At 43.6% G+C, this 61,833-nt stretch overlaps 1 protein-coding gene across 2 annotated transcripts; it reads right to left on the bottom strand.

The window, feature by feature from the left end:
* Window positions 1–1,703: 1,703 nt before the first annotated feature.
* On the bottom strand, window positions 1,704–57,016 carry LOC113988756 (glutamate receptor ionotropic, kainate 1). Of its 2 annotated transcripts, none has more exons than XM_039383299.1 (15): window positions 56,854–57,016; window positions 54,325–54,582; window positions 51,127–51,308; window positions 44,205–44,258; window positions 42,391–42,564; window positions 39,194–39,337; window positions 34,293–34,400; window positions 30,910–31,023; window positions 29,582–29,785; window positions 28,771–28,994; window positions 23,385–23,503; window positions 18,736–18,953; window positions 15,799–16,024; window positions 11,416–11,666; window positions 1,704–2,637 (listed from the first exon to the last, which is right to left on the bottom strand). In XM_039383299.1, the coding sequence occupies exons 1-15, from the start codon at window positions 56,924–56,926 to the stop codon at window positions 2,482–2,484; spliced, it is 2,505 nt and encodes an 834-aa protein (XP_039239233.1). In that variant the 5' UTR covers window positions 56,927–57,016; the 3' UTR covers window positions 1,704–2,481. The 2 variants fall into 2 exon arrangements, with proteins under 2 accessions (XP_039239233.1, XP_039239234.1); XM_039383300.1 differs by lacking the exon at window positions 1,704–2,637 and adding an exon at window positions 7,834–8,824.
* Window positions 57,017–61,833: the final 4,817 nt, after the last annotated feature.

Here is a 61,833-nt window from a genome sequence, read left to right as displayed (position 1 = left end):
CTCACTGCTCCAAACCTCCTGAGAGAAACTCCTGAAGGATAGACAAAGTCCAGAAGAAATGCTGGAAAACAGCAATAATAATTCCTGCCTTCGAAGACAGGGAAAGAAGAATCCAGTTTGGCTTACTTGCATGAAATAACTGGTTCTTAATTAAGTGGTAGGAAATGAGCAAGAATTAATATGAATCTATCAAAACCTGGTCTTGTTAATCTGATGAATTTCTTTAAGAGCTTTAAGGGCCCTGTGGGTGAGGGAAAGGGTCTTTAATAAGCCTTTGATCCAGCCCTCATGACATTTTCAGATACAAATAGGGCACTGGGCCAGAGGACGGTGGCAGCCAAAAGTGCTGTTAAATGTCCTATTCTCCAACTGAGGGGTCTACAGAGCTCCATCCCCCCTCTGAGTCTCCTTTCTGGATGGTTTTTAGGAAGTGTGTTTGCTGTATTTACAGGCACCACCCAGCTGGTTCAGGCAACCAGCAGGACTGGGTACAAACTGCCCTTGGCACTTCGGGGAAACTGTTCAGAATAATAAAAACCCCAACAACCCAACCCAAAAATGTGCACTTCCACATGGTGATGCCCCTAAACTCGGACTGAAGTTCTCATTGCCTGGATGGCCTTCAAGACACAAGATGTTTTCCCACCCAGCTCAACATGGGTGGAAAAGCAGATCTAGTTTTGAGCGTCACATTTTGAGAAGGATGGGGAGTAATCACAGAGAGCCTTGGGGAAAATGGGTCTAATAGCAGGAGTTTTAGAGTTTGGATCCCTGTGGAAAGGCTGAATGGAGGGAGAGGGGTTCTAGTCTATAATAACATTGAAATTATCACATCTGAAGCAGAGCTTTGTAAACAAGCCCATCCACTGCAGGCTGTGGGAGTGGTGGTGGGGGGGGGTGAAGGTGGAGGAGGAGAGATTTTCCACTCAAAGGCTTTCACTTCACTTTCTCCTTTTGCAGAGGAAATGTCCATGGATACAGGGATACAAGGGAAAGGTAATCAATGGTAAGCATGAAGTTCCCTGGGGGGAAGGAATGTCAGAGGCACAATAGAACTTAACACTTGGTTGAAGTGGCTGGGTAATGAACCTTGCCACCAGCTGAAGCAAATACTATTGACACAGCTCTCTGTGCTGTGCAGGAGAGCAATCAGTGGCTCCAGTCCCCTTTTTCCAGCCTTGCCTTAAGATTTGAGGTGGTGGTATAGCCCTGGAAGAGCAGGTCTATTTATATATAACCTGTGTTGGAAGGCAGGGATACAGGGAGCATGAGAGGCACGTGTGTCCTACACCCATTCTCATCCCTTGGAGTGTGGACATGCCTGAATTCCACCCCTTTTCCTTCCACAGCATCTCCAGAGCAAACCAGCTGGCACAACAAAGCCCCTGGAACACCAGGATTAATCACAGAGACAACATAGAAATAAGTACAAATGTGTTTCACCTCACTGCAATATAAAGGTACAGCTTTTCATGGGGAGGGAAGGGGAAGATCTGCTGCTCTAATGCATCACTTCTTCAGAGTTTCCTTCACAAAAAAAACCCCCAAAAACACTAAAATGCTCCTTTGCTGCTAAAACATTTTGTTGGTGCCCCCCCCTTAGCTGCAGGAAAAGGTTTCAATTCCTGAGCTGTGTTCCTGTCAAATTTGATATCTTTGTGGTCAAGGTTTGTTATAAATTGAATATTCTCAGCCCTGATTTCTAGGAGTCAAGAATTGCTTTATTGGCATCAGGAGAAGGAGGATGAAGCAGTGTGATCATGTCAACCCTGCTCACTGATCATTCCTTGGGTGATTTTGATTTTTCTTTTTCAACACACAGTACCCGCAGTCATGGCATTTTAAAAGCAGTGGAAAGGGGATAAGGAAAAACAGGTTTCTCACAGAAATGAGCCTGAAGAGGCTATGATGTCAACCTATCCTTATAATATCAGAGAAAATAAAAAGTCCTCATTGTTGTATTTAATACATTTTTGTAGTCATGGTTTATGAGTCAATGGTATGAATTAGGTTTTCTGGGACCTGGTTTCTAAACAACTCAGTAGTTCTTTGTGCTCAGTAGAACTGCAATCTTTTGTTCAGAGGGGGAAAAACACAAGTTCCACTCCCAGATTATTGGAAAAAAGAACCCTGTCTCTTGTTTATTGATTTATTTAGAAAGCACACACAGCGATGCACGGGGAGGGGGGGAGAGATGCAAACCAGGTGAGCGTACAAATCCATCCCAAAAGAAAGAGTGAGCCTCTTCCCAGAGGATTAGTAGTACATCAGTCCAGGAGAGCATTCCAACTGCTGTACCTCAGGGTTAAAAAAAAAGAAACCACAGAGAATTCCTGAAGAACAACGTGAAAAGTCTCTTTTTCAGAAATCCCACCACTTGTAGGCAGCAACGTTTGTGTTTTGCTTTGTCTTGTTTCCATTTTGTTTTGGTTTTGTTTTGTCTGGTCTTGTTTTCGTTTGGTTCCCGCTGTTTCCCGGTGCTCACGCGATGGTTTCCTTCCTCAGGGTCCTCCTCTGGTGACACGTGAGGATGCTCGTGAAGGAGGATTTCCCCTTCGTCCTCGACCTCTTCTTCAGCTTCTTCTGGTGCTTGAGGGAAATTCCGAGCTCCTCCATGATGGCATTGAAAGAAAGACACTGGTGGGAGATGGAAATGGCATTAAAACCCTGCCCAGCACAGGCCAAACCCTTGGCTGAGGGAAGCAGAGACCTGAGCTGGGCTCAGGGGGCTTCTCTGCTGAGACCCAGCTTTGAACAAGCCCCCCAAGATGCAACAGGTGACTCTACACATCATTTTTAACTTCCCAACTTGGCCTCCACTAAATTTAGTTGATTATGAATGTTTCTGGAATTCTACACATTTGCCATATCATAAAACTTACCCTTTTTCATTTCCTCCTGACCTTAAAAGAAAAGAGATCTTGTTTTAAATACCATGAACCTCAGTCACAAAAAAACAAAAGCCAAAAAAAAACCAAAACAAAAAACCCCAACCAAACAAAAACATAACAATAACAAAAACCAACCAAACAAAAAGTTTATACAGGAGAAAACAAAGAATACAGGTTTTGAAGATTTTTTTTTTGTGGTTTAGTTATTTTCCCCTCATGAAATGTTCCCCTCATGAAATTATTTCTACCATACAGCACAGCCCTCAATCCTCTTCTTTCTTAGGAAAGAATCTTTTCAAATACTGTGTGTTGGAAAAATGAGATAATTGCCACAGGAATAAGGGAGCTGAATAGTTTAGAGAGAAAGAAGAGATCTTTTCTCTTCCCACCATCACAACATTAACAAAGACATTTCAGAGTACGTGGAAACATCTTTTAAAATCTACAGCTGGAATGATTACATGTAACACAAATAAAATACAAAAGGAGGCATTAGGTGGAAGTATCTGACAATGCAAATAAAAAATTGTTCCATGCAAATATATACGAATAGATTATTTATGTATAAAATGAAGTGATGGCAGCAGTGTGAACCAAAACTTTAACCACCTTGCCTTCATCAAGCTGAATAAATCCTTCCTACCAAACCCTTCTAGAACTGACCAGCTTTAACACAGGACAAAACTACAGTTCTTGTCAAGTGGCAGTGGCAGCAGAGATTTATTTATTTCTCTGTATCAAACATAAATTCCCTTCTAAAGTGAAACCAGTGCAAGGTGAGCAATGTCCAGTTCATAATCAGGAATTATCCAACAGTGACCTCAGCTACCCAGGGCTAAAAAAGGTAAAATCAGATATATGATTTAAAAAGCAGAACCCCTGAAGATTTCCTAGTACCCATCTATTCTACAGGAATATTTTCAAATGCAAACCAGAGCCTGAGGGTAGCCTGGATCAAGGGGAAATAATTTGCTTGAGGGAGCAAAGGAATCACAGAGAAGTGAATCCCACAGGCTAGAAGTCTTGCTGAAAATTTTTATTTTCAAATTCAAACCAGTTGGAAGTGGGACCATTGGGCACTTCACAACTCAGGGAGTCAGATACTAAAAACAAGCTGTCCTCCTTCTTTTCCAGTGTAATTTCTCCCTGTAATGTGGGTAACACAGGCTGAGATCCCAGAATATTTCAAATTTATACTCCAATATGCTTTCTTTGAGATGCTTCATTTTTGTTCTGAGTTATGCATCAATTAAACTGCAATTAATTCATGTCAGCCCCTAAATGTAATAGGAATAGGCACTGCTTTTGTTTCCAAATCACTCCCCTCTGGAAGTATCAGGAAAAGCAGGTATCATCCTCGCAGGGACACTATTTCTACACTGCTCCAGGCTGTTTTTAGATAGTAGCATCACTTATTTCCAAAGTAATAAACCCAAATGCTCTAAGTGGCTGACTTGGTGTGGATTATTGCTCTCTGCTGCCTTAGTTTTAATTGAGCTTTTAAAATCTAGATTACAAAGTGAATCCAGAACTCCATGGTAGATAATGAAAGGATTAAATTAACCCTCTGTGGGATTGATCAGGTTTATTTTTATTTTCTTTCCCTGTTGCTCTTGCTAACCTACTGATGTTGTGTGTTTAATCACAGCCATCAGTCTCTGCAAAGTGCAGTCAGGGATGATTTCTGCAGATGAAATAGTACATTTTACTGCCTTGTTAATAGGCTTGGATTTTAATTTTCCAAACAGATTCCTGTTATTCAGCCTGTGCAATTGCCATAATGCCTTTCAATGTCACAGCCACAAAAGAGTCCCATGAAGATCACTTTACATCTGCAGACAGATGCCTAAAACCCAGTGCTGACATTACCTGTGTCAGGGTTTTAATATCTGACTCCGTGATTTGTGAAGTGCCCAATGGTTCCACTTCCAACTGCCTTGAATTTTAAAACAAATATTATCAGAAAGACTTCAAGTTATTCTTAGGGATGGCTTTGATATTTAGGTTTTGCCTAAAAATTAGGCTTTTGCCCAGTTGTTCATCAATAGCCTGCCAGCCCTCTGAACAGCACCTTTAAAGTCATCTTTAAAGGGAGAGGTTGACATTAAAATTCAATTTCAAAGGGTAATATGCTGTTCTTTTAGTCTCATATTCAGGCAGCCAAACTGAAAGGGTTTCTTTAAAAACCTCTTTTTTTGCCTGCTGTTCAGTGCACCTTTGAGATCTCGTCCAGCATGAGAGGACAGTGGGCACAGAGTGATCCCTTTTACAACAGAGTGATAAGTTTAACATTTTGCTTTTAGCCAGCTTAACTTTCTCATTCTGGCAGTGTCAAAATGCTGCAGGCCATGGCATGTAAGAGGAAATGTCATCCTTTAAAAACAGAGCAGATTTTGCTCTCCTTGTGATGTGCGAATCTTTCTCTCTCCCCTTTGGTCACTCCAGCAGGCTATTAAAGCTTAGTCATGGAGCTCCCAAATCCTTCCATACACAGGTCTGTGTTAAGCTTGAGGATAATTACAGATTCAGAATTTAAAAAAAAAAAAACAACACCAAAAACGTAAAATAAAGTACAAACAAGACTGAAAAAAAAGAACCTGCAGCCAGGATTTATCAATCTGCTGTTTATGCTGCCGGGCTACCACTGGGGACAAGATTTTTCAATTGCATTTTATTAATACCTTGCAAAACCCAGCAAATAATAATAAAAAAGCCACCCCAAGCCCAGTGGGTTATGTTGAAGAACTGAGAACTATGAAAATCCAAGGATGTGGGCCAGGTTTTATTGTGGAAGAACCTCTGACCAGCTCAGGAAGAGAGGATGAAGTGCAAGTCAGGATTTTCCTTCTGCAGTGCCCTCATTGCTCTGAAGGACCCAGAGCTGGGACACTGATGTGTCTTCTGCTGAAAATAAGTGATTTATTTGTGCCTAGTGCACCACAGGAAGAATATCCATAATAGTTTCTCCTAGTGAGCAAACTGCTGTTGCAGCACATTAAGAATCCATGTGAGTACTCTGTCACTGGTGGCTAATTGCACGAGGACATCAGCAAATTAACTTTTAACCTGTCAGAGTCTATTGCCAAAACAGTATGATAATAATCCATGGATTAATTTAAGTCTTCCTCAGTTATAGAAACTGGTCCTCTGCTTCCTCTCTGCAAGAAAAAAAAAATCACTAAAGCTGCTTGCTGGTCTCCCAAACCTTCTAAACGCAAATAAGACTTCCCAGTGAAGCCACAGCCATGCTTGGAAGGGAATTCCATGGGAAATTTCACACATTTCACAGGATATTCTGATTTGGAAGGGACACAAGGATCATTAAGTCCAGCTCTTGAGTGAATGGCCCATACAAGGATCAAACCTGAAAACAGAGGTGCTCGAGCTGATGTTTGCTGCAGAGAGGGAATTTGCACACCAGACAACTCCACAAAAAATCCTATTTTGCAAGACCCTCACTGAAACAGGGCATGTTTTCCTTCTCCCCCTTCTCCTCCTGCTTTTTTCCCAAAGAGCTACAGATGTGAAGCTTCAGGGCTTTGTTCCAGGGAGATCTTGAAGCCTGTAGTGTCTCTGCAGGAGTTGTCCCAGCAGTCACACACTTCCCAGGGGATGCTGTGCCTTCCTCGAGCACCTGCCTTTCCCTGGAGCCACAGCAAATCTGGAAAAACTGCCTCTACAAACCTGGATTTGTTAGAACTCTGGGGTGGCACATCAGCTCTCCCTGCCTCAGCTCTAAGGAGCAAGTGAGGCTGTTTGATAACTCTTTTTGTAGCTGGGGATGGGGCTGTGCTAGGGAAGGGAGGAGCTGCTTTGTCATTCCCACAGGGAATTCCTCACAGCCTGGCAAGTTGTCTGCAGGGACAGCTGGACACAGGGAAAGTATGGATGTTACCAACAGTGCGACTATTTCCTTGACAGATGAGAAAATGTTTACCCAAAAAGTGACAGAAATTCTCTGGGTTCTTCATTAGTCTGAGAAACAATTAGAAAACTGGTCGAAGATGCAACCCAGAAGATTTCCTGCATAGAGCAATGATGGAGATAAACACATTAGGCATTTTCCTTCTCCTCTGAGACTTGAGAGGAGCTGAATTTAATTAGTTTTAAGTCTCTTCTACTGGGAAAGCTGCAAATAAAAAGTGGTCTCTTAAATCGGATATACAGAACATCTAATTCAGGTCTTTGCTGGTAAGAAGGAGCATTTTATGAAGAACCAAAGCTTTCAAGGCCCTATTCAAACAAGTTGAAAGGCCATTTTGAGCCAGACAATTTCTTGCAGCATCTGGAGTAGAGCATAAACACTCACATCCACGGATGAGCAGAGAAGAATTGGTATAGCCACAAAAAAAACTTCAGCCTGCTGGCAGCACAAGGACTGCTGATGAAAAATTGCAACAGGAATGGAACGAAAAAACAGCTCCCTCCATGCTCTGGCTTTTCCCAGGAGCCAGGTATGAGAGAAACAACTGAAGAGGAGAGCAGAGCTTTGCTGCAGCACCTCAGCAATTGGGTGTGAAGGCACCCACTAGAACAAGTTCTCTAATTGCAGAGAAGTGCAGAAATGGCCCTCAATAAAACAGGTCATTAACTTGTGTGATGAGCAGGAACTTCATTGGGCAAGGAAACATAAAGTAGGTGTGAGGGGGGGGAGATAAATTGGTGAAGCTGGTGGTAACCTGGGATACAGTCAAAGGCAGATAAAAGGTGATCAGGTTTTGAAAACACAGGTTTGTCACAGTTCATGACATTCTAGAGCTGGCATTTCTATACACTTTGTGTATCTCAGATTGTTGTCATATGTTTTCTTCGTGGCCAAACCAGATGGAGTCCATTGTCTCCTGCCCTGTCAGTCCCCCAACTGGCTGAGGACTGGAGAAAATCCAACTGTTATCCTTCCAAAGCATCCAGTGGCAACCTGCTACACAAAAAATTCCAAAAGTGTTTCAATATGCAAAGCTTTACTGCTTGATATAAATTGATATCCTGATTTTTTTCCACAAAGGAGTTTTCCATGTTACAAAGCCTTACAATGAACATCATGAACTGCTCAAGCAAGACAACAGATTTATCCTGTTAATGGTATATCCGGGTGTTGCCTGAGGGTGCTCCTGTTGAACACGTTCTTAATGGTTACATGGCATAAAATTAACTGATAGATATGATTTTGTGGTGTGATAGTTACTTGGAGGCTTTGACTAATGAATTTTAAATGGATGAATTAAAATTCATTAAATATTGACACTGGGAATAAGACATGCCAGCTAAAAATCTCCGGCTGCTTGTTACAGGGGTTCAGAAAGTTAATGGAGCCCTGCAGGTTGTTTTTGGAGGTTTATAAAGAGCTGCCTGGCCCACTTGCTGAATGCTTCAGCAGAGACCAAGCTAAATGTTTCTCCATGCTTTTAGTAATGAGGCTTTTATTGTTTCACTCAGGTTGGGGAGGAGATGAAAAGGAGGCAAAGAATTTTTCTTACCTGAAAGAGGTGAATTACCCCACGAAATGGCAAGGTGACAATTGTACATAAGACAATGTGATAATTTTTAAAAGCTACTCCAGTCTACTGCACTCCCTCGTGGCTGTGGGGGTGACTATTTTCTGTGATATGCATTTAAACTGCCCAGATTTCAGGGACTTGACCAATTTACGTCACACGCGCTGCTCTCCTGCTGAAGCAGGAGGCACTTTGGAGCTGTGCTTGTGGGTACAACCTTGGCCATTCCGTGCCAACTGTTTGGGTTTCATGTTTTCCATGGGACACACCTTTTTTTTCCTCTCCTGACTACACAGTGTGAATTGAGGGCTGTGTCCGAATCCCTCGCTCGTCTCGGATTAACTTGCCACAGTCTAAATCCGTAGATAAGGTGGTGCCAGAGGTGGAGTTGGACGGGTGGGTTTGCTTACACTGCAGTCCGTAAAAGAAACAAAAGGCCTTGCATGCAAGAAAAGAAAAATGGAGAAAATAAATAAACCAAAGAGGCAAAATCAAAAGCAAACATGAGAATGAGATTCCAAAGCTGTTTAAACCAAAAGAGGCTCTAGTTATGGAAACAGAAAAGTCACAGGTTGTATTCAATGCTTTGGATTAGCTCAGGGTGAACAGTACTAAGCTTCTTATTTCACCAGGTGAAAAGGAAAACTATCTGACAGAAACCAGAAAGTGACACTGAAATAATTGGTTTTCAACTCTCTGTAAAATTGCTTCTGCAAAAGAAACCACATTAATGCATCTAAAGATTTTAATTATTAAGAAACACCTTGCAGTGCAGTGCCAGAAATGTGTATGTACACACATATATGGAACCCTGAATACTGTGATGTTCACCCAACATATTGCTCAGTAAAGGAACACTCCTTCCTGGTTTAAAGCTCTAAGTCTGCTTTATTCATGGCTTCAGGAACACATTGCCTTTCACAGACTCCTGAAAAGTTTCCAGGATATTCTACACCATATTAGCATTTATACCAAATATCTTAATTAACTGCAATTGTTCTTTAAAATGTATTTGAATAGAAGATCCCCTGAGACATGAATGAAACAAAGATATAAATATATTCTTTATGCATTTTGTGCTGAAACAGTATTGTGCTGAAAAAGTATTACTCAGAAAGCTGCAATATGTGCAAATACATTAGTCCTTTATCTCTGACTTGTTCCAAAACAGGGACACTTTGATTTATATGCCCTGAGATGGCTCCCCATGAGCTGTGTCTGTTCCTGGATGTTGTTTTCAGTGAGGGCGTGCTCAGGCAGATGTGGGGATGCTCCTGCATGGCCAGGAACTGCCCTCTCCTGCAGGATACTGAGAGGACCAAACCCACTGACGGGACATTAGGTGTCAGGGACCCAAAACAGCACCACTGGGGAAATGAAGATGCCTGGTAGGAACCAGCTCCCTTCCCTTCAGCAGGTGTGAGCCTTGGTTTGCCCATTCTCTTCCTGGTAGCAAGGACCTGCAGCTGATGTATCTTATCCAAAATCGGGTGTTGTTCTCTCCAGGCCCTCAGCCCTGGCTGCTGGGTCACTCAGGTGTCAATCCCTCCCATGTGTCACCCTGACTACTGTACATGGTTCAAACTGGACCTACCAGAGCGAGTTCAAAACGTTCTCCTTCTCCTCCCACCCATCCCTGCTGCCTTTGTTAAGGGCATTTGTCTCAACAGTCGTTTCTAGCGCTTATCAGCCTTGCAGGATCACACCTTGGACTAGGAGGATGAATCGCCCATGGAAAAGCTCCTTTGGCATCTCAAAGTGCAAAATGAGCTTAAAAAACTCCCTTGGAAGGAGAGGCCTCCTGTCTTAGAAGTCTATGTGAGGAGATATGAACCTCTTGGTGATTCAGGGGCCACCCTGGTCATCAGGGGCACCCACCAATCCTTTGGTGTGGCGTGAGCCTTGTCCCTGTGGCAAATCCTGCTGAAGGGAAGAGGATCAGTGCATCTACAGGAGAGCCACCTCAGGGTCTAGGACATGGCCAGGACAAACAGCCCCAGGGCAGGCAGCCAGAGGAAGAGAGTTGGCAGCTTCAGGAACAGACTCCAAGTCCCTGCTCGTGCCTCGCTTTGTTTGCAGTTTGTGGGTCAGTAAATGGGTGTTTACACTCGATTTTAATGATTGATTCTTTCTCACAAACTGCTGGAATGCTCAAGGATTGATTTATACACAGCATTTCCTTTGTTTTCCCTCTGCCCTTTCAAATTGCTCATTACACTTCAGTGGAGCTATAACCAGAATTTCTTTGGCTCCATAATCTTCTTTTACAGTGGCATTCATCACCTTTCAGGAGTTCTCCTGAATGCTTTGAAGTGCATCCTTCAGCACAGCTTGTAAACCCCTGATTCTGAAAAAAATTGCTCTGTAGAGCAAGAGGAAAATCACACTTGGGGATTCGGACATTCATTCCTCTGTTACTCAAAGGGATGACGTTAATGCGACATTAAAATAAAAAAAACACACAAACCCAAAACAAAAAACCAAACAACAACCCCCCCCAAACAAACAAACAAAAACCAAAACCCAAACCAAACAGACAAACCCCCCAAAACAAACAAAACAAAAAAAACAACAACAAAGCAAAAAAAAAAAAAAAAAACAAATAACCACAGACCCAAACTCAAATAAACAAACCAAACCAAAACAAAAAAACCCAAACACAAAACAAAAAACAAAACAAAAACACAAACAAAAAACCACACAAAAACCCAAAAACCAAAATCCCAGGTGTGTTTTCTTCCATTCCAACCTAATCTCTGCTTGAAGTCTTAAAAATCAAGCACAAACTCTTTGAGAAATTAATTGCCCTTGTTGTGCACTGCCCTACTAAGCAGCACTAATTGGACTGTGGGTGAAGCACTTCCCTGTTCCTATTAATAAATTATTTGTTATTAGAGCCAGAAACGCCTGCTGAGAATTCAGCAACACACAACCTACACTCCAGCAAAGAGAACTCCAGCACAGTTACCCCCCCATTCCCAACCCTCATCCTGCCGGGAGCACAGGAATGCTGGCAGGGGCTGACTCACCTGCTCAATGTCGCTGTTTTTCCTGGATTTGTATATAAACTCCCCAATGGCTACAAACACTGACAGAACCAGCCCTGCAGCCAGCACGATGAAGATGCCCCCAATATTCTCCACCCCGAGGGCACTGGCTTCTTTGCTGTCCTCCTCGGGGCACCCGTTGCCTCTCCACCACTTCTCCTTCATCATGTGCAGCTTTCCCTCCTCCTGGAGCTGCAGGATGGCAATGGTGATCTTGTCTCTGTAAGGAGATCCTGCAAGGGGAGAGCAAGGCCTGTCAGTGCCACCATCTGCAGCCAAAGTGCTGCCTCATCACAAGGTTGATTATTCCTTGTTTTCTCTATGGCACAGGTGGGAAGTTGGCGTCCGCCCTGGGGACTTAAAACCAGAAGGCTCCACTGGTGCAGTTATTTGAGAATTCATTATCATTTCTAAGGTCTCCTCCTGAGGTTTATTTAAGCCTTGGCAGTGGGTTTACTTGCTCAGTATCATATTTGAATATTGCTTTGGGCATCCTTGGAGAATTTCCGCTTTGCATCTCCTCTCTTGACTTCAACATCTGTTTATTTTTCCTACTGCATGTAAATGAGTGGCTGCTGAGAAAAGTCCACAGTCACACAGAGACTTTCTCCTCTCGTTTATACCTGGATCAACCCACAACTCCACTTCAGCTACTTATAAGAACATGGGGTTGCCCAGTCCTTTTTTGCTATGACTTGCAACAATAGTGGCACTGCAAGCTCAAAACAGCAACTATTTCATGCTTTGCAGGCCAACAACAGCTTGGGAAATGATGTGTGTGCAGGTCCTGCAGCACTAATGGGCCTGTACAGTAACTGGGGGGGTCACACTGAGTGTGCTCTGGCTCTCTCCATCCTCCCAAATCTCTGCAGTCTGTGCCTGGGAGAGAGACTTTTCTTTATGGGACCAGAGTTTTATGACAGCAAGCAGGACAGGGTTACAAGAATGGTTCTATGAGTCTATGAAAGGCTCTTTGGCTCCACCCCCAAATCCTGCCATGTTGGACTTCCTACAGCTAGAAGCATTTAGTGTCTGGGCTGAAATACAGTGGTGAAAGCCCTTTGTCCACATAGCTGACTCCTGCCCATCCTTTCCTCTCCTTTAGCACATCAATGAGACCATGCAGGACAAGGGGGAATGGCTTCAAACTGACTGGTTGGTTTAGGTTGGATATTAGGAAAAAATCACTCCCTGGGAGGGTGGGGAGGCCCTGGCACGGGTTGCCCAGAGAAGCTGTGGCTGCCCTATCCCTGGAACTGTCCAAGGCCAGCTTGGAGCAACCTGGGATTGTAGAAGGTATCCCTGCCCATGGCAGGGAATGGAACTGAGTGACCTGTAAGGTTCCTTCCAGCCCAGCCCATTCTCTGATTCTGTGATTCCAAGCTTTTCTTAAGGTGCCATTTCACCAAAAAAGTCACATTTTGCTGCAAATTAAAGCTGTTGCAACTCTCAACATGATCAAGGTAAACAAACTTTTAAGGCAGATCATGTGCCAGAATTCCAGAGAACTTGTGGTCCACATAGACACAGACTTCTTAGAAAAATCTCACTAAGGCACCACTGTTGTGTCTTTATACATCAAAACAGCCTTGGAAATTCGGCCTCACAGCTTCAGGTTTCTTCCTTATATTGCTGTGCAGGACATTATTAAAAATAATTGTACCATGAACCCAAGTGCCCCTCCCTGCTTTCCATCTCCTTTAGCCCCCAGCCCTGTCTGAGGAGAATCAGCAGGACAAACATTGCAGTTCTTCATTTGTTGTGCCAACACTCAGCTGTTTTTCAGTGCATCCTACTGCCAGCACCAGGCCATGCTGTGACCACAGATGCCAAGAGACGCCTGTCAGACTATCCAAAATCCATCTGGGAAGCCAGTACTCAGCAGCCACTGCTTGAGGTAGCCAGCTTTGAAAGGAAAATATGCCTGCTGTAAGAAGAGATGATTTGTATGCTCGTTATTAAAGACCCCAAAATAACACAGCAGAAAACAAACCAGAAACACCTTCACAACTGGCTTTACACAGAGAAGTGAATTATTGCCAGTGAAAACAGAAGAGAGAGAAGAATTGTTTCTACCTTAGGAGGTATTTGTGGCCCTGATAGACTGTGGGACTCATACATTTTCCCCTGTCTGAAGGGACAGAGCTGTTGGGTAAAGTGGAGCAGGCAGAGTCACAACACAGGATTTGTGGGGATGTTCATCCTTTCTCTGATGTTTGTGTTGCCATCACCATTGTCACAATTTACTCTGAGGGTAACAGGTACATCCATATTTCTTTGTGCTTTTAAAGTTTGTCAGGTGTGCCTGGAGTGCTGGGTTGGTGGTGTTTTATTGGTGAGGTAAAAAAACAAACACAAATCCATCTCAACACCTCTTTGAATATTCAGCACATCATTTCTGGCCCCTGAGCTATTAACAAACTACCTCTTAAGCCAAGAACTGCATTTATCTCCTTTCTTAACACTCTCCCAAGTAACTGGTAATAGCTTTAGTGTTGGAATTACCTGCATCAGCACTCTCAGTTATACTGGATTTGGAGAACCTTCAAAAATTATCCTTTCCTGTGTCTTTGGGAGCCATTTAGTGTTATTCAGCTCATTCACTGGAAATTTTAGAGTGCAAGTCATATTTTGCTGCGGGAAACCCTGGTCCTGAGGTTGTATATTCTCCTGAAGGAACAACTTCAGGAGACCAGTTAAGACTTGCTGAAACTTTGAGGCCAAGGGTCATAGACAAACCTTTTTTGTCTCTTTTATTTTCCATACAGCCTCTACAATCAATACTCTGGAATGCTATGAGAAACATAACAGAGCCTTTGGGGTCCACCTGCATAGTGGAAGGTTTATCTTGTTCATGAAATCAATCCTTTATAAGATGCTGGATGGTACTGAATTATTTCACAGGGCTTGGGGGTATTTATTCCCCTGAATTTTGCTAGGCTTCCTTAAGAAAAAATAAAGGTGCATTTATCATACAAGAAACATCTTATAAATATATTTCACAGCTGTTATTTCCAATGGATGCACTCTCTCTGAGGATTACCATCTGTTCCAATTATTCCTTCATTGTTCTTGCTTTAAAGCGTGGCAGCTTTATAACTGCAGTGAAACTCTTGCCATGCATTTGTCTTTCTTCAGGATTTTAGCTTTTGTATCATTTTCCTCGGGGTGTGAAGGCTGTTCTCACAAAGCCAGTGGAAAAAATACACTTTAAATGTTGTCTGTGTGACGATCTGTCTGAGCTACTCAGCAGCAGAAAGAATGACAGTTCAAAGTGCAGCGGTGTTTCTCCCTTATTTATATCGGCTCTACCAAGCAGTGGATGAACCAGGCCCACCACCTGGTCTAGTGGAAGGTGTCCCTGCCCATGGCAGGGGGTGGAATGAGATGATCTTTACGGTCCCTTCCAATCCAAGCCATTCCATAATTCTACCTGCACCCCAAAGAGAGATGCATGAAAGGAGATGGATTTCTGATTCATTTTATGACCCCAAAGCAACACATAACAGTGAGAATCAGCTGCAAGGTCCTGCATCAATCTCTCTGAAGTCTTTCCAGTAGACCTTTTCTAGCATATCCTTTTTGAGATATGCTAGCAGAGCCCTTTTTGAGATCTGATTTTAGAGAATTAAAATTTGTGTCAGTTTTTTGTGCTGTGTGCTTGGGAATAATCACAGAATCACAGAATCAGTTGGGTTGGAAAGGACCTCCAAGATCATCAAGTCCAACCCTTGATCCACTACCACTGTGGTTCCCAGACCATGGCACTAAGTGCCACATCCAGTCTCATCTTAAAAAACTCCAGGGACAGAGAATCCACCACTTCCCTGGGCAGCCCATTCCAATGTCTGATCACCCTCTCTGTAAAGAATTTCTTCCTAATATCCAACATAAACCTCCCCCGGCAGAGCTTAAGACCTTGCCCTCTTGTCTTATTGATAGTTGCCTGGGAGAAGAGACCAACCCCCACCTGGCTACACCCTCCTGTCAGCACCAGGGAGCCAGAATTTTTACTGTTCCATAGAATGGTAGAATCACAGGATGGTTTGCGTTGGAAGGGACCTTAAAGATCATCCAATTCCACTGTCCTGCCACAGGCAGGGACACCTTCCACTAGCCCAGGTTGCTCCAACCTGGCCTTGGACACTCCCAGGGATGGGGCAGCCACAGCTTCTCTGGGCAAACTTTGCCAGGGCCTCCCCACCCTCCCACGGAAGGATTTCCTCCCAGTATCCCATCTCACCCTGGCTTTTCCAGTGTGAAGCCATTCCCCCTTGTCCTGTTTCTAGGAGCCCAGGACTGATTCAGATGGCCACCTCAGCTTCTGGGTGAGCTCCACCACAGCTGGGCCCCAAAGCACCTTACCAATGGGGGTTCCCACGCCGTAGCCTTTGGAGTCGATGAGCCCCCCGATCTGGGTGAGGTTGCAGTTCCTCTGGGTCACATACTCGATGCTGGTGGACTCCATGAGCAGGGCATAGTCTGTGGTGAGCACCCTCTGGATCCCCTCGTCGTTGTTCTTCACCAGGGCCGTCTGCTGCCGGCTGCTCATGAATGCCCACATCTTCTCGTACGTGGAGATTTTGGATTTCTGAGCGGGGAGAGGAGGGCAGAGAGTCACACCAGCACCCAAATTGCACTTCTCAAATACTCCTCGACCTGGATCACAGGAAAGGTCCTGTATCATAGATAGGTCCTTTCACTCCATCTCAGTTTCTCCAGCCCTCGAGTCGCAGCTTCATGGCTTTTGGGTACCCCTGGGCGTGGGGGTGTCCCCAGGGCAAGTGTCTGGCCAGGCCAGGTCAGGGCTTCAAAGCTCCCAAAAAAAGGGGCAGAGTTACCTCTAGAATGTTATGGCAAAGGTGTTTTTTCCTTAAATGTACTGTAACACAGGTGGAGTGCAGGGATGGAGTAACTTTGCCCAGAAATCCCTGCTCCTGCCTTCCCCTAATTCCCAGGTCTCTCCCTGTGTCTCCCTGTGCGTGTGCTTAGCTCAGGAGGTATATGCAGTATTTTACAGCCTGAGGGAGGCAACGTTACCCTCGCAGAGCACAGTCTTCCTTTGGCATAAAGAAGTACCTGTCACATTTATTGTACAGAGACCCACTCCAGGATTTTTTATTTTAAATTTTGTACAGCACAAAGAGCTCCTAATCTTGTGAGGATCTGGAGGGGCTTCTGCAAAAAAAAAATAAAAGCACCTTCTATTTGTTCATTTGTACTGTGTGTGTTTACAAGTGTGAGATATTGTATTTTTCATGCATCTTTCACTGTGTCACCTTCACTCTGCCAGGGACTCCATCCCCAATTTCTGAACAAAATTAGTGTACTTTCCCTTGTGTTTGTATACACTTGTATTTCAGGCACAAGTAAGCCAGCATGTGCAGTGTATAAATATTTAATCACCTCATCTGAAATGTTTCTTTTAAAGGCCTATACATTCTTTTAAGCCTACACATATTTCAGCCTGAGGGATTAATGGTGCAAAAAGAAAATCAGTGTAAAGCTGAAAACAGTTCTAGGAATTTGCTTGAACTTCTCATATTGAACTTCAGAAGTTATTTCCTCTAAAACCACATGGAAGCAACAGGTTTTGAGGTTTTATCTCTGATGCTGGGTTTGACTTCAGAATATCAAAGGCAGTGACTGTCTTTGGGCATGGAAGAGCTCTCGAGTCAAGGGATTTTCCCAGAGTCTTTCAGAAGATGGCACAGCTGGTTCCTGCTGCCTTATACTCCTGAGGAGAGTCTGGTACTCGCCTTACAAAGCTCCCAGGAATATCTCTATGTGGGTTTCCATCTTAATGGAGATGTCAGTTCATCCTTTCAAGAACTGTCTATAATGGAAACCACTGGAGTTTGTGCCTTTCTTTGAGCACAGGAACATTTCTGTTCAGCCACATGAGAGCCGTTACAAGGGCAGATCACCCTGGGCAGCTCCAGCAGGGACAGACTACACAAAATCCCAGAATTCCAGAATAGCTGGGGTTGGAAGGGACCTCTGGAGATCACCCAGTCCAACCCCCCTGCCAAGGCAGGGTCACCTGGAGCAGGTGACACAGCAACTCATCCAGGTGGGTTTGGAATGTCTCCAGACAGGGAGACTCCACACCCTCCCCTGGCAGCTGTTCCTGTGCTCTGCCACCCTCCATGGAAAGAAGTTCTTCCTCATGGTGAGGGGGCACTTGCTGTGTTTCAGTTTATGGCCATTGCTCCTCGTCCTGTCACTGGCACCACTGAAGAGCCTGGCACCATCCTCTGACAGCCCTTGGAGATATTTGTGTGGGCTGATGAGATCCCCTCTCAGTCTTCTCTTCTCCAGACTAACCACAGTCTCACACAGTCTCTCCTCATCAGAGAGATGCTCCAGACCCCCCATCATCTTTGTGGCCTCTGCTGGACCCTCACATCTATCACAGGATTGACACATTCTGGATGAGAGTTATACCTTTTTGTCTCATCAGGGCTTCTGGTTAAAGCAGGGCAGGGGCTCAGGCTGGAGCAGCTCATGTTATTTTGCCCCAGATGCTGCTTCCCCACAGTGTCTCATCCCCTTCAAAGGCACTGCATGTTTGACTGTCTACAAACACCATCCTTAGATGCTCCAGGGAGAAGCCTGACACCAGTTCATCCTGTGCTTAACTTCCCTGCTGAGACTGCTGATGGAGCTGCTAATTAATTCTGACTGTCACAGGATTTTTAGGCATGTATTCTGTATTTATAGCTTGCTGGCTTTTACATTTTATGAGATTATCCATTTTGCAGGTAATTAATACTAATAATTTAAAAAAAAAGAACACAGTTATCTACAAAGCAATTAGCCACAGAAAACTGTCTTTTACTTACTGATGAGTTCATGTGTTTATGCGGCCCTTGTATTAAGAGTCTGTGTAATATTGACCATGGAGCACTTAAAAAAGGGACAAATAAAGTTGCATTTGGATTGCTGGCAGTATTATCAGTGTGCAAATGTGACTTTCACAAGGTGAAGCAGAATTTTCCAGCCAAGTGGCTGGAAGAAAATGAGATCCCACCCTGAAGCAACCTGGAGGAGAATATCCCCAGGCTCCCTTCAGATCCCCCCATCACAGGCAGGTGGCTTTGGCCCTCACAGCAGTACAGCTGTGACTGTTTTTCCACGTGCCTTGGGGGAAAAACCTCCCAGCTTTCGTACTGCTGGATTTGGGCAAATGATGTATTTACCTACTCTGCTAATCCTGCCAAATGCTGTGATTCCTCCTCACTGTTTATCCTGGAGCGCCGGGAGTCTCTGACCGGCCAGGCCTGGCTGGTGCCATCTTACCTTGAAGAAGGTCATTGTGGATCCATCTCTAACAGCCCCATACTCTATCTTGGTTTGCTTTGCCAAATCATCTGCTGAATCGATGGGGGATTCCATCCTCTCCACGGTCAGAAAGGCAGCCAGGTTGGCAGTATAGGATGAGATTATTATTAAGGTGAAAAACCACCATATTCCTCCAACTATTCTGGTAGAAAGAGCTTTGGGCATCAGCTCTGATCCTGTTACGATACCACCAAAACAAGCATATTAAAATGATGCTGAGAGATGCCCTTCCTGAGATGCCACAGACGGTTTTTAGGCACAGAATGCTTTTATGAGCTGTAGGATGATAAAATGATTTAAACAATAATCTCACAGATGCACAGCTAACATTTATAATGGGAACACACTGTGAAGGGGATGTATGCCATGATACATGACAAATGGAATTATCCTTGGGTCTAAGCCCCTTTACATCCCTGAGCTAACCGTCATTAACCTCTTCTGCCCCCAGCAGGCTATCCTAGTATTTTTGGTTGTTTCCTGAATCCTTTTTTGCCTGTACACTGTAATCAATTTTTAAACCAGGGATCTTAACAGAATCTTACAAGCTGCCTGACAGAAATATCTTACAGGAGAAACCTGCCCTGTGCATCCTATTGACGTATCTGAGCAGAGACAGGGAGATCAATGCAGTCCCAGTGAACTCATCAGCTGTGTGAACCTCAGCTCCAGCCCCAGAAAACCTCTTTTTGTAAATGTGAGCTTCACATTTGAAAGTTCAGGGGGTGAATGGACACATCCTTTGGATCTACAGGGCAAAGTTTTGGATGGTGTCTTTAACACTCATTGTTGATGAAAAGGGTTTAGCAGATCTGCCTGCAGGTCACACCTTATGTTTTGCTTCTGTTCAAATGTTAAATCCTCAAGCAGTGTCTCCGATTCTCCAAGTTTTCGAAGTAAAAAGCTGCCTTGGCTCTGAAGTGCATTGTTTAAACTGTCATTGCCATAAAACCCCACAGAGCAGCACTTGTGCACCAAAATGGTTTCTAAACAGCTCAGATCACCTGTATTTAAGGCACACAAGTATTTCTAAGCATTCTGATACAAATTTTGTGCTCTTTTTTTTTTTTAGGTGCATCCCCACTGAACTCCCCTCATTATATGGGTTACCAAAATCTGGTTCAGCAAAGCTCCTAGGCAGCCACCTGAGTACTTTTGACTTCAAAGTTAAGCCTTTGCATAATTATTTTCCTGATGAAGGATGGACTTAAGAAAACACTTAAGTGCCTGTGAAGGGAGATCTCAGCACAGTAAAGCTTTTGATGTGACAAACATATTTTTATTCCTGGAAAAACCTGTTGATATATTATCTCTCCCCAGCTATTTCACGAGTTCTGCAAGAAATTTCAACGTGTTGCAGAGAATATTTTTAGACTTTGCAAAAACTTCGAAAGTGACTTCTGGGGCAGAGACTGAAAAGGTAAAAGCTTCCCAAACAACTAGCAAACACATCTAACTTAGCTTTGTAAACACATAGACAGGTCCTTAAAGTCAAAGCTAAGCATAGCCCAAGGAGTGACAGAACTGTCAAACTGTGAGAGCAGTCTAAAAGCAAAAACTCTCACTTTAAATTGTCGAGGCCAAATGTACTTGTTTCCAGAGCTGTAGTTCTGTCTGGGTTTATATTTGTGGTCTGCCGTACTTTCTAGCTTTTCAGAATCGATTTTTTTTAAAATACAATGAAATATTTTCTCTCACTTTTTCTTTTGGTGTTATTGCTTTTAAGCTTAGACAGCAACACAAATAGAATTTCTGCTCTTGGACCCTGATGCAATACCCGACTCTGACATCCCAGGAATGCACAACAGCAGGTACCTTGCAGACCCCTGCACCAGCAGCCCTGAAATCTGTCAGTGCTGCACAAGAGGAGGTGAAGAAGCCCTGAGTGCTGCCCTTGTGGGGTGAGACACCAAACCTCCTGTGGTCTCCTACAGCAACATATGGTTTGTGGAAAGCAGCAGAGTACATTCAGGTCACTTAAGCTTTGAACCCACAGCCTGCTAATTATGCAGTGAGTGACTGTTTGGGGAGGAGCAGAGCCCACCGTGGGCAGGGACACCTCCCACTAGCTCAGCTTGCTCCAAGCCCCGTCCAACCCGGCCTTGGACCCTCCCAGGGATGGGGCAGCCACAGTTTTTCTGATGTGTGGCCTCACCACCCTCACAGCCAGGAATTCCTTCCCAATATCCCATCTAACGCTGCCCTCTGGCAGTGGGAAGCCACTCCCTCTTGTCTTGTCACTGCCGGCTCTTGTAAAAAGTCCCTCTCCGTCTTTCCCATAGTGTCCCTTCAGGTCCTGGAAGGCCACAATTATGTCACCCTGGAGCCTTCTCTTCTCCAGGGGAACCCCCCCAGCTCTCCCAGCCTGGCTCCAGAGCAGAGGGGCTCCAGCCCTGGCAGCATCTCCAGGGCCTCCTCTGGACTCTCTCCAGCAGCTCCAGGTCCTTGTGCTGTTGTTCCCAGGGCTGGAGGCAGCTCTGCAGGGGGGTCTCACCTGAGGGGGCAGAGGGGCTGATTCCCCCCCTCTCCTGCTTCCGACGCTGTGGGATCAGCCCAGGATGCGATCCATGCTCACCCCCTTCACCCTACACACTCTCCTGAACCAGATGCTCCTGGTCTGACCCGCTCCCTGGCTGAACTGGGGCTCTGAGGGAAAGCTTTCCTTTCTGAAAGTGCTAATTTCTCTGAATGAATTGGATGAAATGTGCCCTGTTTGGATGCTTTCAGAATATGAGTAACACATCCAAGATTTCCAGGGGAAAACAGGGGAAGCAGCATCTAAATAAAAATGTTGCCAGCAAGACTCGGGGGCAGAGACAATACTTGCTGAAGTCTCTCTAGTGCCTTTTTATGGCAGACATGACAGCCAATCCTGATCCAGACTTTGCTCACGCTCTGTAGAAAAGAGAAAGTCTGATCATCACATTTTAAAATTTAAAAAAAAACAAGTGGCTTCCAATCAAGCACAAGAAGAAGCTGCTGCCAACAGGAAAGAGCCCAACGCTGGACGCAGAGTTTCCCAACCATTCCCATCATGTCCAAACTCTTCACATTGACAATGATGCACAGACAGTCACACGCACCACAAGTTTGTACATGGAAACATTTGTGTTGCCTTACAAATGTTTGGGTTTTTTCTTTTTCTTTCTTTCCTTTTCTTTCTTTCTTTGTTTTGTTTTGGTTTTATTCTCCTTAAAAGACAAGCAGAGTCTGGTTGGGGCTGACTGTCATGTACCCAAGGTAGTGGTAACGAGCAGACACTGCATCCCACAGTTTGCTGTGGATGATGGTAAACTCCAAAAAAGGCAGTACATGGAAACACAAAATCCTGGGGCACTTTCACACACAGGGCAACCACAGTTAGATACACACACCTGCCTGATACTGTAAAACCTCAGCCTGTGTTTTACTGATAAATTGGAAGGAAAACAAACGGGAAAAGCGATGCAGAAATGCTCTTCTTTCATCCAACCTCCTTCAAAGTAATTTCTGTGGGGAAGCTCTGTGTCCTCTAAATATATTAGTGCACCACTAAAAGCAGGTGCATCCTAGGTTCAATACCAACTTTATTCTCTACCATAGCTAGGAAAAAAATCCTCCTCATGTTTTTCGTGGTTTGTTTTTTTTTTTCACTGCCACTCATGTCTGTTAAAGAGGAAGGAATAAACTGTACCTGTATGAATGCAGAGATGGTTTTATATTCCTTACTTTAATGCTTAGGAATTAAATACCAAGGTACTGCTGGGCTTTTCTCTGGATTCCTTTTTGGTTGTTGTTGTGAGGTGGTTGGGGTTCTTTTGGGTTTTTTTGTTCAGCTTTGATTCAACTTGAAATGTTTGTCAGAAAATATTTTCATTCTTTTCAGTGGAGCCCAGTTTTGGTGAATAGTGACTTAATTGGAAACCTTAGAACATAAACAAGTGTGTTTAGTACATGTATCTGACTTCCCACATGGAGTAAACTTCACTGCCCTTCCTTGTCAACTGAGTAAAATGTCAGCTCTTTCCAAAATCATCAGCAACAGAGACTTGTGACTGGGGTAAGGCTCCTAGAGTTGGATGCCTTTACAGAAGGATGGGGCTCATACCTGCAGAAAAGCCATAAAAAAAGGGTTTGGGTTTGGTTTTGAACAATGAGTTTGACAAGTGTCAGCAAACTTAACAACCCTTCTGAAGAAAGAGCATCTTTCCTTGTTGGGCAGATAGAACAGTTTTTTTAGGGTAGCTAAGGCTGGTTACTGTTGGGATGGAGCCCAACATTCTCCTATTGCCAAACCTCTTATACCAATAAACTCAAACATGAAGCACTTCATAGCCCTCTTGCAAATATTTTCCATTTCAGCTCCAGAAACTCCGGTGTGGCCCTGTCTGCTTCCCTTTCTCTCAGACGCTTCCCCTCCTTCCTCCTGCTCTGGGTTCCACGGCTTCCTCTCCTCTGCCTGCTCCCAGTTGCAGTGGCACATCCTTTTCTTCCCTTCTTCTGTCCTTAGTCTCTCTGAGATCAGGTTTTACAGTATAAGTTGCATTTACAGAGGGTGGAGTTTACCAGCACAGAAGCCCTTGAGCAGACTGTGGGACGTGTGCGATAACGAAGTGTAACCGGTGTACCTTGCTGCATGAGAGCTCCAACTCCAAACCAGAAACTATTTAGTAAAGTAAAATTGTTTTCCACCACATCTGAGTCTGGGTTGCACGGGTGGGGGTTATACCACTCGTATGGTGTAAACCTGTGGCAGTCAACAGAAACAGTCTGTAAACAGCGAGTACACACAGCGAGCCTGCTGAACACCGCGCGGGGAGGGGAGGGGAGGGGGGAGAGGGCACAAGGAGGAGGAAACCTCAGCTGAAAGGGTGTCCTCGGGACATCTTGCAGCTGCCTCATGCCTGGATCTAGGACAGGGCTACTCCTGGATCTAGGACAGGGCTATTCCCGTGTAGAGCCCTCAAGGGAGAGGCTGCAGCCCTGCTTGCTCCGCTGACAGGCATCTGCAGGGCCCGGGGGACAACTGGAAGCCACGTAGCTGCTCCTTGGGAGAGCATGTAGGAGTTGGGAAGGAGTAGCAGCCCTCTAAAGGCAGCCAGAGTGAGCTGTCTGTGGTTGAGATGCATCCAGCAGACATCCTCTCCCTGAACAAAAAGCTGCCCACAACTGGGAGGCATTCAGGGCAACTGCAGGGCCCGAAAGCCACAGGGACACGTGTCTGTCACTGCTGAGAGAGAATTCTGCCTTTAGTGGGAGAACTTGTGGTCTAACTACACACTGTGCCCCTCCTGCTCTGCACAGCACCTGGCAGGACCATGTGAAGAGCCACTTCTCCCCAAGGCACCTTTGCCTGCTGTTGTTTCCCACTGCTGCGTGGCTTCCTGCATACTCCTCATAAAGTTTAGGAATATTCTTTGACAATGTCATGCCAATGCATTCTAATTACTGCTCCAACAATATAAATAAGCACTGAGTTTGCTCAGCTGAAGTGATGAATTCTGGTAAAAACAAACCCACTAACTGGAGCAGAGTGTGGGGTGCCATCAGCTGCACAATATCACTGCCACCACAATGAGAGTCTCAAAAATCATGACAAAACATGCAGTTTTCAGGTTCAAGACACAACAGCTCTGCACACACCCCTTAAAAGAAAAGCAGTTACCAAGTTATGTGTTTCAGATTTATGCCAGAACAATGGAAGCAGGTGTTGTGTAGTAACCAAATTGTTCCCAGCTCTGTTCATGCACACCTGGGGAAACACATCCTTAGCAAGAGCCTCACAATTAGGACCAGTAGGTTGCTGACAGCCATAGGAGTGAAGAGGTCCCCTCCACAGCATCCCAGAGTGCTCACAGAGACTTCTTACTGTAAGAGCTGTAAGAAGTTCTCTGCCTGACCTGCCCAGGAATCCCAAGACTGGGATCTTGCAGAGTTTCAGACAACCACCACATTCAGTAGGTTGGATACAAATGTCTCCATCGTGGAAAGAATAAAACAGCCATTGCTGGGAAGTGGCAATAAAATTCTGGCAGCAAAACTCTTTCTGCCAGACTGGAAAGATTTTTACAGCTCTGGGTATATATTTTAATGTGTCAGTAGGGTATAGATCTCCTTTCCACCTCTAAACAAAAGCTGATTTTCTGCTCGTGTTCCTATTGCTGTGCTGAGCTATAAGAAGAGGCTGGTTCACAATTCAGCTCCATTTCACTGCTCAGATCTTCTCTTTTCCTGGCCTTTTTCCCATGGTTTTCTCCCCCTTCAGCAATAGCTGTGCTGAGGTTTCTGATAGAGATGAGATGCTCAAGGTCACCTAAGCACCTTTTTAGCACAGGCTCTGTGTGACATTATTCACCTCAGCTACTTGGCTCTCCCTTCATTGACGTAGCAGCACAGCTGACATGGCATTAGCAGGAAATTTTGGCAGAAAACACCTGGTTCATTCACTGTCAGTGTACTTGGAACAGAGCTTTGTCAGTCTGCAACCCCTCACAGTGATAAAAACTTCAGTGTTTGAGTTTAAAAATTAATGTTACTATTGCAGGGCTACCCAAGGCTCAAAGACAAATGAGAAATTATTCAGCTGCTGAGAAGTCAAAAGAAATAACAGGAAGATTATCCCAGTCTATGGAAATTATTCTCTGGTATTTGTCTTCCATGAACTAATGTAAAAATACAGTTAACTGTTTAATTTACTGTGGCAGTGCTAAAAAGCGGATGGTTTCTGAGGTTCTTAAAACCAATCTAACCAATATTTGCTGAAAGACTTTGCAAATCTTACAGAAATCTTGATGCATTTGGAGATATGAGCAGGTCTAGATGTGGGCAGCAAGAAGGGCTTAGCTTAAAATTTGTAAATCTAAATTAACATGACACGTGAACACAATTTTTTGTACTTCTTCAACCCACGCAGTTGCATTTTAACAGAGCACTGCTTTTAGGTATCAGCTCAGGGAGAGCACTTGTGACAGAAAAAAACTAAGCATTCAGAAAATGATATTTTTTGCTGAACTGGGGCATTCTTTTTCTCTTTTCCTAAAAGAGGTGGGTTATAAAAATGAAATCTATTGATCTGTTCCCGTTGGTTCCGCTTGATCTGTTTCTGTTGTTGCAAGTCTGGGTTTGTGCTGTGTGTTGTGAACATGTGTGTGGTGCCTGTACCTCTAGTGACATGTAAGCCTTTTAGCTAATTTTAGCCATTAATTGGCCATTAATTGTAGCCATTAATTGGCCATTAATTGTAGCCATTTAATTTAGCCATGTTTGATGAATAGGCAGAGGCCTTAGAGGTTCTTGTGTTGTGAAACACTGCAGCAGGAGCCCCACCAGGAGAGGAGCTGCAGGATGAGCTCACCACTCCTTAGTTATCTGTTAATCAGATCCCCTATAAATCCTCCAGCTGCAGGAAAAGCAAATAAACACACAGACTGACTTCAATCGGTGATCACAACCCACCAGGAAACACAGGTCTGTAGGGAAATTGGGCTTCATCGGTTATGCTGCTCCTGGAATTACTGTTTTTTAACAGAACACAGCTGGAAAAGGGCAAACCTGTGGATTTACCAAAAGGCTGTATTTTGGGGCAATGTTTAACAGCCAAGAAACAAAAGCAAATAGGCAGGGATTTTTTTACCATGGTTCATTTCCTTTCACATGTCTGTGAGCAGACCAAGCACCCTGATACCTATTTAGTCTTCCAAAGTTGATGCCCTTTTTTTAAAAAATAGAAGCACTGAGGGTAACTTGGGTTTTGTTTTCCCTTCCACTGCGCTGAGCAATTGTGGGATATTTCCAGTCTTGGCACACAACTGCAGAAAAGTCAATCTGTCAGAGTCGAGCAGATTTAGTATTAGTCATGAATGAGATCATGATTTGAGTACAGTAGGAGTTATTATTTATGGCACAGTGAGCCACTAAGAGCTTGTGGGAAGTCATAACTAACTGTACACAGCCCCACAGCTGCAAGGGATGGATCAACTCCTCTTTTTCCTGGGGCCAACACTGATAACTTAACCCATGGCCCCTCCTCCTTTAATTCACAGAATCATTCAGGTTGGAAAAGACCTCTAAGATAATCAAGTCCAACCTTGGACTGATCACCACCAGGTCAACTGGATTGTAATTCCCTTCTCCTTCTTCACACTCTCAGTGATTTAAAGGAAAAAAAGCAAATCCCACAAATGTCTCTGCTTTGGTATCAGTTTAAAAACATGGAAATGAGCAAAGCATTCACACAGGTTTGGCCCCCTGGGACCAGGGTTGTTCAGTGGGCCATGGGGAAATGTGTATTTGAGGCCAGTCTCCCCCAGCAGAACTGCTCGTGTGAGTTAAGGCTTTGCAGGGCTCTGTCTCTTGATTAAAAGAAAGCACTGAATTGGAGGACGAGCAGAAAGAGCTTAATTTGACCTGGTTCACACAGAAGTGAAAGTCAGACCCAATGTGCTGAATTATTAGAATTAATGGTTCAGATGACAGCCGGTTTATGACCTTTGAATCTGGGATATGTACGTGTACATTGGAATATATACATTGTTGTTGACTTCTTAAAGTTGAGCGCCGTCATCTGCAATAAAAACTGCAGCATTTCTGTTACTTTCATAGAATCACAGAATGGTTTGGGTTGGAAGGAGCCTTAAAGCTCACCCAGTTCCACCCCCTGCCATGGGCAGGGACACCTTCCACTAGCCCAGGTTGCTCCAAGCCCTGTCCAACCTGGCCTTGGACACTTCCAGGGATGGGGCAGACACAGCTTCTCTGGGAAGCCCGTGCCAGGGCCTCACCACCCTCACAGCCAGGAATTCCTTCCTAATATTGCATCTATCCCTGCCCTCTGGCAGTTTGAAGCCATTCCCCTTTGTCCTGTCACTCCAGGCCCTTGTAAATAATCTCTCTCCATCATTTTTGCAGGCTTCCTTTAGGTACTGGAAGGCCACAATTAGGTCACTCTGGAACCTTCTCTTCTCCAGACTGAACATTCCCAGTTGTCTCAGCCTTTCTCCACAGGAAAAGTGCTCCATCCCTATTTTGCTGTGCCGTGAATGTGTAATGGGCTTCCAATAATACATGACTTTTCTTCTTATATTTCATGTGAAAAAATGAAGGATAGGATGAATAACTATGGCAGTTCAGAGTTTGGGTTTTTTCAGGAGTACAAAAAATAGTGTTCCTGAAATAGCAAAACCTCTGACAAGTTTCTAAGTTCATTTTCTTTCATGCTTGGTTCACTCCTGTTCAAAGCCCTCAAGCAACTGCCTTTCCAGAATGCGGTCCACGGTCTCTGAGGCCAAGGGAAGTGTCTTGTACCCACTTTGTGAAACCACATCGGCTGTCTGGAGTTTCTAAGAGAAAGTTCAGTGACAAAGAGTTCTCTGTTGGCCCACTGGATATGTGACTGTGTCCACTAGTCCAGAAACTTTGTGAAGAGCCTTGGAGAGAGATACAAGCTTTGGGTTTATTTGGAAAAGTGGTATGTGCTTATTTCCTGCTGGTTTTGAACAGGGACGTCACCAGGACCCTGCCAGTGGCAGGAATAGTGAACCCTAGGCAGAGCCTTGGGAGTGTTTCACCTTGAGATTGTCCCCTCAGGCTCCCAACCACTTTATCTTGCATTTCCAAGGGGGGAGGATTAGCTGAACTAATTAAAATCCTTCAGCATAAATATGTTCACATTCTCTTTTTTCCCCTTTTCACTGTGTGCACTGTGAGTGGAAGGGAGAAGTGCCTACATGCAAGTCATATAAAATGCTTTTCAACATAGAGGTGGGGTATGCAACAAAAATCCCATATTTCTCTTCCTTCAGCCCTTAAGGAAAGCAAAATCCCATCACATTGCAATGCATAAAAGTGATAGCAGTGTTGATGTGAAAATACCAAGGGACATTGCAGAACATTATGTTTTAGGACTGGATAAAACACTTTGGATAGTTTTCTACCCTCTGGACTCCACAGAGCCCAACACCTACAGGAGGAGAGCTGGTTAATGTGGATGCATCCAAAACTACGTCTTGGACTTACCTTGCAATGACAAAGAGGACACAGCTGACCCCGAGGCAGGCTAGGAGGACATACATCCAAATATCAGGAGAAAGAGGGTTTAAAAAGGAGAAAACACCAGGGTTTGTGCCGTTGGGCTTCCGGTACAAGATGCTGATTCCCAGCGTCATGAAGGGCTTGGAAAAATCAATTACTTTCTCTCTTACATAGGTAATGGTGAGAGGAGCAACAGCCAGATCAGCTTTCTGAAAACACAGATGGGAAAACACTCATTCTCTTTCATGTTCAGCAGTGAAACAATTCCCTCCATTTCTTCCCCGAGTATTAAAAACTAAACCAAATTTGATTAAAAATCCGAAGCACGCGAGAAAATTTAACATTTCTGGGGTATTCTGGGGGCATAACTCTGTTTCCTCTTTCTGCAAGGCAGAAGGACATTTGTGACTTCCATGTGTGCAGACCAGAGGCTGCACAGGGCATGGGTAAGGTGGAATTCCAGCCTCCACCGGTGGATTTTGCAGCCAAGGGATGGGTAGGATGTGCCAGCTCAGCACCTGCTGCTGCTGGACGTTCCCCCCACACCTGCAAACTGCTGGTTCAGATGTTCCTTCTCTGAAAAGTGGCCATAAAGACTCTATTATAATATAATATAATTAATATAATATAATATGATATGATATGATATAATATAATTAATATAATATAATAATAAAATTAGTGGCAATAAAGTGGCTCTAAAAAATGAAAACTAAAGCAAAGACCTCAATTGGGCTGGCTAAAGATAAAATACCGCAGGTGAAAGTAGAATAAAGAGAGAAGGGTTCAGTCTTACATGATCTATGAGCTCTTTGACCATCCCATTCCACTCTCCTTTGTCATTCTGGGCTCCATATTTGCCATCAGAAACTAGTTTGACCTCATAGATGAAGCCTAAAATATTTGAGAGCTCCTTGAGTAAGTCCAGGCAATAACCCTCAAATCTGTCATTTCCATACAAGGGCTTGTCCGACTTCTTGTACATAACATAGGGATCTTCCTATAGAAAAAGACAGTAGACATGTAGGAGGAGAAATGAGGTTTGTTTTAGATTATATCAGTTTCTCTACATCATATTGATATTTTCTAAATGGATTGCAAGCAGATGGAAACCAGTAATTTACTTCATCCATTAAAAACTGGTTTAGGTGTGTTAACAAATTCACTGAATGAAATAGTGATAGTCACAAGGGCCCTAATTTTCAGTGGAACTGACCATTCATAGCTCCCAGAAGCTTTAATTACAGCTTAGCAGCTCCAAAATCACACCCAAGATCTGGACCCTACATTGTCACACTCCAAGGGACAGGAAGGGATACAGGAGGAGAGGGAAGCCTAAATAACAGAAAAAGAACCATAAGGGGAACATAACATTTCACATTCTGTGAGAAATAAATCTTTATTGATACAAAACTTCCAATGTAGCAAATATCTGTGAGTGGAACAGGTATTCACACAAGGGAATGGAGAACAGCATAGGTAGGGTGCAAAGTACCTTGTTGCTTTCCCCTTTAAAGGATTTTGGGTAGAAGAAGATCTGGGCAAGCAGGTTTCTGCAGTTTAATGTGGCAAAAGGCCTCTGGCAATAGAAAAGTAGTATAGAAGGGAGCCTTTGAGCTCTTTCCCTCCTCCTGAGGAATTAGGCAGAGTAATTGAAAGCAGTGGCATTGCTGGGCAGGCAGAAAGCTTAGGGCAGAAAGACCCAGCTGCATATTTTCCATTCATCACAGTAAGGGCATAACTCAATCTGTCTGCCCAATGTTTGCTGCTCTCTTTCAGTCCTATTTGTCTCATTTTCAGTAAAAAGAGAAGGATGTATAAGAACTGACTACAAAGCTGAGTATTTGTGTGCGTCAACTCTTCTGGGAAGAAAAGTACACAGGGTTTGTCTGTGAAATATTGAAGCAATTTTGGAGGCAGAGGTTCCTGAGAGTCCTTCATTGGCAGTGGGGTATTTTTGAATCAATCTTGCGGACAGATTTTATGTCGATTCTGAGTCTAAATCAAAACATTTGCCTGAAAACAGACTGGTTTTACACAGCAGTGTTTAGTGTGGAGGAGAACAAGGCTGGTGTGCAGGGTGGAGGTGGTGAAGGGGCTGATGGAGAGCCCTGCCAGCCTTACCAAAATCGTGGTGACGATGAGGGTCCGGTTTGCCAAGGAATCCGTGATGTTGGTGGATCTGTCCTTGTTGCTGTCAGTCATGTTAAGGCCACTGTATGAGTTCCAAACCCCAATCTGCACAGAGAGAAGTGGGTGAGAGGCCCCAGAGTGTCCCCAAACACTCCCCTCAGTGGCTCTGGGCACCACAGAGAGAGATAAAATGCTGGAGAAGGGAGACAGGTCTGAGTGAGGCAGCAACACCAAATTCAGAAAACACAGGGAATGGACTGCAAAATGCCACTGCATAAGCCCCTAGAGTATAAGGCCCATCAACACAGTGCTGTGTCACCATTTTGCTGCAAAAGTGGGACATGTAGACTTGGTTTCCTGATAAAAAAATGTCAAATGTCTATTTTTATGTTGTGGGGTTTTTTGGTTTGGTTTTTTTTTTTAGATTTTGTAAATGATAGAGTTGAGACATATGGTAAGACCTCTCTCTTCTGATACAACAGACTAAAAGCTTGAGTAAATACTTTGAAGCAGATTGATGGATGTACTTGGCCTTTTGCTTCTGCTGTGCCTTCAGCAGGTTTAGCAAAGATTATTCTGTCATTCCTTGACTACTGTATATGATAGAGGCAATACCATTTCACACACTGAGCAGGATTTGTTCAGCAAATAAAAGTGGCCAAAGGCAAATTTCTTTCTAGCCCCGGAGACAGTGAAGAATTCCAGTATTTAAAGCCCAATCCAAAGCTTCAAGGGAAATGTCTTTGTGATTTCAGCACATTTGGATCTACACCTTGTGGGGGCAGAAAATAAAACCATGTTGATTTGTTGAGATAAATATTTACTTGTATGGAGTCTGAAAGCATCTGCAGTGTTTTTGCCTTTGGATTTACATACACAGCGTGGCTGAGGGCTGATGTGAGAGAACTCCAGGCAAGGAGCTGGCTCAGGCAGTTTGTGCCTGCTGAGTGTGGATTTGGGGTAATAACTCACCATTTCAAACAAACTTTGGGTTTGCGTCCCTGGGTGCCTTTCACAAACCTTTTTTCCCAAATTCTGCTTTGTGAGGACAGCCATGCCACTTAAAAAAAGGTTTATATCAAGCATTTGTCAGTCATTCCCTTTGTTTCCAAAACTAGATCAGGTTGGGAAACTGATCTGGAAAGTACACAGGAAATAAAACGTTGCATATTCTGATGGCCTGTGCCAGGAATACAGTAAATAACCAGTGTTATCCTTGGATTTGCACCAGGGTGGAGGAGCCGTTCTGCCCGTTGTTGCTGACTTGAGAGGCTTTTGTTGGCTGGCAGCAGGGAGGAGGAGAACAACCATGAGGAACACTGAGCAACACAGTCACAGTGCATCCAAAATACACCAGGAGACCACTCCACATCCGGAGAAAGGAAGGACACCACAAGTCAGCCTTGGTTAGAGGGATGGGGGAGGTCGGAGGGGCGCTGGAAGAACGAGGTCAAGGTTGTACATCACTGTGGGGAATCCAGGGGATTTATTGCAGTTTAGTGACAAGTTGGAGAGGTGTCATATGCCCTTCTCAGCAAGCCTGTGCTCTGAACCAACTGTAATTTGGTTTAAATCAATTCAGCATAACACAAAATGCCTACAGTCAGAAGGGAGATTGGTTCTGCATGTCAGGTAGGATGATCTATTCACCAGTAACGAGGGAAAGAGGGGCCTTTGTGCCTTAGCCTGATCCACTGGAGATTGAAACAGGGTTATTAAGGATGTATGTGCTTTATAAGAACACAAAAAGAGCTCTGTAGGATGGTCTCCTCTGGGGTATTAAAATCCCTCACAAAAACAACACAAAACCAAACCCTTTTTTTTACCCATGTGTGAGGGAGGGGAGGGGAATAATGAGATCTGTGGGAACTCTGTACAAAATACAATTCTAAGCATTACAAAAGATTCCTGTCCCATGACTACAGAACATTTTAAACTTGGTGGATGTAGTTTTTATCTTCGCCTTAGAGAACAGCAAGCCCAGGTTGTAACTCCAGCAGGGAGCCATGTGTGGAGCTGGTCTCTGACTCCCACTTTATGGGGATGGGGTAATTTCCATCTTTTATAAACAAGCCTAGTTCCAATTTCCATATGTTAGTGAATGACAGCACCCACTTAATCATCTGTATTATTTTCTGTAAGGAGCTAATAACACACTCACCAAAATTTTGAGGCAATAATGCTCAAACATTGCCAGCCCTGAGCATTTTGTGTGAGGCAAAACACCCCCAGCCCTGCACATTAAAACAGTCCTTGCAGCTGATGCCAAAACACATCCAAAATAGTCTAAATTTACCCCTCATGGTGAATCTTAGGTGAATCAGAAAGGACAGCAGCTAAGGACTGATTTTACTGCAGCCTCTACTCAAAGAAGGGAAAAGCAGAGCCCTCAATAAATGAAATAATAATTAACACCCCTCAGTTTTGGTGAAAAAGATGAACCCTGCCAAGATTTTTTTTACTCTTTGGAATCACAGTGTTTTAAGATGAAATAAGCTCATCCTATCAGAAAAATTCCTGCTTTCAGACTGTTGTCTCTAAACTGCAATATGAGAATCACTATGAAAACCCAAAGGTTGAGTCTGCAGACACAGCCCAAAGGTTTCTTGCATCACCTGTCTGTGTACAAACCTTCTTCCACACTTTATATAAATGCTTAGAACCCTCGCCAGCAGCCTTGGTACAGAGAGAAATAAACAGAGTGCTTCATTAAAAATGAAAAGAGAACCCGTCTGGAGAGCTGTGTGGGAGCAATTACAGTTAAAGTCTTAATTAACCCATCAGGAATTATCACTCAGAATCAAGCCAGTGTACACAGAGCTCTGTCTGCAGCTCCAGGAGCTGCTGGTGTCACCTGTGTTAGGGGTTTTTGCACACCCACAGCAGTGGAGGGAGCTCTGTGGAGCCCATTGAGAGCCCACGTCTGTAGGGGAAGGGCAAAAGAACTGATCTAACCTCAAAAACCTGGAGAACCTTCAACATCTCAACTCTTGATGAGGTTGTTACTCGAGTACCTTCTTTCTTCTCTGCCCTGTGTCACATTTATCTCTATATATCCATATACGTTTCTCTATCTCTATGTAGGAATTGAACACCCCGAGTTGCAGCAGCAAGAACCGAAGATAACTTGCGCTTAAAATTATTATTATCTCCATCAGATAAGTGTTGCCAGTCCCAAATTCCTATCCCACACCTCAGAATGCATTGCAAAATAGCAAAACAATCTTAGTAGCTCTGTTTTAACTTTAACTCAAATAATCTTGAGAATAGTGGGGTTTTTACCCCAAGCACAGGAGATTCAAGCTGAGGAGAATGGCCTTGTCAAATCAGCTTTTTGTCATGGTTTTTTTTTTTTTTACAAGACATGTGTTTACCTTTTCTGTTCCTTCCTCCTTGAGGCTGATAATGTCCAGATCAAAATCCTTCCTTAAGCCATCACTTTTGTTGAAGGTTATTCTTCCAGTCAGGCCATCCCACCGTGCCTGTGGGAACACAAAAACGCTCTGCCCTGTAACAATCAGCAGGAACTACTCTGAAGCCACAACAAGTATTGAATGTTAAATTAAGCACAGCATTGAATCACTTCCAAATATCTTTTTAAGCATATGTGGCTTTGTTGCTTTGCTAAAAAAAAACCGCTTTCTTCAACTCCAATATGTTTTGTATTTTACAAGTTTGCCACAGGTTAAATATATAGATTTACATATGTCTGGTACTGTATATAAAAAAGACAGACTGAATAAAGAGAAAGAGAGCATAAAATATGTGTTATTTGTGCCCAAAGACAGGGGGGTTTTGCACTGCATAAGAATTCATTAAGAAATTAAAAGAGGAGTCTGCTCTGTCCAAGCCGTGGGTCTGAACCTTGGAATGTGACAACCAGCCTCACCAGCCTCGCTTGAGTGATCCTCTTTGCCCCAGCTTGGAATGTTTTCCGCTCTCCAGAAAAAATGGGCAGCAGCTGGCAATCAGTGCTGAGCGGGAGCACCCGGAAGGTCCTTCCTGAAGGAGGGTATTTGCCCATCCCAAACCACCAAAGCTTTCTCAACACTTCAATCTTGTGTGACAGAATCTGCCTCTGCTACTCAGCGCCCAGAAATCCAGATTTTTCCAGGAAGAGATGAGCTTTTGTCATCCTTGCTTGGTCTCTTGGGCATCTTGAGGTCCAATGTCCCCCATCAGTGATGGACTTTCACTGTCCTGGACTTTGCTGAATTGTTTCACTAATCCCTACCCATTTTGCATTCCCCAAGGAAGAAGACACACATTCCCAACTAAGCAAACAAGGTGCATCATTCCTAACAGGAGCACTGCCACTGCCTGTGCTCTCAGGTATTGATGGCATGACAAGGATGGCTTTGAAACCCAACTTCCAGGAAAAGTCCACCCAGTCACAGAGACCTAATAAAAGCTTCGTAGTGTGAGGTACACGTGAGTCCTGCATTCATGTTTGAAGTACAGCGCATGAGTTGCATATGATCCATTTTGGTCCAGGCAGCATTTTGTAAATCAGTGAATTAATTAATTGTTTGAAACACTGGCAGCAGGAGGTGGACTCTGTCCATCACTCTGTATAGCCAGGATAATTCCCTATGCTGGGGAATGCTTCTTCAGGGCAGCAGGATCAACAAGAAGAATTAACTTTCTCCACCTGTTATAATTTTCTGTATCTTGTAATCTTCCCACCCAGCTCGTTTTCCTTTAAAGATCCACCTGTCTCTCATCCAGCCCCCACTTTGTCCCCAGAGCTAGGGCTTATCTATAAAAGAAAGTGTTTGATGGGTTTCCAACTGCAGACAATTTCGATAATCTATTTTTGGGGGCTCCCACATTAGATTAAGTTTCTCAAAGGTACAAGGAAAGCTGACAATAAATGATGGTGTTGTTCCTTCACATGTGTCAGCCATATAATTTTAAATTACAGGCTTTTCTACTGCACATCGTTCTTTGCTTCATTTAATTTGTTTGAGACAGAGGACATAAGGAAAGCTGCATCAAAAATCATGAGGCTTCCAGACTGGTGTCTCCCCATCCTTTTAAATCTAAATTCCAGCCCTGAATCTGCAGAGTTTAATCTTGGATGCTGGGCTGTTATTACCACGTCTCAGATAAATCTGGTGCATCTGGAATTCTGTGGAAATACAGCAGGAGTTCAGAACATACTTAAGTAAAATAAGAATGGAAAAGCATAAATGCAACAAACTTGCTGTTTAATAATTCGGGAATACACAAAAATCTCTGCTGTAAACACCTAAGCACTTGCAGGGTTATTCCTTATTTATTTATTACACTGAAATCATTAAGATAGCAGGAAGGGATACATACAGATGCATTTCATTCCATAATATCTCTTTTCCACTCTGTCTTTTCATTACTCTGACGTGACCCCCATCTCTTATTCACAGAGATGGAGCATTTTTTAAAATATGATCTTTAGAGATCAATCCCTCCACAGAGGGCAATTTGCTGCTGTGAAAGGCTCCCACTTATCGATTATACATCACACGCTCGGCTTCTCTGCTAACCTGATATGATCTGGGATAAAAACCCAACGTGTTATTTTGGGAAATGGCATCAGGAGCCTCCTTGAGGAAAAAAAAAAATATTTCTGTGGTGAAATGCATCTCACTTTTGAAAGCAGGAATTGGTGCTCCTGCCTCCACACTAAAAAAGCAGGAAGGAAGAGGTGTTACAAGCTGCATAGGTGTATGTTTAAATTTGAAGGTACAGAGAAGGGTATATGGCCTTTGTCTCACTTCAGTCCACTTAGACCATCAAATGACCCAAATATGATTTAAATTATAAACAGGAGCCAGGGTATGTTTGTCAGAAGAGTTAAATGTTGAAGGGGGTTTTCAGGCCCTTAATTCTGAGGCACATGCTTCAAATACCGTTTGAATTCTAAACTGAATTTCTGATGTTTATTTTATTGATTTTATTTCTTCTAAACAAAAACGGAGCGTTTGGGTTTGAGCGCGGTGAGTGTAATTGTATTTCTGAACTTCAAGGCCATGCTGGGGTCTGTGTGTTCACCATGTCTGGACAGACGGGTGATGTTTCTTTCCTGATCAGAAACAAAAGTCTTCCTTGAGAAACAAAGGGAGGGATGAGCTAGGAACAGTCCATCCCAGGCCTTCTGAATTGTGTGGTAAAATTTCCAAGCTTTTAATAGGAGTCCTAAAGCAGCTGCCTGCTGCATGCAAAGACAGTGAAAAGCATCATTGCTCTGAAATCAGAGCTGTATCCCACCTGCCTGTCAGGGAAATCAGGGATGTGAGGCCTATTAGGGAACATGTTCAGGCAAACAGAGAAAGCAGCAGTTGCACAATTCTCATTAATTAACAAACTGAAATGAAGCAGAACTTTCTGAACAGTCAGGAACTGTGTGACTGTGTAACCCAGTGATGAGATTTCGTGCTTTCCCACGGGATTTACTGCAATTTTAATGTTTTTGGTGACATGGTAAATGTTACAGGATATAATGGAAGTGCAATCAGAACCTAATCATGTAATTCATCAAAAATAAACTTTACCAGAGCTGCTTCCCTGACTCCCCTGAGTGTTTCAATGATTCTGCTGCAGTGAGGAAAGTATCTCAAAGTGTCCTCCTGAATTCTTAAGTCAGGTCCCTGAGCACTGGACTGAGTACTCCTGTCTTTTCTTTATACTTGCAAAGAGAGAAGCTAACAAAAATCATGGAATGGTTTGGATTGGAAGGGGCCTTAAAGATCATCCAGTCCCACCCCCTGCCATGGGCAGGGACACCTTCCACTAGACCAGCTTGCTCAAAGCCCATCCAGCCTGACCTTGGACACTTCCAGCTTCTCTGGGCAACCTGTGCCAGGGCCTCCCCACCCTCACAGGGAGGAATTCCTTCCCAATATCCCATCTAACCCTGCCCTCTGGCAGTTTGAAGCCATTTCCCCTTGTCCTGTCACTCCAGGCCCTTGGAAATAGTCTCTCTCCGTCTTTCTTGCCTTGGCTCCCTTCAGGTCCTGGAAGGCCACAATCAGGTCACCCCAAAGCCTTCTCTTCTCCAGGCTGAACAACCCCAATCTCCCAGCCTTTCCTCCCAGCAGAGCTGCTCCATCCCTCTGATCCTCTTGGTGCCTCTCTGGACTCTCTCCAGCAGCTCCATGTCCTTGCTGTGCTGTTCCCCAGGGCTGAAGGCAGCTCCGCAGGGGGGTCTCACCTGAGGGGGCAGAGGGGCGGAATCCCCCCCTCCCCTGCTGCCCAGGCTGTGGGATCAGCCCAGGAAATCTTAAAATTCCTAAAAGTTCTCAAATTCCTAAACCCCTCCAGCCTGGAGTTTCAGTAACTCCCAGTGCTTCCCGTGTAGGTGAATCACCACATCGTACATCGCCCGTGGCAACTCTAAAAACTGTTCTTGGAGAGGTTTGGAGAAGGTGCTGACAGCTCTTCAACATGTTCTGGAGCCACCACATGGCTCGTCTTTCGGTTTGCTCCTGCTGTATTTCTGGATTCAGGTGTTTGCCCTGACGTGCCACCACCACTCACCTTGTCCCTCAGCCCACAGGTCCTGCTGCACCCACACAAGTGCTAATGAATGCAGCTTTGGTAGGAATCGCACTGGCAAGGACTGGGAATGGGGGAAAAGTTAAAATGTATGTAGGATGCTCCACGTAATTTCCTATTTTCATTTCCACACTCTTCCCCAAAGCAAAGCTTCCATTTGAAATTCATAATAAAACCTGAATTTTTGAAGGAGTGAAGGCAATTCAACTAAAATATGTATTTTTTAGGGCATCTCTGGATCAAGCCAGCTCAGTCATGGATTCTTATAGTGCAGTGCTTCATGAAGCAATTTCCTTCTTGAGAAACACTGGCTGCACTGTTTCCTGGATATTGATTACTGATTCAACAATGTGCAAAACAATTGGAATTACATAGTGAAGCAAGGACAGAGCTCCAGACTCACTTTTCTTTCAATTTCTAGAGTGGCTGTTGTTACTTTTATAAATTATCAACATCCATAATAAACACGAACTGAGCAAAAAACCTTGGAATTATTATGATGTGTTAGGGATTTTGTCACACCCGGGGTTTAGCAGCTTCTTTTTTTGCAAGACCAAATAAAGTCTCCACCAGAATGGAGTCTGTAAATCAACGTTTCTCAGCTAGGAAAGGGAGGAAGAACTTCATATCTGAGCACCAGAAACAAGAGCACAGCATGTGACAAGGAACAGGGAGCAGCCAGAGTGGCAAAGAAGAGAGGAAGGACGATGCAGGCCACGAGCAGATGGTCTACACTTGCCTCTTTGATCAGGTTCATAAATCTGGGTCCAAAGCGCCAGGGTTTGTGCCGGTGGCACTGCAGGGAGCTCACGGTCAGCTGGGAGGCACGCTGGGAGGCCACTGCCACCATGTACACGGCGTCGTACATCAGAGCTGCAGCAGTCTGCAGGGAGAACAGAGAGAACTCCTTAGTGTGCATCGTGGGGTCTGGGCCCTGACTGTCCCTGCTGACCTGGGCTGCTGTTACGAGAAAGGCCACTATGGGCTCTCCATGGAAACCTGAAACAGTTTATAATAATTTCACAGCATCTTCAGGTGAGCTTTGGGAAGGAAACCACATCAGGCAGCTGCAGGAAGAGAGAGGTCGGTGGGTGCAGCACAGAAAGGAGTGCAGGGGCAGCTCTGTGGCTTGGAGAGGAGTTTTAAGAAGCCCCAGGTCACACAGCCCAGGTGTGTGAGGCCCACATGAGCTCCCCATCACCATTCTTCTCACAGCACTCCTGGGATTGCTTCCTTTACCCCTTGCTTTCCAGGGAAACCAATCCCACCAGGCAGGTATCTACTGTCTCTATGTGTCTACTCTCCTCAAGGATCTTGGCTTTTCTATATTAAATGGCCCCACCAAGATCTGGCTTTGGTTGCTCTCCTGTCACACCCCCCGTGCTTCCCCAGGGAGAGGTGAACTGTCCTTTTGAGGTGTCTTTTTTTGGGATTAAGTTGGATTTACATATCTAAATTCTCATTGCAGATGGATACAGCCCTTAGGTACTTAAGTATTACCAGATAGATTTATTTACTTTTTGCATCTCTGTTTCTTTTGAGAATGGATTTATTGGTTTAAAAAGCATGACCTCAAACTGAGATCACACACCCTGTCACCCTTTATCACTGGGAAGTTTTAGGAAAGTCTCCCCTTCACCTGCATTTTGCATAATGCACAGGAATGCTGAACACATGAAGTGCTTACCTTTCTTGTAAAGCTGATAAATAATTAAACAGGGGCCTTAAAAAAAAAAAGTACTAATTCTGCAGATGAGAAACTGAACTCGTTTATAGGAACTAGAAAGCTAATAATTTTATAGTTTCTTTTCCATGCAATTACTTTGGGAAAATAATACATTTGATTCTTTGTCTGTGTCATTTACCTAAGGAAATTACAACAGCTTCAGTCTTATCACCATTGGAGATTTTTGCTGGCAGTCAAATGTATCTGAATTTATGGATTAATCTTAATATACCGCAGATGAGGAATTGCTCTCAATGTGCTAGTCAGGGTCTGCCCAAAATACTGCTCCCACAATTGGAGAACATTGGGAAATCAGAAAACATTGTGAATGCTGAGTCAAGCAGGAGGAGACAATAACATCTGTTCTCACTGTCAAATGTCTTAAAACAGACAGTTGTTCCAACCACACTCAGTCAGATCCAAAATCCCTCAAAATCAATGGAAATATTCCCATCAACGTCAGCGGAATTCAGAGAGGTTTTTACCTTAGACTGGGCAGGTGTCCTTTCAGGACTGAATTTTACATGATCACTGCAATCCAGTCTGTCTGTGTCCCAGGCCTGGAGACTCAGGAAGGAGATTCTTGGCCAAAATTGTCCAGTGTCCTCACTTTGCTCTCCTCTCTGGGACCACTGATGCTTTTACTTGACAACATGGTGCATCCTCCAGTGATTCCATGTTGGCAGCACTGCCAGGCTTGGCTGCTTGAAACTTGTGCTTGTGCAACTCGCTCCTTATCCTTCCTTCCATGTAGCAACTAGGAAGTTGTACCACCTCCCTTGCCCTTTTATTTCTTGCCTCACTGTTGCTCTGTTTTAGGGTGCAACAGGTCACCTCGTTTTCTGAGGACAGTCACCTTACCCTGGTGTCTGTGTTGTCTGTAAGGTGAAGGGGCTGAGAGTAAGCCCTTGTTTTTCTGACTTTTGTACCCTACTTAAACCACTGCAAAGAAGCCCAAAGATCTCATTAGAACAACTAGGCCTCTGTGTGCAGTTTGGGCATAAAGTGAGACATGAACTCAGAGCTGTCGTGGTCATGCCCTGCTGACTCCCCACAAGGGGACATCAGGGCAAGGGAGAAATCCTGAATTAACATATAATCCTGATCTCTTTGCGCTGTGCAGCTTGTACAGCCTTATTGTTAAATGAAACAGAGCAGTGTTGCAGCTCTCCATCAAACTGAATAAGCAGAACCTGCTATGAATATTGAAATGATCATAGCCAGCTAGGAAGATGCTTTCCTTGGTGCTCGTGCTGCTTCAGAGCATCAAGGACACTAAGAGATTATGGAGACGTAAAGCAGAGGATAAGAATCAGAGATACAAAGGAGAGAAGAAGAGTCTGGTGAGAACTTTGTTTTTCTGAGTGTTCCAGTTGGGTAATTTGTTGTGAATTCCCAGCAGGGGTTCCCAGGGACAGCTTTCTCCCCTGCCTTGCAGAGAGTGAGCACAATATCACTGCCCAAACAAGCAATAACGTTTGAAAATGCTAGAGATAACAGACATAATGCTTTTCTCTTCAGGATGTTAAGATATTTGAAATTTTTCCCTGCAATCATCTGCAATAAAGTCTATTTCCTATCACTTGGAAATGCCCTCAGAACAGGAGATATGTCATCTTATACTGCAAAAAAATGGCAACCCTTCACCCTGCAAAATCGAATGGAGTAATGCTGTCTACATACTTGTTCCTATTCTTCCCTTGACTTCTTGGGGGAGTACTAGGGAGGAAATCCTAATTTCCTGGCTTGATGACACCTTTTATCTCTCTTTAAATTATGTCTTAAAAGCCAGATTTCTGTAGAAATGGAAATTAAGAGAAAGGGCACTTTACCCATTTCAAAATGCTATTCCCTGCCCACATACACGATACCTTTCCCCGCAGGTTACAAACCTACCCCTGCTCTGAAAGTTCCTCTTTCCTGTTATTTTCCTCACTCCGCACAGAATATAATCAGAGGAATGAAGCACCATTTTTGCCTTTGAGAGCAATCAGATGAATGATGTCAGCTGGGCAGCACTGTGACAGAGAATTGTCACTCAGTTCTAGAGGGGTTTGTCACAGAGGTGAGCACAACATTTGCTGAGGGGGCAAATGCACTTGTGTCAAAACCAGCAAAAGGAATTCTGGCTTGGGGATGATGTTGCAGGGTTGGGATCAGCCCACACGTGCTGGGACAGATGCCCTGTGACACTGTGGTGGCTCACTTACTGTCATCATGCCATCAAGGAGCCCAGTCTCAGGTTTGGGGGGTGCCTGCAGCCGCTCCATCGACCATTTCTCCACGACGGACGACACGTGCGGGTTGTCGATGTTGAGGAGCCGAAAGCCCGTCATGTTCACCCCGCTGTACCTGTAGGGCTCCAGGTCTAGTGCAAAGAGGTCCTAAAAAAAACAAATTCAACCATATCTAGCATTTTTAAAGCAAGATAGCACCACTAGGCCCAGTTTGTGTTTGATTTTCAATCTAAAGCCCAAATATTTTTCTTTTTCCCCTGTGAACACCCTCCAAGCCTACTCATGACCGCTTCAGTTTTAAGCCTGACTAAACCAAAGCTGTGTGAAAATGGATGACAAACCACACATCTGCTTTTTGGAATGACAAAAATCAGTTCCCCACAACAACACTGTTCTGTGACCAACCTGTATCTAATTCTAATGTATAGGTGTCCCAAGAAACCAGATTTAGCATTTTTAAAGCAAAAGGTTCACTAGGCCCAAACTGTATTTGATTTTCTATCTAAAGCCCAAGTGCTGCCTTTTTTTCCCCCTGTGGTTTTCCCCTCTGACTGCCCTCCAAGCCTACTCATGACCACTTCAGTTTTAAGCCTGACTAAATCAAAGCTGTGTGAAAGTGGATGACAAACCACACATCTGCTTTTTGGAAGGAAAAAGTCAGCTCCCCCAAACAACACCGTATTTCAACCAACCTGCACAGCACCATCTAATTCTGACTTATAGCTCTGACAACCCAACGTGAGGAATTAGCTGGCCAATGTCAAGCTTAATTCTCAGCTCGGGGAAGGAAAATTCCAAGACATGTCGAGAGCAATACATTTTTGCTAATTATGAATCCCATTTTTCTCCTGCCTTGGTGACTTGCTGCCAGGATGTCAGATGGATATATCAGCCATCAAAACAAACCATTTACAGGAGAAGATACCACCAGCACTGCTTAGTGCTTGTTCTGATATATGCTCTGTACTATCTTCTACATATTGTTGTTGGTGGTTACTATTTTATGGTAGATTCCTGTATTGTTTATTGTATAAAATTTTAAGTTCCACAGTAAATCCTAAATTTTCACATTTTCCTTGGTGCTAAAATGGCCTCAAAGAAAACTACTTTGAGTTCCCAACAGCCAGAGCATCTCTTCTGACTAATAAGCTGACTGTCGGATTCAAAACTTTTTTTCACTTCCACATAAAATTTTATTTGGAAAGGAAATAAAGAATAAACAGAGGATTATATAGGCTGATATAATCCAGCCCTCTAGGACTGTTCAAGCAATATCAGTTCTTTGCTGTCTCTCTAGTCTACAATGCAAGTGAACCTTAAGCATAAATTGAGTTATATTTATATGTAGTATGTAAGTCAAAATAGAGGAAAAATGTGCTGAAATAAGTATTTATAGATTTACAGGTTAACTTTTACTTGAAAATTCCTGAGTGATTTTATATATTTGTGACTTTGTGTTTTGGTAAGCAAATTAAACATTTTGTTGATGACCTCAGCTCCATTGCAAAGCCATTGATTCGTTATTTCATTTCACTCTGATCCACCTGTACTGATGGTTCCTCAATCTCAATACTGCAATTAATTTTCACTGTATTAAAGTGTTAACCAGCCCCACAGATATGGCCAAACAGAATTGTGGGTCCTGATATTAATAAGAAGTGTTAGAACTCGTTCTCCAGGAATTTCCTTGAATAATGGCAACAAAGAGCTCCTAGAAAAAGGGGGAATTTTTAGTTGTCTTTTCTGCAACAGGGAAAATTAACCCCCAAATCTTTAATGTTTCTTACCAGTGTTGTAAAAAAGTAGTGGTAGTATTCTGTCATCATTCCCATGGAGAGGATCTGTTGGAAGAGATTGAAAGGTGAATGTACTTTACTCTGAAATATTCCACTGCCTTTTGAAAAGTAAGAGTTAATCTGGAACAACACATCCCAGGTCAGGAAAACTTGATTACAACAAACCCTATATTTTTCTTCAGGAGCCAAAAAATATCGTGTTGTATTTAAATTGTGTTTTTATCACCTCTCCTCAGGAAAGAGATTAAAGATTGCAAAGCTTCTAGGACAAGAAAAATTACTAGAGATAACGAGAAGCTGATTTTTTAAAAGTGAAATTCTTTAGTCTGCAGTTTAGAAGTGTTAAAAAGGAATTTACTAGCAGACAACACAATTTGTAAGGAAAAGTGCTTAGGTGCAGGTTTTGTATTCTGGGATTTTGTGAAGAGAGGGAGGAATTATGACCTGGGAAACTACTGAGGAATTCGTTATCATGACAGTAACACAGACAAAGGTTAACTCTTATTCAGTCTTGATCACTGTAATATAAGTAATTGCTATTAATACTATTTTAGGACATTTTTAGCAGTACCTGAACAGCTGTTTGAAAGACAGGGGAAAATAGTGTGATTTGGCTCACCAAAATTCTCTTTCATGGCAAAAGCCTCCAAAAATCAGTTGAGTGATTGTGTATGGTATTTCCTCACATTAAAAAAACAAAATTAAAAAAAAAAAGAAAAGAAAAAGGAAGAAAGAAAGAACCCAAACTTTCTAAGCTGCAGTAGATAATAAAAACAGCTCTGTGTTCATCTCAAACAACCAATCCATTTTCAGCCACTAAAAGTCAAGCCAGAAGGCAAGTATTTTATTGAAATGCTCCACTGAATTTACACATAAAAATTGCCTTTTTTATTTCTTATTTTATTAATCTTCTTCTATTCTGTTTCTTAGAGTTATCATCTGTAGAAAGGAGCAATGTAGCAACCCTGGGGGTGGATGTTCCTGCCCTATTTACGCACAGATAACGAAATGTGGGAGCATCCACAGAAACTTCTGTGTGCTGTGCTTCCCAGCTGACCTGGCTGGACTCAGTTCCACTCCCTGGAGTCATTGGATTTCTGTGTCTGTGGGAAGGAGGTGCCAATTGGATGGGATTTTTATGATCTTTGAGCTGAAACCATATTGAAATAGCCCAATTGCTTCATACGGGGCATAGAACAGCTGCCGGGTTAAACAAACGTAGTCTGAGCCCAGGTGATCCTCTCTTAGGCCTAAATTTATTTGGTTTGCAGTTGGTCCATGGTGGTGCATTAGTATGAAGGCAAGTTCTTACTAATCAGTGTAAATGGGAGGATAAAAATGCTCAGATTTCAGTTGTTGATTCCTCCCGGCTTTGATTCCACCTTGAAACAGGAGAGCTGACAAGCCATTGCACTTCTGTTATCAGAAGGTACAAACAGTCTGCCTGCATAGCAATAGCAAAACAATGGAAAAGCAGGACAATGCTACTCCACAGAGTGCCTTAAAATACAAACTGACATTAAGCAGACATGCATTTACTGCAATGATTGGAAAGTGTGTGGCCTGGACGTTTGGGAAGCACTGCTACTTGATCCAAGGGAGCCCAAATGCTGCTTTCCTCTCAAATGCAAGGGTTGTAGCCTGAGAGGAGTGTTCACCTCCTGAACACATCTTTGATGAGCACTTTTTATGAGAATATTGATTGCCAAGTAATGCCCTATAAACAGAGCTGGCAGGACACACACGCAGCTGGGAATAATAATGATTTCAAAAGTCGTGCTACAGGACTGTCCTTTTAAACAAAACAGAAAACCAAACCAAACCAACAAAACTTCACAAAGCCCCCACAAACAAACAAAATTCCCAAACAAGTAGAAACAAAGCCCCTGAAAGCTAAGGCCACTTCATGGAAAAAGTGAGATTCACCTGCTCTAATCAAGACACAGGTTCCCAATGGCAATTGCTGGAAGGAATTGCCAAGGACACTGCACCCAAAAGCTCCAGGAAAGATGCTCGTTGAAATTCTTCCAAATAAAGTGTTGCAGCAGCCCAGGAAAGCTTAATCAACATGTCACTTTTGTATCTTCTCTATTAACAGTGACTCAATTAAGATCTGAAGATACAGACAGCTGGAAGGGTAAGTGGCACACACACCTTAATAATGTCCTTGTCTGCTCAAGGAGTAAGAGTTGATGTTGGATCTGTCCCTGACCTGCCACTGAGCTCTGCCTTGGGGACAAGAACAGGCTTAACTGCTTGTCCTCCCCAATATCAGCCATTAAGGATGATAATTAGTTAACAGTTATTTAGCACTTAGACATGCCTTCGATGAGTTAGATCTGTAGATTGACCTAAATAGGGTGCTTTTTATTCATGAATCAGAAAGACTTTCAACAGTAATTTATGTACACTTAAGGGCAATATGGTCACTAAATAAAATTCCCAATGAACAACTATTTAGTGCTCAGGAGATGAAAACAGCTGAGAGTAATGCTGGACATCCCAAAACATTAGTTACTCCCAAGCCTTAATTACTTGGATGCTCCTGTTAGTGTAAATAGGAGAGTTTTTGAGGGCTCCTCTTCTGCTGTGTGTTTGCAACACAGCAGATCCAGGGAAAGCAGCTTCTAGGAACTCCCAGGAGTGACATAGTAAGAAAAGCCAGTTAGGAGCAAAGATGCATTTCAGGTTGGGACATCTCTGAAGCCCCTTGCAAAGCAGCTGCACGGGCACTTCCCACAGAGCAAGTGACCTCCCCACCAGAGAAAATGGGCCCAGCAGCCCAGAAGAGGGAAGGCAAGGCAGCATATGTGTATTTATAGCTGCCCACAGGAAACTGGAATGAGATTTCTTTACACATTCCTATTTAAATAACTTTGCCTGTAATTTTGTAGCCAATTATGCACCTAATACAAATGTCCCATTTAAACAATAATAGCTTTTACTTACCGTGGAACTCAGATGAATCTAAACTAGTGAAATCAGCCTAAAATATTCTCCTTGTAGGACTCCTACCCATTTTACCCCGTATAAAATTTGTTCTTCATCCAAACTCAGATATGGTTGGACAATAAATAATAACAATAAAAGATAAAGAGACTTCCATCTCTAATCACCCATTTCAGATCAGAAGTCTGGGCCTTGTCATCTACTTTTAGCTATGGGTCATGAACAACAATGTGTCAATGGTCAGATTATATATGGCAAGCTGAGAGAAGCTAGATAAAAATATTTTCTCTTATGTCTGAAAATGTCTTTTGGGTGCCCTGTTCCTGGCTTGGATCATATCCCAGCTCCAACTTGATTTATTCAACTTGTTAAAAAATCCCTGCCTTATTTAGAGCTATTGTCAATCTTCCTTCAAGGGGGGATGGCATGGTGGGGAAGGGTATTGGTGGGAACTGCATCAAATGCTTTGCTTTCTTTCACTCTGCATTTTCCTCACTCATGCTATTATTTAATTCCGTGGCCATTAAATGAATGCATTTCATTACCCAATTAATTAGTCCTACCACTCTTTTCTAAGATCAGCAAGACGCACCATAATGAATAAAAGCCCCTCTACCTCCTCACCTCCCGGGTGTCCCAAAGCTGAAGATTTATATTCTCACATTTATTATATTCTCACATTTATTACTGTACCAGCAAAGCACACCATGGTGACACTTAGTTTTCGTACTTCTGCAGGAACTGAATTAACTATTTTTTTTTCCTTGTCTGTCACATAGTGGAAGTGAACACAGAAATCTTTACAGAATGCTCTCTGGTGTCCTAACCCTGATTAAACATACAGCACACTTCCTAGAATTTATTTTAGAGGTGTGAAGAAAGGAGTAGGTAATTTAAGGTTAGCAGGAACATAATTTCTGTTCCTGCAGTAAAGTCTATGTCAAGTCTTGGTGTGTTAGAACAGACGGAAGGTTAACCATTAAAACTTAACCTCTTCATCTGAGTTCCTTGAACAAAAAGGCAATATCCCACTAAATACAGCATGTGCAGGATATACTGGAAGATTTGTGCGTAAAACAGATTGCAATTTGCAACAGCTAGGTTTAATTTACTCAGGGACTGCTTATCTAATCTAGACAAAGCACCAAACTTCTGTCCACCAAATATTTCAGGTAAATGTCATAACCAGCAAATTTTTCCATGAGGAAGTGTTTCCATCTTCCATGTGTAAGGGACTCAGTCCTGCTGGTTTTAGGCAAGTTTGGAGGGTGCCTTATCATCTAACACTCTTTTAGATATATCTAGTTTAAGCTTGGAAAGGAGAGATATGTGGGGCACCCTCGGAGCACAGCAGGACAGTCAGTGCTGAAGTCACACAGGGAGGTTCCTACAGAGCTTAAGCAGATCCTGAATGGCACTTTGGTAATCCCAGTTTTACCCTAAGAAACCACAGCTGCTCTCAGCTGCTGCTTCTGGCTTCTAATTCTCTGCTAGATCTCTCTCCTTGTCACATGATATTTCAGTCTTCACAAGCTTTAAAGCTCCACCAGCCAAGGTGTTCAAGGAGATGATGGGAGTGACAGACCTGGGGCAACTTCTTTCATCAGCTCTGCTGGTGTGGGATGTCCGGTTTAAAAAACCCTGAGGCTACAGACCCTGACCCTTGTGAAGTAATACAGAGAGAAAATTCAAAGTGACTATTGGAAAAGGCAGCAATTAATAATCCCAGTTTCCTCTTGCTCCTTCCAGATCTGGGTGAGGAGAGGGCCAGGCCTCATTAAGATGGTCAGGGACTCTGCAGCATGTCAGAGAGAAGGGGAAATGTGTGAGTTTAGGGAATAGGTTGTTCTCTGTGCAGGCTTTGTATTTTGTTTCAATTAGGTTATTGATTCTGCCTGCTCTTGTTGTGCACAAGCTCAATGGTGTTTTAGCTGAAGCTATAAATAAGCAAAAGTTGGTCTCGTTTAAGAAAGGAAATCTGTCTTTTGAGCTGTTCTGTAAACCAAAGGCTGAAGGAGGCAAGTGGAGGAGTCACCTCCCCTGGTTCCACAGCCCAGTCATGTGGCTGGGTCAGGGAGCTCCCTAGGATGACTCTTTCAGCACATAATTAATTATGTGCTAACACTTCTGCTCCCAGGAGGAGCTTTTGGCCATCCCTTGCCCTGGTGCCCCCTGAGCGCTCACACGAGCAGCCCCTGCTTGCGTGGGTTGCAAAACATCTACTGCTTTATTTAAATACAGAGGGAAGACAAGCAATTGTTGCTTAGGTGACTGATTCCTACCCCTGTTAGAAATCTTATATAATTTAACAACAATATGTATTTTTCCAATTTTTACGTATTGAATTGTTTGCAAAGTCAAAAATGTTCTCTACTTAATATCACCGAGTTTTCTTAACATAATTTCTCTTCCACATCTTGCTTTCATTCGGGGTAAAATTCTGCAGGGGTTTGTGTGTGCAGGGAAGAGAATGTGAACCAGGGCACTTCATGTAACCTCCAATCAGGTGAGTCCCCCATGAATTCAGAGCCCTCCACCCTGCACATTTCACAGCTGCCTTTGGCAGTGAGGAGCCTCCATCCCTGAGTTATTGCTGCCGGCACCTTTACTCAGCCACAGAACTGTCTCATAGAAAAGCCATTTTCCCTTTCTTTCTAGCCTGTATTTATGTTGTTTCCTTTCCCTCAGCTCTGATCCACAGGTGCACCTCTCTTAATTCTCCTGTTTTCTCCAACACTGTCATTCCCCCTCCTTCTCTGAGTTTTTAAGGCACTGCGGAGCATTATCTGTGTCTGCAGCCTGTCAGTTGTCTCCCTGATCCATATCCCACACAAACCCTTCTGCTGCTTTGCCCTGTTTAAGTGCATCTTTTAACGCTCCCTCCTCTTCCTTTGACACTCAGATTTTGGTTTTTGGGGGTTTTTTCCATACTCTGTTTGGCATATTTGAAGCTTTGTGCCTCCTGCAGTGTTGCCAGACATCTGCACTTTCTTCTTGCAGGTACTTGAAAATCCATGTTGTGTTTAACTCTTCCTCCAGAAATCTCCTTTTGGAGCAGCTTGTCATGTTTTAATGCTTTTGGACAGCCCTGCAGGAAGCAAAGTGAGGGGAGAGCAGCTCCTGTCTAGCTCCTGACCTCCCCTTGCTTTTCCCTCACATTCCCGATGTCTTGCCTGCATCTGGCCCTGCTGTAGCTTGAATAAATAACTTGCACTTAGAAAATCCTAAAATTTAGTACAGGCCAGCTTCCTTACACTAGTAAATCTACCTTACAAGCTCACAGGAACTTGTGCTGCTCTGCGTTGCATCTGATTTAGGACATCATCCTGCAAGTCCATATTCTCAGGACCAAGATCCTCCAGCCTAGAAGGGAAGGTTTTAGGCTCCACAGACTAAGTTGTCTTACTAACTTTGACACAGAAAGCTACTCTGAATAGCTTAAATATTTCAGTGAAACATTCTGGGATGGAAGGAGAAAGGAACCTTTGTGGGACACAGGGATGTGAATGCAGATTTAGGTTTGCCTGCAGTGAGTTAATGCCCTGTTGTTCCTGTAGTCAGCACTGAGAATGACCTGAAGCCTCCACAGAAGTGACAGCCCAGCACTCCAAGATGGGCCCTTCCAGGTTTGTTTTCTTTTTTATGGGAAAGAAATAAAAACTCTATTGATTAAACCAGGACAAGCTAAAATAAATGTAATGATCTTCCTAGTCAAGCAGAGACTGAAGTATTAAAACAAAATGCACGCTTCCTTTTGTGGGATAGTGATGGGCTTCTCTTTGGATGTCATTCCTGCTGCCTGTCCTTATGGCTCTGGGAAGCCTTGTGGCTGCTGCAACAGTTTCTGTCCCTGCCTTTGGCCTAACTGGGAGTGCATTCAGTTTTAGTGTATCCCAGCAAATGAAAGCTGACAACTTTTGGGATACAAGATCCCTGCTGTGCTTTGCCACCCCCTTCCCGTTACCTGCTTGAGGATTTCTGCGGCCGTTTCATGGGAGCAATCAAATATCACATAGAATTCCTTGCCCTTCTTCATCTCCTTGAGCAAAGGCCTGGCATCCTTGTTCCCAGAGGGCAGCTGGCGGATTTTGATTTTAATGTTGTACCTGGAAGGGGCTTTGATGAGCTCCTGCAGGCGAATTAGACCTGGAAAACGATAGGCAATTATACAACTCACCCTCCTGTGCCACGAGGATTGATTGCCACTGAAACAGGGTCTCTTACCAGTTCCCAACATATTTCACATTCCCTAAGGATAATTGTTAGCTCCCTATTTGCCAGCCTCCTACTAACATTATTAAAGCTTTTCATTTTCATGTTTGTACTTGGCTTCGACATCTGAATATTTTGTAAGGTATTTCTAACTGCTTGACCACAGGATGTGTTTGCATTGATGTAATACAATAAAAACATACTGTAATATGTTTAAATTTATATAGTTCATTGCAAAAAGCACGTAAGGCTTCTTCCTTGGCAGCCAATTATTATTCCAACACCAACCAACAAGAATATAGAAGTAAAGAAACTTCCTTCCAACTCTCCTGCCTAATGTAAGGTCACTCAGAAAGTGTGAGACCTTATAAAGGACCAAAATATTTTGAGATCCAGCTTTACATCTGTAAACACATCTGTAAAGAACATGATTTCTTAGATTCTCTCTTCAGCTGGCACGGGTTTACCTCCCTTATTTGAAGTCAGTGGAGCTCAAGCAGTTGAAGACTTGTCCAAGTGTTTAAACACAGTGCAATTCCACCAGCTAATTCAGCACTCCTACATAATTTGTACTGCCTCCAAAACCTAAGGAAGACAGTTAAGAGCTCTTTGAGGTGTGTGATTACAGTCTCTTTCTCATTATCCATGAATGCAATTTACCCACAAAAAACCCCGTGATCTCCCGCCGAGCGAAAGCAAAAGGCTGCCTTAAAAATATGTGTGAGGAGAGAGAGAGGGGGGGGATACAGGCAAGAAGCACTTCTTGAACAAAAATCAAACAAATTATTAAAATGAAAAAACTCTTGGCTCTCCTGCTGGGAGTGGGTATATTTGTCCTGGGTTGAATGGTCCAGTGGTATGGATAAGGCAAGACAAAACATCCCTGTTTCTTCTGGGGTTACTGAGGGTTCGCTGCGCTGAGGACTGTTGGCTTTCACTCGAGTACTGGCAGAGTGCTTAGAAAAAACTAATCTTTCCCTCTGCCTGCAATGCTGGGCCTGTTCTTTGCAGGTTTTCAAGTATCAACAATCAATATAGAATATTAAGCATTATGAGTGTTCAAATGTAAATTGCTGCTGGGGGATCGGAGCCTGGCCGGGAGCCAGGCTGGGGGGCTATGGAACAATGTGAGCTCATTATTATGAGAATGGGGCACATGCTTCCAACATGGACTAACAAGGAGGGGAGTTTGTGAAATCTGGCTGTAAAGCTGCAGCTTGGTTGTACTAAGGGTTCAGCTGCAGTGTCTTGGCCACTATAATCAATGGCAGCTCCAAGAGGGAAAGCTGAGATTTGGGAGGAAGAGTCCAGAAATTTGCCTCTTATCCACAGCCTCAGACTGATTACTGTTGTTTCTCTTTCCAGCAGCTAAAAGTACTTATGTGCAAGAGTGGTGAAGGGCAAAAGAAAAGGATTTGCCAACCCATCTCTACCTTCTTTTAGGGGAAGGAAATTACTGTGTGCCTTAAAATATCTACCTGGGTCACATCAGACTTGGACCTTGCACTTCCCAGCCCTTCCCACTGCCACATGAAGATAAAGCCCAGGAATGGTGTACTGAAGGAATCAAAGTGGCAGTGAAGTGCAGTTACTTTTCTGGGGGACAAAGCAAAAGCCTGAATTAGCTGACTGCCAGATAATTAACAGCACAGGGGAACAACCTTCCTCTTCCTCCTGCTCAGCAAATCCAAACCCTTGGATATGATACCACCAAGCATTGATTTGGGACAGATTTTAAATGTGAAGTGCTCAGGCTGGCTCCAGGTGGGAGTGAGGAAGGTCTGGGTAAGTGCAGTGCTTGGGGCACTCACCATTGAGAGGAAAGGTTCAGTTTAGGGCTTTGAAGCAAAATCAGTAAGGATGGAAACCTTCATTAATTTTCTTGGCCTACGGTAGTCTCTGAGATTAAAAAATGGGCTAATATGTTTTTCCTTCTTGTAGTGTAACAATGAGAAATAAAAAGAGCTTAAGTGGCATCACTCTAACCCAAAATCCAAAGACTATTTATATCGATCAAAGCTGACCTGTTTACTTTCCTGACTCCGAGTTAATAAGATGATTGATGACTAATTTACTTTGTAAATACCTCTGCAAATGAAGTCTCTTTAATATCAGTCATTTTTGTAACTGAACACGTACACAGCAGTTAGTGTTTTGGAATGCTAATTTGGTAATGGGGTGGGCTGAAAAAGGCCTGTCCTTGTTCCTGTTTTGTCTGGGATATTTATGTAGGAGCTACTGCAGAATGTCCAGCAGAGGCCACGAAGATGATGAGGGGTCTGGAGCACCTTACTTATGAGGAGAGACTCCAGGAGCTGGGCCTGCTTAGTCTGGTGAAGAGAAGACTAAGAGGGGGTCTCATCAGTCCATACAAGGGCTGTCAGAGGATGGTGCCAGGCTCTTCAGTGGTGCCAGTGACAGGATGAGGAGCAATGGCCATAAACTGAAACACAACAAGTTCCACCCCAACATGAGGAAGAACTTCTTTCCCTGGAGGGTGGCAGAGCACAGGAACAGCTGCCAGGGGAGGGTGTGGAGTCTCCCTGTCTGGAGACATTCCAAACCCATCTGGATGAGTTCCTGTGTCACCTGCTCCAGGTGACCCTGCCTTGGCAGGGGGGTTGGACTGGGTGATCTCCAGAGGTCCCTTCCAACTCCAGCTATTCTGGAATTCTGGGATCATGTGATCAGCTTGAAGCTGTGTTATCAGTTCCACAAATAGGAAGCAAAATGGGATTGAATATTCAGAATGCAGGGGCTGCCTCCTGCTGACGCCTTAAAGTCTGGTGGACTGAACAGCTTTCCAAAATCCACAGCAGCAGCAGGACAGCTGCACCTCACAGGAGGTTTTTCTTCTGTGTTCTGACAAACTGAACTATCACAGGCACTCTCTCCCACAGAATTCCATGTATGTACTTAAACAGAAGCCCACGACCTGCAGCGCACCAACCTGTGCTGTCTTCGTACACCACTGTCACTATCTTCCAGTTGTAGTACAGCACGAGGTCCAAGACTGCCCTGCTGATGGCTGTGTAGTCCGGGTAGAGGTTGATGTAAAACGCATCCTTGTTGTCCACCGTGGGGTGCTTCCACCGGGTCTGGATGTGCGGGACCTCCAGGGCATTGCAGATGGACTGCACGGCGCTGACGGAGGAGCTGTGGGAGGGCCCGAACAGGGCCGCCACCCCCAGAGCCAGCTGGTCACACGCTGAGGGCAGAGCAGGGGCACAGAAGGTGTTGGTTGGCAAAAACAAGGAACTCGTGTGATGCTTACTGAGATCTTCTATCCTCCACCCATCCCCATCATTTCACAGTGAGAGCAGGTCACTGTGTGGCTCCCAGACCCACCGAGAATGGTTCCTAAAGCATTTAGAGGTTATTTAGAGGGTAAGGTTATTTAGAGGAGCGGCTGAGGGAGCTGGGGGGGCTCAGCCTGGAGAAAAGGAGGCTCAGGGGGGACCTTCTGGCTCTGGAACTCCCTGACAGGAGGGGGGAGCCGGGGGGAGTCGGGCTCTGCTCCCAGGGAACAAGGGACAGGAGGAGAAGAATCAGCCTCACGCTGCACCAGAGGAGGTTCAGGTTGGACATCAGGATGAATTCCTTCACGGAAAGGGGTTTTAAACATTGGAAAGAACTGGCCAGGCAGGTGGTGGAGTCCCCATCCCTGGAGGTGTCCAAGGAAGGACTGGACGTGGCACTCAGTGCTCTGGACTGGGGGACAAAGTGGGGATCAGGCACAGGGTGGACTTGATGGGCTGGGAGGACTTTTCCAACCAAAATCATTCTGTGGTTCTGAAAGCAGCTTTACTGATTATGATTATTATTATTATTATTATTATATCCTAAAATTTACTCGCTACAAATCAAAACTCAAACAACTTCCCTGCTTATGGCCTTCAGATAGCATTTTAACTTCTGAATTTCTAATTTTGATTTCTAAATCGCCTTTCTCAGAATGGCCATATCCTGGAGAAACCAGGATCTTCCAGGCTACAGGCTTGCCAAAGGAACATCACATGAATTAAGTTTCATGGCAGCATGTCAGGAAATATGTTCAGGGAGTCAAAACAGGCACTCTGTGGATTCCCTCTCCGACTGGCAAGTTTCTACCTCTGTGTGTTGCTTTAATTTCAGGCTACTGAAGGAACATAAACAGTAAAGGGCACCATGATTCACTGAGCTCCATAATCTGTGTGTACAAAACAGGCAGTAAAGCCTAAAGCCCTCAGTAACAACACGGGAAATAAAGAACCAACACACACTGACATTTTTATACCTCTCCAAATCAGTCAAACACTGACATCAACAAAGCTTTCTTTCTCCTTGTGCCCATATCTCAGCTCAAAGAACCCCTCCTGGAGGTAATTTTCCTTTCTCTCCTATTTTTTTCAGGTTGTCAGACAGAAGATGAAGTACTATTAGCTATTTTTGCCCATTAGTAACATTTACTGCAGATGTTTTTAATAAGGTTTATGGACTGGGACAAAGCCCCGCACTGAGTTGCAATGTTGTCCTTTTGTAAGGGTGCTCTCAGTGGGAAATTACTGTGATTGAGTGAAATATTAAGTACGCAAACATCCACAATGAGCTGAGATTTTTTAAATTCGTATTTAGTTCTCTGATTGTAATAGAATATGACAGAAAATCAATTATTTTCTGTTTTCAGTCTACAAACGAGTGTTTTACAGGCAGCATAAAATGCACAGGCTTTCCAGGTCTAATTCAGAAGCCTTTCTAAAGGATCACAGGTTTTAATATGCAAATTGCATAAATACCATCAATAATTCATGATGAGAAGGAATCACTACTGTCTGCACGAGTTTCTTGCATGCAGATTGACAAAGATATTTCTAATGAACTCCTCACTCCATTTTAAATGGAGAAGGTACTCTGAGAACAGTCACAAGAGAAGAGATTGTCACTGATACTGATCCTGTATGAGTCTGGATTAAATGGATTATAAACCCAGCACACTTCAGTTTTGATAGCATATAGTTCCAGCATATATTGGATAATTAAAAAAGAATGTTCTTAACAGAGAAACTTCTGTCTCTAAGCCACTGAGTGTTAATATTTCAGGACAGGGAGACTACTGGCCTCTGGTCTTTAAAGTGGAATAGAAGTAATTTGTTAGGAATGATGGCTATCTGTGCTAATTATGGGTTGTGGCATCCCACTGTGCTTCCTGTGAGCCCAGGATCATTTTTCTGCAGAATTCCAGGTGGCAAATATATGTTTTGGAAAGAAAAATGGGTTGGACTTGCCACCTTCCATCTGGGGCTCTTAGCATGCAGACAGGATAGAGGAGGTTATTCAGAAACTAGTGTCAAGTCCAAGCCCAGCTTGATTCTGAGCCCAAATATCTTTAAAACATTAATTTTATGTTGCTGTTCACAATCAGAGCAGAAAAGGAGATCAGGCTGGAAAGGTGTACAGTACAAAACATGTATGCTATTGACACAGTAATTGAGATAATTACCTCTTCTCGAGGCTTCAAAACTATCAAAAAGGTTAATTCTCTGGATGTCATAGGTTAATGTGGTATTAGGCATCAGTGTTCTGTTTCTATTAATGTTGGTGACAGCAAACTTGAAAGCCAATTCTTCAATATTAACAGGTTCATTTTCCACAGTTTCGAATATCCCTCCTGTTGAAACAGAGACAAATGAGAAGGATTATTCACCTCTGCATCGCTGTACATGAAAAGAGAGAAATAAATTATGAGCGATAATTTCTGAGTGTTTATAAAGGAAAACCAAATCACTGTTCAAAGCACTACAGCAAAAGCACACTGGATTATCAGTTTTTATCTCCAGAGGCACTGCAGGTTAACCCAATATCATGAATGTTGCTTAGACAAACATCTGGGAAAGATGAGGTGTGTTTGTTATTCAGGTTTTTCAAAGGAAAACTTTTAAATCCTTGTGAAAACTTCTATCTAATGAAAGCACTGATATTCACGGGTCTTGTCCCCCCTGCTCCAACCTGCTCTATATTTGGAGATGAAGCTTGGATGTGTTGGAGATGTTTTCTGAGGTGTTGCAAATCCTGGCAGTGCAAGATCCACACTCGAAAGGGATTGAGGAGCTTGAGAGGAAATGGAGTGAAAGTTTCCCCTCGAGGTCTGTGTTGTAGCAGGGCTCTGGGTTTTTTTAACCTTAGGCAATGTCATTGGTCATTCCTCAGCTTACTCAGGGACAGGGGACTATTTTTACTTTTTCCAAGCTCATTGCTGAATGAACTGAAGTTGGTGATCCAGAACATGGCCAAGCTGCTCCCACAGAGGATTCACCTCCGTGCCAAAGTGCTGAGTCACATCTCCAGTGGTGAGGTGTCTACCAGAGCCTTCTGGTTTGTCTCCTTGCAAGGACAGTGCTGGACCCAGCACAATCACTCCCAGATTCCCATCCTTCCTCTGGAATCTTCTTCTACCATCTGTTTTGATCTACTTGAATCAAGAGGTGTCCAGACCCACCCAGTGCAATTCCAGCTGGGCAGCTGCTCTTTGAGTGCTCTTCAGTTTGCCAAAACTTTTTTTCCTACCATTCAGACTGGAATTTTGTACACTTCTGGCTCCTTTTTCAGAAAAAATGAAGTGAGTCAGGGCTGTTGTTTAACCTGGAAGCAAGTTTTCCAAAAGAGGGCTGTAAATAACCAACCTGAATTTCAGAATTAACTTCTCTGGCACAAATTCTGAGATGGGGAAGGTGGCTGTGTTTCAAGTTAACAGGTTGTCCCACTTAGACTGGGGTGTCTGTTCCCTCTAGAGGCTTTATTATGCCAACACCATATCCTGACTGTCCAGGGGCACTGGGATTTGATGAATGCATAACAAACAGAGTTAATTTTTTAAAAAAAAAGCTCCTCTAAACAGCAATCTCCAGCTTCACTACTTGATTTTGCAAGTATAATTTACTCATTTAGTGCAAGTCACTAGAGAATACTTTGGATTTCTCACTTACATATTTCCACGCTTCCCCATGTGAAATTTGAGGCCCAGATATCTCTTTCTATTTTCTGAGCATCTGAATGCATTCAGCCTGTGAGCTGCAATCTCTTGCAGTTTTGATGTCGCCGATATAGGAATAGTGCAGCCATTAGCTGACAAGCAGAAACAGTGGAATCAAAGCCTGTTTGGAATGTTAACCCAGCAATGAAAGCACTGGAGGCTATCAGACCCAAGCTGGCAATGCAGTCCCCAGCTACTCTTGAATACAGAGTGTTGTATTATCTCTTGAACCCATATATAGCAACGCCTTAACGTGACTTCAGCAATTTGCCAACATAAGCAATTTTCTTGTTCTTCACTATATGGATTTCTCATTTACTATATAGATGTATTAAAACCTGAAAGACTTTCTGTTTTTTTCCCCTCTCCCTCATAAAACATGCAAGTGGTTACAAGAGACTGTGACACACAGAAAGAGCTGGAAAAAATTTAAGGGCAGGTTTTGGAACCAAACGTAAAACATCAAGTAGAATGCTAAAAGACAGCAGGATTTTACAGAGCTTCAAGCTCCAGATCACCTGAAGGGAAAAAAAAATCTAAAGCCTATGATGATACCAGTGATGATACCAACACTCATGGCTAGGCTTCGCGAACGAAGATTTGGGAAGGCTCTATCCACATTTGCTGCAGGCACGCTGGTGGCTTATGAGGCCAATACGTGACAGACAAATCCGATTGCAAAAGGCACAGCTGAAAGACTCCTTAGATGGTGTATTCTGCAATACACGGTTCTTTCTGCGTTGCCTTTTTTCCTCGAGGGTGATCCTGCGTGTGTTCTCAAAGGAGACAGCTGCGTTATAGATGGTGTGTCTCCAGGCCTCCCGATTTGAGGCCAGAGTAGACCAGTTATGGTGATCAATATGGCCAAGGCTGAGATGTTGTTTCAGGGAGTCCTTGTATCTTTTCTTCGGGGCTCCTCTCATGCGGCAGCCAGTGGCAAGTTCACCGTAAAGCAAGATCTTAGGGAGGCAGTTGTTGGTCCTTCATCCTGGAGACATGACCTGCCCAACGCAGCTGTGTTCTCATCAGCATGGCCTCGATACTTGTGATAGCTGCTTGTTCTAGAACAGATGTGTTGGTCACATAGTCTGACCAGTGGATGTTTAGAATTGTACAGAGGCAGCGTTGATGGAAGCGTTCTAAGAGACGCAGGTGGTGGCGGTAGATGACCCATGATTCAGATCCATATAAGAGAGTCGACAACACTATGGCTTTGTAAACACTGATCTTGGTGCTTTTCTTCAAGTGTTTATTACGCCATACTCTTTTATGGAGTTTTCCAAAAGCACTATATGCCTTTGCTAATCTGTTGTCTATCTCTCCGTCAATCTTACCATCTGAGGAGATGAGGCTACCGAGGTAATTAAACTGTTGGACTGATTTGAGCTCTGATTGACCAATGGTGATGTGGGGATGATGGGGGACATCCTGAGGTGCAGGCTGATGGAGGACCTCTGTCTTCTTTAAGCTGACCTCCAGACCAAAGAGCTCAGCAGCATCTGCAAAGCAGGATGTTAAACGCTGCAGGGCTGCTTCTGTGTGGGCAACAAGGGAGGCGTCATCAGCATAAAGCAGCTCCCGGACAAGATGGTTTAAGGTCTTGGTGTGGGCCTTCAGTCGCCTTAGATTGAATAGACTTCCATCAGTACGGTAACGAATGTAGATACCGTCCTGATCATTGAGGTCTGCTGTGGCCCTTTGGAGCATCATGCTAAAGAAGACGGTGAATAGGGTAGGAGCGAGAACGCAGCCTTGTTTCACACCATTCTTAATTAAAAAGGGCTCAGAAAGTGTGTTGCCATATCTGACTTGGCCATGCTGATCCTCATGGAGTGAGATAATCATTTTGAGGAATTTAGGGGGACAACCTAAACGTTCCAAAATCTGCCACAGACCTTTTCTGCTCACAGTGTCAAAAGCCTTGGTGAGGTCGACAAAGGTTACATAGAGACCTTTGTTCTGTTCCCTACACTTCTCTTGCAGTTGTCTGAGGACAAATACCATGTCTGTGGTGCTCCTGTTGGCTCTGAAACCACACTGACTTTCAGGAAGGATACCTTCTGCTATAGTGGGTATTAGTCTGTTCAAGAGTATTCTTGCCAGGATTTTGCCAGCAATGGAGAGCAGAGTAATACCACGATAGTTTGAGCAGTCAGATTTAATTCCTTTCTTCTTATACAAGGTGATGATGACTGCATCACGAAGTCGAGTTCCCAACAGCCGAGTTCCCAACAGCGCACCACGAACTCATGGAATTTGGTGTGGAGTGCAGGGCCCCCATGTTTCCAGATTTCAGGTGGAATTCCATCAATCCCAGCTGCCTTGCCGATTTTCACCTGCTGTATGGTTTCATCCCTGTACACAGGCAATATCTAGCAGAAAATTGAGGAAGAATTCTGTAGTTGATGATATCTTAAATTCAGCTACACACTACTTTCAGTCCATCCTCCAGCCTTCCTCATGAAATTTTGCTGTGCCTCAACGATTTTTCTAGCACTGGGCTTTACTGTAAATCTGGAAACATGCAGCCTATTTGTATAAAATGAAAACTCATGAGGAAATTCATGTCTGAATAATGCAGTGCTAATTTCCATCTATTGGAGGAGCTTTTCAGTTCAGCCGTCTCTCACAAGTGGACTTGATAAGCTAAAGTCTTGTTCAAAACAATATTTATAAACCATTAAATGTTTTATCTGAGAATGTTAGTATTCTATTAAAAATACCTGGTTTTCTTCCCCCTTCTCCCTTCTACCTATTCACAGACAGCTTCCTCTGCACCATTCCTGAATACAAAATGGACTTTATACCTAATAATGGTATTAAGCCAAGTACAATCTCTTATTGTGCATCAAAGATCCTTTTTTTTTTTGGAAAAACTCAGCCTGTAGGAAGACGGAGACTAACACTCTTTCTTTTGGAAAGAAAGAGTATAGGACATGAGAAAGACAGTTTAGAAGAATCAGGCACTGTTCTGCTCTCAATAAAGAGGAAGAGGACCAGTGGGATCTGGTCAGAGATTTAGGGAAATGCTTTATATCACAGTTCTCTGAGAGACATTCCAAACAAAATCTTACACAAACAGTTTAGCACTATCATGAAGCAAATAGGTCTCTCTCAGTCCAACCTGAGGTTGCTCCTTTTTTTTTTTTTTTTTTAAGCTCAGTCCTGTGGGGCTTTGAGAAAAAAAGAATTACTCCATGGAGAGTAAAGATGAGAACCCAATTGATTTGAAAACAATGTTGTTTGCATTAGGTGAGTTATTACTAATCAAAAAGCAATCACTGAGCAGTTTCTGAAATTTTGACTTTACAAAAATGATTCACCATGTAGCACAGAGGAAATGTGTGGCTTTGTAACAACTGCAGACTCTCACAGCAGAACTGTAGGTGTGGCTTATCTATCCTTCTCAACCAGAGGAGATAAACAAGGCTTTGAAGACAAAGAGCAGTG

This window comes from Pipra filicauda, unplaced genomic scaffold (assembly GCF_003945595.2).
Source record: "Pipra filicauda isolate LSUMZ 115617 unplaced genomic scaffold, ASM394559v2 scaffold302_size1215360_pilon, whole genome shotgun sequence".
Taxonomy (NCBI): Eukaryota; Metazoa; Chordata; class Aves; order Passeriformes; family Pipridae; genus Pipra; species Pipra filicauda.
Note: the sequence above shows the minus strand (reverse complement) of the source record. Positions and strands in the feature narration are given on the sequence as shown.

What these genes read in the sequence shown, in the direction of transcription:
- LOC113988756 (XM_039383299.1), bottom strand. Translation starts at nt 56,926, where the DNA reads ATGCCTAATACCACATTAACCTATGACATCCAGAGAATTAACCTTTTT. An exon ending in GGTGTACGAAGACAGCACAG is followed by an intron (nt 51,309 to 54,324) that starts GTTGGTGCGCTG and finishes ATCGTTTTCCAG; the next exon opens with GTCTAATTCGCCTGCAGGAG. An exon ending in AGGAGGAAGGAACAGAAAAG is followed by an intron (nt 31,024 to 34,292) that starts GTAAACACATGT and finishes CTCTCTGTGCAG; the next exon opens with ATTGGGGTTTGGAACTCATA.